The 60948-nt window shown below is 36.5% G+C and overlaps 5 protein-coding genes and 1 long non-coding RNA gene across 6 annotated transcripts; 1 reads left to right on the top strand and 5 right to left on the bottom strand.

Moving 5' to 3' along the window:
- Positions 1-2067: 2067 nt before the first annotated feature.
- On the top strand, positions 2068-3792 carry LOC114524172. The gene has a single exon (XM_028545302.1). The coding sequence runs from the start codon at positions 2068-2070 to the stop codon at positions 3790-3792; it is 1725 nt and encodes a 574-aa protein (XP_028401103.1).
- A 3520-nt stretch (positions 3793-7312) lies between these two features.
- LOC114524171 (neuropeptide FF receptor 2-like) lies at positions 7313-8365 on the bottom strand. The gene has a single exon (XM_028545300.1). The coding sequence runs from the start codon at positions 8363-8365 to the stop codon at positions 7313-7315; it is 1053 nt and encodes a 350-aa protein (XP_028401101.1).
- A 5893-nt stretch (positions 8366-14258) lies between these two features.
- LOC114524170 lies at positions 14259-17487 on the bottom strand. The gene is made up of 4 exons (XM_028545299.1): positions 17294-17487; positions 16284-16454; positions 15874-15944; positions 14259-14438 (listed from the first exon to the last, which is right to left on the bottom strand). Exons 1-4 carry the CDS (start codon positions 17409-17411, stop codon positions 14259-14261), a joined length of 540 nt encoding a protein of 179 aa, XP_028401100.1. The 5' UTR covers positions 17412-17487.
- Positions 17488-21564: 4077 nt separating this feature from the next.
- LOC114524169 lies at positions 21565-28893 on the bottom strand. Its single transcript, XM_028545298.1, has 13 exons — positions 28869-28893; positions 28459-28587; positions 27767-27898; positions 27341-27463; positions 26584-26706; positions 26296-26418; positions 25774-25947; positions 24928-25101; positions 23584-24602; positions 23278-23481; positions 22854-22995; positions 21841-22230; positions 21565-21650 (listed from the first exon to the last, which is right to left on the bottom strand). The coding sequence occupies exons 1-13, from the start codon at positions 28891-28893 to the stop codon at positions 21565-21567; spliced, it is 2844 nt and encodes a 947-aa protein (XP_028401099.1).
- A 1526-nt stretch (positions 28894-30419) lies between these two features.
- LOC114524139 lies at positions 30420-31012 on the bottom strand. The gene is made up of 3 exons (XR_003687079.1): positions 30958-31012; positions 30726-30821; positions 30420-30512 (listed from the first exon to the last, which is right to left on the bottom strand). It is a non-coding gene; the product is annotated as an uncharacterized LOC114524139 (long non-coding RNA).
- A 13195-nt stretch (positions 31013-44207) lies between these two features.
- Positions 44208-55947, bottom strand: LOC114524167. Its single transcript, XM_028545297.1, has 11 exons — positions 55798-55947; positions 54159-55483; positions 53475-53616; positions 50993-51913; positions 48700-48949; positions 48122-48504; positions 47676-47846; positions 47315-47485; positions 46221-46412; positions 45354-45424; positions 44208-44531 (listed from the first exon to the last, which is right to left on the bottom strand). The coding sequence occupies exons 1-11, from the start codon at positions 55862-55864 to the stop codon at positions 44319-44321; spliced, it is 3906 nt and encodes a 1301-aa protein (XP_028401098.1). The 5' UTR covers positions 55865-55947; the 3' UTR covers positions 44208-44318.
- Between the last annotated feature and the right edge of the window lie 5001 nt (positions 55948-60948).

Here is a 60948-nt window from a genome sequence, read left to right as displayed (position 1 = left end):
CGGGACGGGGACGGGGACGGGGACGGGGACGGGGACGGGGACGGGACGGGGACGGGGACGGGGACGGGGACGGGACGGGGACGGGGACGGGGACGGGGACGGGGACGGGGACGGGGACGGGACGGGGACGGGGACGGGGACGGGGACGGGGACGGGGACGGGGACGGGGACGGGGACGCCAAGACTATAGCAATAGCTCTCTTGCACTAAAGTGCAGGCGAGCTAAAAACCGGCATAACCTCCTAAATTTCTCAAATAGGTAGATCATATCGAATGCTGTATAAAATTATGTAGTTAAATTGCATGCATATATTATTTTGCTTTATTATATGACTTTATAGTAAAACAAACTGAATAAAAAACCACAGCCTTTTACTAGTATGAGCATACTAGAACTAATCGAAAACGCATATTATTTGAATAATTATTTTGTTTTTCTCGATCCTTTGCGTTCAATTTATGTTGCATGTGTTCGCGGATATATACAATCTAGAATAGATAAACTAGAATCTATAACCTATATTAAGTTACCTAAGAATTCCATAGTATTATGCCATCATGACTTTCTCAGCTGTGTTCAATAAAAAAATTAGGCCAACAGTCAATATCTGTATAAAAAGTGTGTACATTTGAAAACGGCTCCAATGAATATATACTTCGCATGCAAGTATCCCATGCACACGCAAAAATTCAGGTTCTAAAAGACAGCATTTTCGCACAGTTGTGATCATTAGGGACTGTCCTAAGACTTTCGAACATGCAGTACTGCATAGTACAGATATTACCTATTACGAAGTCAACCAGACGCAGAAAACTGCATGGCAGCTCCTCATAGCATTATCCCCAGTCCTTTTTGAGTTGTATTTCTCTTGCGTTGATCCTGATTTTATTCGCAGTTCCTATCGGCTTCACACAATCATGGCACACATGGCAACTTAACAGCGTTATCGTTTTAATTTCATAAAGTTTACTGCTAGAATTCTGTGCATGCATCACGACACATTAGGCATAAGCAACCACATTTACCGTTTTACGTATATCACAACTTTTCAAACATTTTATACATTTTTGGTAAAATACAAGAAAAAATAATATTAAGCTGTCACGAAAAACCTTTGCATCGTACTTTTTTAATATATGAGGTGCATGTACGTTATATACAATTAAGTTAACATATGATTAGCGTGATAAAATTATTCAACGTTTGGTGATTGGTCGGGAGGAGTACATGCAGTTATTTCATTATGTTTAGCCTAATTAATTATCTTGCCAAACTTATAAACAAAATGGCGGGAAGATATTTGCATGCAAAATAAACTGGATCCGAGGGACAGAAAAAGACCAGAAAGGAATGAGAATGCTGCCAACTGCAATATAACGGATAAAATCTGAGAGGAAATTTGACAACAATCTATCATGCATGGATTGAAAATTATCTTCCATTAAAAACACCTCAACGAAGCGCTTCGAAAGTTAACGATTTATCATGCAAAAAATAAACAAATAATTATTCGATGCCGCTCGCACAAGTAGAAATTGATATTAATCGCTCCATTTCACCGGGCGAGACCCCTGCCAAAATATGTAAGATGTTATAAACTCTAGTATTCATGCATGAATGTATTCAACCATTTGGTTAAATTACCGTGAAACTCAACACCTGTTTGCAATTCTACATGACCAGCTAAAAAATAATCTTAACTGAAATGTTAGTAGATTCAAAAAAGAAGAATTGAAAACTGAAGAAAGCTTGTGGCAAACTGAACTCGAATCCAAACAGTTTTTCTTCGTACTGATAATGTCTCTTCATACGCCTATTGAAGCGTCTTGTGTAATTCCAATGTTACGTCGCGATAGGTCAATCACTCATCTTCAAAGTGTCATTTTGTCGCACAGGAACCCGTTATTGTTCTCACTTAACCTTTTGTCTGTGGCGGTTATCATCGTCTTTGAGAGCATAGAATGTTTTTTTCATGCAAATTCCTCTTTTTTTTCGTTATTATTGGTCAACTGTTTAACCGTTATCCCGTTTCTAATGGCCGGCCGGCTACCGAAGCGGCCAATATCATGGTCCCAGCAGCAAACCCGTTTCCAATTCACAAGCCATTGACAAAATTTGCAATTGGAACTTTGACGAGCATGTTGTTGGAGAAAATCCTATACCTTGATAAAGGTGATAACGCACAGTGTGCTTTATCAATCCACAACAAATTGACCAGGTTTCGTCTCATTAATCCTTATTTATTCATCATGCACGGCGTTAATCCTTTACCGCTACCACTGAAGATTAACACCAATAAATCCGAAGAAACTGTCATGGAAGCAGCTTCGAGAACCGGAGCCACATCAGGGCTGATTTTCTATGAAATAGACTACGTTGGCCAATATATGATGATTTTCTGGAAGATTCAGGGAGCACAAGTGGCGAAAGTGTACACGCCAAACAGGTTTCATGTGGAGATCACATCGACCGTAAAATTTGACGATCAACTATGGCTAGAGGCAACATATGCCAGAATCAAAGAAATGTCAGACAAAATGCAAGGTCCTAACGAGCATTTTGAATCGGGCATCGAGGTACCAAGTATTCCCAGTAGAACAGCAACGCCAAAGTTTAAGATTACTCTCCAAGCACAAATGACCATGGGGAAAAAGGCGGAATTCATGATCGAGCTCAAAGATGATCTGCCTCCGCATACTAGTAATGTTTACAAACGAGATGTAATCGGCGCGATTGCTTTGGGCATAATTTCTGTTGGGTTAAATCTGGCAATGAAGAAAGTTCAAAGCGTTATTCCATCCGAGCAATCATGTACAATCGCCTTAGAAAACCTTTCAAGAGAGGAAACCCTAATAAAACCAGCCTGGTACATTAGGGCCGGAGAAACGGCAAACATTGTTCCTTGGGAGATAAAAAGTGACGAAGTCGGCGAGATTTCCTTCGTGATTCCGCTTGGAGGGGCAAGGCTCACACAAAAATTTCAGCACACCGTTTATTTCTTATCGTATCATATAAATGGCACAGATTACAGTATTGTGATTGGAACGTGGTTCCCATTGAAACTGCAACCCGAAGACAATTGGGAAGACATTTTGCAGAAAAAAAATCCACGATATACTGTTTTTCTCATGAAAACCCCTACTGCGAACATGGCAATGAAGAACGTGTTAAAAGTTGTTGGCGACCTGTTTGTTCAATACAAAGATGCCAAGGAATTAAGTAAGCAGTTGATGAAGACGAACCAGAACATTCACAAGCTGATTGCGCAGTCTAATCTTCAAAATCCCAAAATACCTACAGTGCAAACAAATAAATTACAGAAGTATTTAGAATGGCATTATCCGCTAATCAAAACGTCAACAGTAGCAGGAAAGCAAACAAATGAAGAATACCACATAAGAATTGTCTCAGCGATGGGCATCGGCAAAGCAACCGGCATGGTGATTAAAGTAGAAGTAGCTAAAGGCAAGTCTCCGGCTAGTTTTGCTCTGGTTAACCCGCAAAGCTACAAGGAGCCGCCAGAAACAACAACACAAGACGTCGAAACCCAGTTTCCCAGCCCAGCGACGAATGTAGGGCCGCCAAAATTCCCATCGACAAATGCAGGACTAGCTAAATTTCCGACCGACAAATCAAATGCTGATCTTCTGACGTTCCCGCTGCATAAGAAATATGTAGGACACTCTCTATCAACGGCTCAAAAAGGCCTTCTTCTGGAGAAGGCGTTTGCGACTCCAGGTCTCAACAGTCAGAAGGTATATGCTGCATGGACTCCAATCGTTCTCGACTAAAACGAAGAACATAGAAGATGCCAAATTTCGAAGTCGAGCGGGCAACGAAGGACTCCCCTTATCTAAAATTAAAGAAAAAAGTTCGAGCTTTTCCGAGTTCGCAACTCGAAAGAAAGATTCCATAGATTCTACCCGGCATATCAGAAACGATCAGACAGTCCCGGACAACCAGCGCTATCGTACTTAATTTAGTGAAAAACGTAGTGGCTCTAGCCAAGCCGAATCAAGCGACTGGAGACAAAAAGTAACTTTTTAAAGAGGCTGATATAATTACGATAAAGCACAGACGATTGCGATCCATATAATGCTTCTTTAAGTAATCTTTTTGCCGCAGAACAACGCATGCGCACCTAATTTATTGTGGTATAAGGATCATTCCTGGAACGCTAAACTGTGAAGCAGGCATATTTTTTCCTACTTTAATAAGTTGGAATGAATCATCGTAGTTGAGTGTTGAAAATATGTTTTTTAGAAGTTTAAGCTATATTAAGCTATACCAAGCTATAAAACTCTAGTTCCCGATTCGTTACAAGTTGCCACATTTCGTTACGAATTCCGCGGGACAAGTCGTATAGTGCTAAAATATCGGACATGCATATAGTTTAAACTGCCCGTGATTGCAATGTGTTTCACGAATTTCGTGACGACTCTCAAATATAGGCAGGTGTGTCGTTCTAGTGTAACCCAGGAGCAGCGTCTTCAAACAACTTCGTATCAATTGTGGTATAACAGCGGCATAAAACCGCCCCAACGTTTTGTTAACTCTCCTGACGGGTGTCCTTCGGTCGAAACGTCAAGAAATAAGTTTCTTATGTCATGACCATCACAAATAGTTTTTACTTTTTCCCCTCTAAATGCCTTATACCCTACGAAACATTTTGTGGTTTCTTCAACATTTTAACGAAAGCGAAAATTTTGCCGTTTGCTTATACTTTGCATTTCTGGCCTCGCTGACGTTTAATTAAGCTGTGACGTTTAAGATCCGGAACAATTTTGGCGAATGCGCAAGATAGTACATCTTCAGATCTTCTGAATTTAAGTACCTGTCAAAGCTTTATAATTTTATTCCTAGTTCAGGAAAAACGCAGTGAGTCACTGCACACTGGCATTTTGTTATTTCGACTTTTACGACTCTTGAAACATTTCTTATACGTTGTCATGAGCCGTAAAATTTCACGGATTTTACGAGTCGTACGAATTTCTTCAGTTTCAGCACTTGCCTAGTGCTTAGTGTAAAATATTCCTTAATTACATGTTGTCACAAGTCGTGAAATTTCACAGATTTTACGGATCGTATGAATTTCGTGAGTTTCACCACTTGCCTATGGCAATGTGCTAAATTACTAACTATACTAAATCATTTGAAATTTGTGAAATATATCTCGTCAGGATTCGTGAAATTTCACGGATGTGACGAGTCGCTTACGAATTTCGTGATTTTTATAAATTTGCCTAGTTTTTTTAGTTTCTCTATAAGGGCTGCTGTCCACTGAAGGTCGACACTGACCGGACGCGATGTGGCAACGCGACGGTAATTTTCAATTTTCCGAAGCACGTAAATTAATTTCTTGAAGCAAAATTTGGAATCTATGGCTACCAGAGCAGTCAAAATGTATTATCGTTAAGAAATCTACAAGAATATAATGATAGCTTAAAATTTATTTGGTTCTGAAAAATGAAAAACTTTGAAAAATCGCGCCGCGTTGGCAAATCGCATCCGGTCTGTGTGGGCCTTTACGCGTTTTTTTACACGCGGAAAAATCTAAATCCCTCAAAATTTTATTTTTTAAAAACACAAGGGTTAACGAATGCATACTATATAGATATACGGAAAACTAAGTTCTTTCGATTTAATCACTTAGCGTTTTCAAATATGACTTATAGGATTTAAAAGTTTACATGCCTGTATCTGCGTATGAAAACCGTATAATTAAGTGGAAGCAGCCCTAAGTTGTTATTCCTTACAAGTTGTCAGCGGTTGTGAAATTTCACAGATTTAACTAATCGTACGAATTTGCTTGAAACCTTACCACTTGTCTAATGTCAATTGCTATATTTACTTAAGTCATTTGCAAGTCGTGAAATATTTCTTACAAGTTAACAGAAGCCGCGAAAATTTTCGTACGTATTTTGTGAGTTTCCTCCCACAGCTGCATTTATTATATATGTGACAGATATAACGAGTCAAATCTTACCAAGTTGTTTACTTTTTGAATGGGCTAGAAACCATATTATCATGCATTCAAGTCATTTATACACACAACTAAAAAAACAAGTGTGTAGAATTACACACCAAGGTGCATGTGTTTGACTTCTACGCGCTTTTAGAAAACACACTTTGGTGTGCATGGAAACACACTTTCATGTGTACGAAAAAGACACCTCCTTTTACACACCTTACCTTTTGCTCATTAAGGTGTAAAGTAACACACCTTTTCACAGAAAACACACCTTGGTGGGTTTGACAGCACACCTTCACCCATCCAAAAAACACGTCATTTAGTGTATTATACAAAACACCCTTAAATTATTAACTGCATGTACAATATGTTTGATTGACCATAAGACCAATAAATAATTGTTACTAATTGTATTTTAGTGCGTCGAGCAACGCGTCAGCCTTACGACAAATTACACAAGTCACAGGAAATTTCACGCTTTTCCATCGCATTTAAATTTAACTTTTGGCTTTAAATTCCTCTATGATCTTTGGCCTGCGTTTCAGCTTTGATCAGTATTAAAAATTCCAAACATTACATAAGACATAAATTTAAGGGAATTTTAATTAAAACTATTTGAGAGCATTTTTACACAGTATAGTACATTGTCGTACATTACGAAAAATATAGCCACTGTAATTATCTAAACTAAACAATCACAGCTGCCATGCATTCAAAAACTTGACAAAAACAGAATGGCTGTCGCTTGTGTACTAATTTGCATTTATTACACCCATTTCCACGCATGCACAAAAGGATTCTCCTGACAATTAATGACCATATTATACACTTAATGTATGCTCCCGAGAGAAATAGTAAGTTTTGTTTTCGACTTCGTCTCTGGAAACATTCAGACTCTTGGGAAAACAAAACTCACTATTTCCCGAGGTAGCGAACATTAAGTGCTTTGTTATATAGGAACAAAAACATACATGTTACACGACAATTTCATTTCAAAAAACTTTGTTATGACAATATGCGGGCAACAATTTTTCACTTGTTTCCCTGGCGGGAAAGATTGCATTTATTTAAAGTCATGTGACTACGAATGAGCCAATCACATTTAAAATACACAGCACCTATATAACAAATAATAATTATATACACGTCCGATGTTTGAGAGTTAAATTGTTAACGATTTATCGACAGTTTGTCTTTTGTTTTGTGTTTTTTGAAAGATTTTTAAAACATCAGCTTCGTCCAGTACATTTTATGCAGGATAACTGGAGAAAAATATATTACTGAGATTGGTGATGTATTAAGAAATAAATTATTTAGCCTAATTCAGTTTTATATTTATGTCAGTGCAAAATCGATCCACTTGGTGTACGAGTGCTCATGCGTATGTCTTGCTTGCTTGATGTTAAAAGATTCGACCTAGTATTCTGTCGAAGGCAGCAAAATAATTTAACAATTCTACTGGCATAACTACCCTGCTTGTTTGTTGTCCGATAATACAAGAATGGATTAATCGCAGAATTAAGAAGGGCCAACATTTGACCAGCGTGCAAGACTTGGTTCCAAATTTCGCTTCTTTGTCTTATCGATGTGAAATGGTGGATTGTACGCAGCGTGATGTGAGGGGCAAAACAGCAAACGAAAACGACCCATATCCATGTAAGAAACTTGCCAACTCTTTTTTCGTGTGTCATAACTCTTCTCCAGTGTGCATTTTTCTGTTGCATCGAAGCGCCGTAAATCGTTGAATGTTGCTTTAAGCCTTTCGTTATTTTTCTTTGAGACGCTATCATGACGGAGACCGGCAGAAAGAACAGAATTACGGCTTGTAGGAGATAATATATTTGCCGAGTCGTCTTATCAAAGTTCGTGTTACTACAGTGCAACCTGCCGTTTCTCTTTGCCACCGTGTAAGCATACGACAGAGGAGAAGTCAGCACAATCGTCGCTGCCCATGTAAGAACAATATCTCGCTTCAATGTTCTCCTTGCATTCAGTATCTTAAAAGGATCGTTCGCGATCTTCCTGCGGCTGTAGCTAATAGTCATAAGTGTGAACGTCGAAGCAGTGTAGCATGCTTCCATCATGTGCCCGTGAATTTTGCACATTCCTTCGCCCAATGCCCACTCATTCTTCAAGTACTCTGCAGCATTGAACAACGACAAGGTCGTCATGAGAAAATCGGCGATGGCGAGGTTTAAAATGTAGCAATCAACTGCCGTTCGCTCGCCGCGCTTGAGGTAGGCAAGCGAGTAAATGACAAAAGCATTGCCTATTTCAGACACTAAGAAAGCCGGAATAAAAGCCGAAACAAAGAGAGGAATCCGGGCTTGTGCTGCTGGATCATCGATATTGTTTTCGTTGCTTGTATTATTGGTTGTTGAGGTTACATTCATTACAGGTTCCAGCATTCTCAACTCTCTACGAGGTGATATATATATATTATACACGCTCTAAAAATGCAAAACAGACATGTTTACGTACTATACCACAAACCTGCCTAGTTTGTGTCCTTTTTCATTTCACATGCCGAGTTTTATTGTAGTGTTGTGACAAACACGCGTAAGTATAGATACTATCAGCTTTTTCCCTGCGTGTGTCGTTAGCTCTCGTGTTCGCCAAGTAGTAAAGTTCGGTCGCTGGTGACCCTGCAAAGGCCCACGCAGACCGGACGCGATTCGACAACGGGATGAGGATTTTCAGTTTTCAGCAGTAAATAAATTTCATTCTGGAAGATAATTTCGTAAGCTATGGAAATCAGACGAGTCAAAAAGTACTGTCGTTGACTAATTACCAAGAAACATGTCCGGATCAAACTTAGTCGCTTTGGAAAAACTTAAAAATTCGTAAAATCTTGCTGCGTTGGCGGATCGCGTCCGGTCTGTGTAACCTTAAATTAAGGGTAAGCTACGTATGTAATGTCGACTTCAAAATATTAAATTCATCCTATACCGTTTACCCTGAGTTACATGATTATACAGGTTGTCTTAGAAAGAAAGGAAATCGCTACTTTAATATGACGTAATGCATTAAATATTGCGTCCGAGAATTTAATTTTTAGAAAGCAAGAAAGACGCGTTTTTTAGCTTTCTAACATTGCCAGTTGAAAAACCCTCATTCTTTCACGACCATTTCGATCACTAATCTTCATTTAAAATAATATTCGAGCATTTCTTGTTGTTATGAACTTGGGACGCTAAATAATTGCTCTTTCATACTGCAAACACTGAATCATTAAATGCAATATATCTTGCGTAAGTGTCTTTAATTTCCATTTCGTTTTTATTGTGACACCCTGCATGGGTGATGTATACAGTATGTTGAATTAATGTACGAAAGTGTACAGTTTACCGTTGTTTACTCCTCAAAACTTCATCGCGACTATGATGTATAATCATAACTATATATACATCCGAATGTTGTTTTCTCATGCAGGTGCCAGCTTTTATATAGTTAGGACTTAGGTTAACTTGCCTTGGAAGGAAAAAGCTTGCGTCCTTTTATCCGTACATATATATATCCAGTAAGCGCTTAGTAACTGGTTGCACCCACGTATGTAGTGTACAAGACGAACTAGTCCAACTTTGCTATGGTTTTACATCACTTTGTTTATTTATAATATATTCTCAACTGATATTAATTGTGTGTGGAAGATAAAGATTTTTTTACGCAGGAAGCAGTTAGACCATTCATGTCAAGGATAATCCACATGACACTCAGGAAGCAAAATAAATAGTTATGATATTAAACTCGTATATCTTTACCTATTGTTTCTATTTTTGTTTTTTTCATTAAGTATATATATAAGGTTGAATAAGGTGGTTTACTTTTATCTTACTATCTTCGCTTCGATGTTGAAATTCGTACAAGCGCACCCAAATGTATGCATACCTTGTTGACTTCCCGTTCTTCGTGGGCGTATCAATCATGCCAAATTGCATGCAATAAGAAACATCTTTTTTCGGCGCTATGCTGTTCCATAATTACAATTTTTTGTCATTTAGTAGACAGTCTTCATTGTACACAAACAACATAATGAAAGAAAAGCGAAAATGCTGAGGGGGGGGGGGAATACACTTTCGGTATTTTAATATGCTGCTAAAATGGCAATAAAATATTGTGGACATTGGATAATTACCTGATGTTTTGTGATTTTATTAGCATAATAGCATGGAATATGAGACTGGTTCCCGTTATGTTATAATTGTCATGACAAGTCATTTTAGTATGCTGATGATAATTCAGATTCGATTTAAATTTGCCTTTTTTTACTGTCATTCAAATCGGTCATTGTTGACTACACTGCACTCGTACAATTATTCAAATATACATCAGGAACCTCGACGTGTTCACGCGATTGCAGAAAAACGGAACAGGGCGCATTTGATTAGCCATACCAATTACTGCATGTTTGTTGTTCGAAAGGAATTTTACTCATATGCCCAGAGTTTAACACGATTTGTCAACGTTTGATTTTAGATAACTTTGGATGATTTATAATAATTATTTCATGCACTTAATTATAGTTAATATGCACTTGCAAACATGATTCTTCTACACAAAGACAAAATGCAATATATTACCTTGCTATATGAACATATTACCAAGGCAAGCCACGACTTACGTATTTTCCCATGCAGAGCCAATTGGTAATCAGTACTGTAAAGACGTTCCTGCGACTACATTGACGTCAGGACGTTATACAACACAAAAACAAATTTAGGAAGTTTTTCGAGATCGTGCGTGCAGTTATAATTGCTATAATTGACGTCATTGTAATAGTTCAGCTTTCATTGATACTTATAAACCAGTATAAACTTCAAATGTGAGAGTTAGTAGCTCTACAACCAAGTCTCCTGACGAAGGCCCTAAGGTCGAAACGTCGAGAAGTGTTTTTGTCTATTTTAGTCAGTTGTTATACCACATTTGATGCTAAGTTGTTTGAAGACGCTGCCACGCTGCTCCCTGGTTATATTGGAATATAAATTTCGTTTACACGGTATCGGTTTCGTGCGTCACGACATCTTCGTTTGCCGTTATGAAGCAACGGTTGGAACCAATGTTGATTAACTGAATAGAATACTGCATTTAACAATCTTCACTGTTTCTTTTACTACAGAATCTGACGTGTTTCTATAGGAATCCAGTATGGTGTAAACGGGGCCATATATATAGCTATAAATATAAGTACAAAAGCTAATATTTCAGGTAATTATACCATCTCGTTTTTCAGATGAGTATAGGTAATTCAGTATCAAATAGAAACTCCTACTAACTGATTTCCTAACATGCAGTAACGTTGATGTATATTATCTAATGGATGTAATATCTTAGCAGACATGCTCAATTTTGTTGGCCAGAGGCAGACTATAGTTTCAACTTAACACTATAGTTAGTGATAGAATTGACCAATCATGCACAGTCGTGTGTTTCTGAGTTATCTACGAAATAACTATTTATCCAACACACTTTAGTTATTCGTAGGCATCATTGAGATCGTCAAGGCGATTGTAAGTTTGTTCTAAATTTCGCAGAGGGGGTATTATGAATGCACTTGACTTGAGTATAATATGTTCCATGATAGAAGAGGCGAAAGACTCTCACATTATACAGTTTAGGTTGTAGCAACGGACAACCGGCAGTCGGAAATATCAGAGTACAAAGTTTTTTATCTCCTGACTATATGCGTGAAGACTGATGCTTCGATTTAAAAAAGTTCGAAATCGATGCAGTAAGCAAATATTGTTGTATATCAAATCTTCATTTTAAATTATTTTGACGTTTGCACTGACGTAATTGCATGTTTTCAGTAGATCAATGGATATCGTTTCTCATGTTTAGATTAACTATGGCCTACTGGAGCGAGGCAATCAAAACTATACCTGGAAAGAATAACACTCCCCAATCTTAGCTCGTTCGCCACTATAACGAGTTCGTTGGATTTTCATAACAGTAATGGCGAAGGTATATGTCTCTGATAGATAGAACTGGCAACATACCTCGTCCCCAGGGCGCAACCTTCTTTGTGATACACGCGGATGGTTGTGCATTGGCCTCATTTATTGGCGGGCATTTTTGAGTGTTTCTACATTTTATAGTTATTGCTGTTAATTATCGTTTCACCTTAAACGTGACATGTTAAATTAGAATTCACTTCATTAAAAATACAAAACAATTGCACCGTAACCATTAGCTTTCCCCCATATATCTATATAGCTTACGATAACGCTGTGCTTTATACTGTCTTAATACCTGCAACAACAAAAAATTATTTTATTCTTTGCTGACAGATGTTTTGTTGGCTTTCCAGGTAGTAATCGAAGGTTCGTGTCCTATAAGGAAATATAAATACAAATTACTTCACAAATTACAATCGCAATACAATTTTTTCTCATTGCTTTTAATATCATTTAGAAAAACGATTAGAAAAATAGCTTCTAATAACACCCTATAGCTTAGCTCAACAATAGCCCGTTACACTACATTCGATTTATTGGCACGGCACAGCTAAAATTGGTACCCGTGCCCATTTCATCTGTGCTCGGCCTTGGTTTTGGTAGTCTGAACATTGATAAAATTGAGTATTTTAGCCGTGCCGTGCAGATAAATTGAGTGTATACGTAGTGTAAACGGTGTTAATTTCAGGCGATCTAGTGGTGCCCGTCCTATCTGTAAGCTTGGAGGTTCTACTCCCCAAAAGAAATGTTCTTCTCTTTGAAATTATTATCCTTCCAAAAAAAGATTTACCACAAGATTTGGTGGTCCAATGGTGAAGGCGTTCATCTGCCAAGTCGACGGTTGATGGTTCAGGTCCTGGATAAACCGAAGAAAAAACTAAGGCGAAAATTTGTGAGTGTGAGAGGAGTAGACTGAGGGAGCTGTTTCCCCCCCGCCTTTTCGGCCATTAAAAGTAAGATTTCTTCAAAAAATTAGAGGCGTTAGGTGATAATTAGGGATATCATAAGATAGAGCAAGGCAGGGATAAATAGGAGCAAATAAGAGCATGTGAGTACAAATAATTATAGTAATATTTTTAGAGTAAAAATAGAGAATGATATTTTTGAAGAGTAAAATTTTTGCTTTTCCACCTGATCCCCGCCCGCGGGGCGGCAACTCTCCCCGCCCCATTACTAAGTCTCTTTCTACTCGTGTACCCCACATCACCCCTACATGCATATCCGTACCTATCATTTAACTCCCCTAAATTTTCCTAAATATACCCACCATATATTTTTCTTAACCGTGATAAGAAACGGTGTCTTCTAGTTTTTGATCACCCGAACATACAATTAATAGCCAGTAATTTTACCACAACGCTAACTGGTGATTTTTTTAAACGGCTTTGCTATTCGTTTTACTTTATCCATTTCTCGAAGATGATCATAACTGATGAAAATGTTACGAGATCTGTTAAAGACAAAGCTAATTTATTCACCCCAATGTATTCTCGTTTGTCAAACACCCGAACATCTCTTATCTCTTTCAAAACTCAAGTTATTACCACTATTCGGAAAAGTGGCATACTAAACCGCCTAAAATATACAAAAAAACACTTCTCGACGTTTCGACCTAAAAGCCTTATGTATGAAAGTAAACGAGGGGGAGCACATGCATGTTTAAACATGTAACAATAAACAATGTATGCCATATTTTTTCATATTTAACTAACAGAAACATCCACTGACCATGACATAGAATTTGAATGACTTTGGATTGTAACATTACCTGTCAAGATATTGTGACATTACCTGTCTCTCATAAATCTCCTGTTGGAATTTGTGGTCTCGCCTGGCGACTACCATTTAAAATAATCTCTATGCAGTATATTATTTTCATTCATCCAACTGACAACGCTACTTTATTCAATTGAAAAGAGTAAAAAACACTGCCAATTTGGGGAACTTTAAATGCCCACCTACAGATTGCATTGAAAAGGCAACAACTTACATAAAATTGCAAATAAAGTAAATATCAAAAATCAAAACGTTCTTCACAAAAAATTATTACTGCTGCCTTTTTATTCATGATGCATCTAATCGTCTAATGATTATTCTTTATCAGAGTGGATAGGCTAAAACAGGTTTAAATTATTGATTATATACGTTAAAATTTTCAAATTATTGTTTATAATATTCTCAAATCAAAGGAATATTTAGTGATGGTTACATGTTATAGTGATTAGGTATCGAAGATTTTACTAAGTCTATATTGTTGCTAATTTACCTCATATATTTCATAAAAAAAGGATTAGCTTTCAAACGGCCAAAAGTCGTCCTACTTTGCATCACACTAAACTCCGGATTCAGAGGAATCAGTGTTTGCCTTGTCAACAGGGCTCGAGTGGAAATCTTCATCCACATCCTTCAATATTACGTTCTCATCTGTTTTGGACGATTCGTCATATATTACATTTGCAAAAGAACAAACGGTGGCGGGATAGTCTTGAACGACACATGTTTCTGCTGTCAACTGATAAAGAAAAAGATATTGTCTGTTGTATAATTATGTGATATGGCATCTGTTATATATACGAACAATAAGAAACTGGTAATTAACGCTATTGTTGATGCAACCCTATATATACTTAGCTACTGTACATACAACTACACAGAGGTAGCCCAAAGTGCGGTAGTTTCATAGTGCGGTCTTTGAGAAAGGGAACGTCAAATACAACGTGAAAATAGCAAATTAATGACGTTTGCGACGTCCAAAGATGAGCGCATTATAGATTGCCTATTGTATTATTAATTATTTTGACAAGTGTTGTACAATGTTTCATACATATATTGCGGTCGGTGACATGTCACATAATTATTATGGTCGGTTACAATAATATCAAATTATGACATTCTGAAACTGGACACAAACACTTCAGTTAGGGTTACCACGGCATGCATAGTGCTGTAAACACAGACTTTTTGTGATAGATCAATGAGTGGAAAGCTTGTGATATGATATCAATCAAAAAAGGAAATTATAATGCGAAACGGACACCAAAAAACAAGAAACATCAATATTAATGTTGGTTCTTAGAATCCATGTTCTTTTCTAACTCGCGTTAAGATAGCTTATTGCATTCTTAGTTGGAAAAGATCACCTTAAACAACTTTCTAGACGCACGAGTAGCAATTTACAACAATTTTTTTGCATGTGATAGAAATAGCAAATAAATCTTTTTTTGCGATTTAAAATGGTGGAGTTATTAGAAACATCTGCTTTCGACAATGAAATTTAAATTATATAATATTTTGGAGCAAAAAAAATCGGTTAATTAATATAGCTATAGTAAATTAATCACTATAATTATTAAACTTGCATTACCGCCTATTTCCATTGAGTAGACATGCATTTTATACATTTTTGGCGTAGATTTTTCCTGTCACAGCACATGTAGAAATTTGTAGAAAATTTTTCAATCACATTTTGTCTAATTCGTGTGATTACAGCTTGTGCTATTTAGTCGCCCCATAGCTAGCGCTATAAGTGCAAAAACAAAACCACACCAACTTCAGCTGTTAGTTTAACACTGCAAATAGGCGTCTATTTAGCACCAAAGATCGTGCTAATTTGACAGCTTATTTCGCAGTGTCAATTTAGCACCCGAAATGGTATTATTCTGTACCTTTTTATTTGACACCTTTTTTCGTGCTAATTTTGAGTAAAGGTCAATGTCGCCAATGTCAGTTCGTTTGGTAGCCACATATTTCAGATGTTGTGACCATGCATGGAATAGCCAATAAAACTTAACCATTTCAGACCATGTGACTTGAAATAGTTAATTTGCATACAAGCTGAAAAGGTCTATTGTCTTTACAGTCTGTTAACATGAATATACGAAAATTGCCCCCCCCCCAATTATCGATGCTGGCTACGCCACTGATGAAAATAATAAAAACAAACGAACCTTTTCTCTCTTTTTCGTGCTTTTGTTCGGTATAAACACACGTTTCCACCGACGACGTACCAAAACGATACCTAGATTCGAGAAAAAGCGGAAGTTTTGAAGCTTGCACATGGTAAAAATTCGTCTGTGTTAATAATCTTGTGTATACGTTGAGCCTCGAAATGGCTATTTCACAGTTGTCAGATGTGTATTGAAGATTGAAGAATGCGTTTCATGCAGAGGAAAAATAGAACCTTTAAAACTTATTCAATAGTATTCTCTTTGATATAGCGATACAGAAATGCACAATTGGGCACCAGTGATTATATTTTCGGTTTGAAACTTCATAAACACCAATTTCTGTGGTGTGGTTATTTGACATTAATTATAGTGATCATATGTACAAGAACGGATGGTAAATTTGAAATAACCTGTAACAAAAAGAAGTAGGAAAAATCCGCCAAGTGACAAACCAATAATCAGTTGTGTTTTTGATTCAGTTCCATGATCGTCACCAGCGAGATTATCAAAAACTGCTTTTGTTGTGGATTCTTCTTTTGTGGTGGCGTCTTTTGCTTTGGCCGTTGGTAATTCAATTTCTCCTACCAAAGAGAACATGCAGTACAATAGGAATTCGACAATGGAACTGGTATTATATGCATTTGCATTTTTCACAAACTTTCCAGTTTGGTCTTTCATGTTTCTATACTTCGCTATTACCTAAACCCATTTATTATATGTGTATAGAGATTTATGCACAGCAGAATGATGAAATAAAAATCGTATTTCACTGTGTAAATTAATTTCATGCATTTTGATTGGACGTACGATATTTTTCACGTGTGAAAAAATGCCATACACGGCTTTTGATTGGACGTACGATATTCTTCACACGTGAAAAATTGTCGTATGTCATTTTGGCGGCAATTTGTTTACATTTTCTTTCAAGATGGCGTCGAAATATAGGAGTGAAATTCAAAACATAATTCTCATATTCAAGATATTTTTACATTTAGCACATTCTCAAATCTTTCGGAAAGAATATCTATTAACTTCTATTGAACAAAATTACAAAGAAACTGAACGGTATTAAGCATGTTTTGATGGATAAAGTTTCGATTTTGTTGCTCGCTGTGTTTTTGTATATTAAAAGCGTGTCGTTGTCAAATTGATCTCTATACATATTTAATAAACAAATTACTTCATGGTTGGCTCGTTTGTACAATTTTTATTATGCACTCGTTGCGAAGGATCGCAAACTCACTCGTTCGCTACGCTCACTCGTTCGTATTGCGATCCTTCACAACTTGTGCATAAAAATCGTACGTACTCGCCAACCATGAAGTAATCTCTATATATCCCCCTATACCGTATAAACTTTTATTCCTATAAAAAAGGATCTAAAAGTTGTACGTATTTCGCGCAGACGTTATCTGCTTACCTATCAAACATTGTCTTGGGTCTAAAGCTCCTTCCCTTTTCGTTACATGATTTTCAGGACATGGTATACATCGTAGTTTTCCTTCGTGTGGCTGGTACTCGTCCTTGGGACATGGCATGCAGTAACCAATTCCTTTTTCGACTACACCATAGTGACCCGCCTTGCAAATTACTAAGGGTCAACAAAAAGTGATAAAAAATAATCAAGATTAGTCGAAGGTATAGGATCTTTTGTAAAACAGATTCGGCGGTTAATAGCGACGTATCATCTACATGCTAACATGCAATACCGCGTCCATTATACTATATTATTAGGTATGATAATAAAACCATATCCATAAAACTATGAAGAAATAAGATTTTCATGTCATTCCACAAATATCAATCACTGGAAATAATTTGCTTAATGGACTTAACTGGATTTGTTAAAAGGTTTGTTGGGCTGTCATATTTATTCTAAGAATTCGTTGGCAAATCTCTTGCTACGATATTGATACATAAATACAGTCAGACTAATTGATTTTATATATTCAGAAAATTAGCTAGTTTAAAAATTCGCGTAGTTATATTTTTACAAATAAATTTTCCCAGCAACAAAAGATCTTACCTTTGCACTGGGAATGATCATATGATCCTGCGTTCCAGGTATAGTAAATCCTCTGGGACAACGATCACAAGATATTTTGCCTGATTCCGATTGATAGGAGCCCAATGGACAAGGTATGCATGACGCTATTTCTTCAGTTTTGAGTACAGCATGATATCCGGGTGGACAATCCACTTTTTAAAATATATGTCGTGAAAAATATGGTATAATCGTATGTTGAGAAAGCGGTAAATACACCTATATTATTATTAATATTGTTTGCGAATAAACTAACAGGAGGTGGTACCTCTCATAGGTTTTTGAGATTCCCTACTCAGATTATTTTTGGTTATATCCTGCTATTACTGCATGAAAAGGAATTGTTGAAAGCTAAATGGTTAATTCTCTTCCTGTGCAAAAATTAAATGCCTAGACTTATTACGTCATGATACTTCAGTGCTCCATGGTAAAATTATTATCTCATATTTGCATCTTACCGCATTTAAAATCTCTTTGAACCAGGACCTGAGAAATCGGACATATCAATGAAAATTTGTAAACAGCAATGCTGTTTTTCTCTGCATAATACATGTTGTTAGCTATCCAGAAATACAGTGAACCATTGTTAGTCGCTGTGACTAACCCTCTCATTCTTTCGTTTAGTGACTGAGAAGCATTGACAACTCTTTCGGCGTTGGCTTTAAAATCGTTGTAAACGGTAGTGTTGGTGGTCATATTTTTACCAACGTATTGAAATTTCCACGAGCATATCCCGACAACCTCGGCATCATTTTTAGACCTTCCCAACTGACAGTCGATCGGTCGTAAGTTTTTTACGTGAATTCCATCGCCAAAGAATTCGAAAGAAGACATTTTGCTAAGGATTAAATTTTTAATCCCTTCATAACCCGATGATTCGACACTTGAGTTGCCTCGATTCGCTTGTTTGATCAAAGAAAACGACAGGACTGCTGATGGCACGGGAAGAGTAAAAGACAGGGCTTTAACAAAACTTACGCGCGACGAAGTTACACCGTACGCATTAGAAACTCGACAGAAATACCAGCCTTCGTTTTCGCGTTTCATTGGTGAAAATCCCAGATACGAAAAGGTTTCGTTATACAGTATTTCAAATGATAAAGAATTAGCAGGTTTAAACCACCATTCGTGGGAGATAAAATTGTCAGTCTCTTTAACTTTACATAGAAGTTCGTCATCCTCGCCTATTACAACTGCCAGATACCTTTCAGACTGGTCGGTAATGATCGGAGGAGGATGGATAGTAACAATGGCAGGTATTGATCTTTCTATCGCTATGTGGTTGGACACGATGCAAGTATAATTTCCACTGTTTGATGTGGTTGTATTTTTTAACACTAGCACGTTGGATCTTTGATGCGGGATAACCTCCCCGTTGAATGTCCAAGAATATATTAGCGCCGTTCCAGTAGCATTGCAGTTCAACACCAATTTTTTTCCAACTCTTAATTCAGTAACAGGGTCTGGATGTCTTGTAATGTTAGGGGATTGAGCGCAAACGTCCTCCAGCTCAGTCATTTCTTTCAATATATCCAAAATCCTTGACGACACATTCAAGGCTGCGTGAATAGAAATATCGAAGGAATCTGATAAATCGTCAAGTGCAGTCCTAAGACTTGGGATCTGACGTCGAATGCGACCTGCCGTTTCCGTCTCAACCACAGAGAACATTTGGGCCAAGCTATCGAGAATGTGTTGCATACAATCCTTCATTCCACTACATTCGTAATGTAGGCGTGAAGAATTGAACATGCTTTCCATGGCAACAAACCAGTTTTGCACAAGAAGCTTATTTGTGGAATTGAAATCCTCATAGTTTTGTCTCTTTTCTTCTGATTCAAGCTCCAATGCCTCCGACATCTCAGGATCATCCAAAGTAAAGTTGAAAGACGTTATTTGATTCCAAGAAAACTTGGATGATGCTAGCAGATTAGTCAAATTTAAACTTGTCTTCTCGCTTTGGGATAATTCTTTTTCAACAGACCAAATTTCCGAAGACAATTTGTAAAGTGATATGGCCACGTTATGTAACATTGCGTGGTAATTTTTGAAATTTGCGCAATAAGCATGGTATTTCTTAAGAGAATGAAGAAACGGATCTTGTTCAAACGTGCTGGTGTCTACTATTGAACGTCTTCTTCTGGATTTACTGTAAATATTCCCAATTACATCACGCACGATTTCTTCAGATATGCTTTTAAGAGATACGTTGAATTGAGAAAAATCGAGTACGGTTGATATCCGTCGCAGTGTTCCATTCGCTTGAAATGAGATAGCGACCGGCAATAATTTACTGTTGTCTTTGCCAAAAACTTTTGTTTCAAAGCGTATTTCTATCAACTTTATTCCATCAAATGAACCCAACTTTTCGTTGAATAGCGATTTTATTCTTAGAGGTGCGGAGAGCATACCGACAAGGTTATCTTTGGCCTCGATTGTTCTATCGTATGCTTTCTGAAGGTTTTTGGCAGCTTTTTCTGTCGTATTTAACCAACGTTGCTCTCTTGCTAGGACACTATATATTCTCTGCCTTTTTATATTCCAGAAAGAAATGTTTGACTTTGTATACTCCAAATCTTTTAAGATATTTGCCCCCTCCGATTGCGTTTTTGATATTTTCTGTAAAGCATTGACTCTTGCCTTTTTACAAAGGACATTCTCCGCAACACAGGTAACATTAACGACAAAGGATGCACAGGACACGTTTCTGCAACAGCTTTTTTCAATCGTTTTCGACATTCTCTCTATCAAGCACGGTTGCTTGCATATGTACGGGGTATGTGTGTATTTGTACTCGTATCTTCCTCTAACGCATGGTACTTTCTCGTCTTTGCAGTTCCATTTTCCATCTTTTTGTTTTCGGTGGCATTTTATAGAATTTTGATAAGCCCCCCCGGCATAATTTCTTCCAATTTTAACTGCGGTTTCCTTTGAAAAAATTTTATCAAAAGAAGGTAGAGAACTGTCTCCGGCTATGCCTCCACTATAAGCTTTCCGTACTGAAGCACAAATTGCATCTCCGACTCTTCCAGTATCTACCAGTGTTGTGAGACCAACTGCTATAGCGCTAGAAAATGGTGGTGGTACTCCGAATCCGGTAGCCAGAGATTTTATGCCCGTCGAAATGCCCGCTTTAATGAACCCTGAAAGTCTCTTCCCAAATACCGTTTTGAAAAACCCATTGGTGCTGTGAATTCTTTTGCAGTTTTCTTTACCGCAAGATGCAACTTCAGAAAGAGGTGGAACACGGTGCTGTTTTGTATGGGAACAAGTTGCTGGACACGTTCCCATAGAGTTTCCAATAATGTATTCGTAGCAGGTTGTACAGGACACGCCTTTGTGACAAACCTTCGGACACTTTTTCACCTTGCACATGTCATCTAAATCTGAACTTAATTGATCAAGCTCTTTCGAATAATTCCTTGCCTGAATTTTCAGGAATTTTAAACGGATTTGGGCCATTCTTAAGTTTTCCGATATTGACGCGTAGTCGCTGTTTAGTTGCTGTAACGTGTTCAGTGATTTTGTCTTTAATAGCAGTACTTTCTCTAATCTAGTATGTGCCCGTTTCACTGTTTCATCGACTGCTTCTATACGCTTTGAGGCCTGCGATATAATGTTTTTCGCAAATGAAGCAAGTTCTCCCCTTAACGCAGTCGCAAAATCGGTTCCATCTTTGTTTCTTTCAAATCGACCCTCAACATTGAAGATTTGATTTTCCCAAGGCAATAGTCTAGACGAGCAATCCATACTCGCGTCGAATAATCCGTGCAATTTACCACTTGTTTTAAACTTTAATCCTTCGTACGAAATGCTAACATTTAACAACTTCTCCACGCCTAAAATTTTAGAAATTGCACAGAACGATCCTGCAAGGCTTGGAAAATGTCGTGAAAATGTAAATCGAACATTCATGGACCCACCAGGGTAGGGTTTGAATATGCCAAATGTTTCGTTTTTCGATTCAGCGCACGATCCAATGAGGTGAACACTCTCGTCGGTTGACTTGTTAGCACTTTCGGCATTGTTATTATTACGAAGTGGTCTGCCCATAAAAAGATTCAACTGCATTGGCTGAAATTTTAAATCACCAATTCTTAAGTTGCCGCGAAAGACACAACTTAGTCCGTTGGAAACTTCTACATGATGAAAACTATTCTTTTCCTTATACAAGTTGGTGTCAAGAAAACATGAAATTGTCCTATTGGCACTCATATAGAGAAATGTTTCAAAGGATGTGTTAAGAAATGGATCTTTTTCCATAATAGTCCTGAGAAAGAATCCTTTTTTTCCTTGATGTATTTCGTTGCTGTCTACAGAAACAAATATACAAATCAGTAGCGTAGCCAGTTCGATAATTGGGGCGCCCATATTCATATATTCGTGGCACGCAAGATTAATTTCTTTTAAAATGAATTGTCTTTACAGTCTGTAAAAATGGAACACGACAAATGTATACACGTATATTTGTGTAACTATTGGAAATATTTTAGTAATTATCATAGCAGTGCACTGCTGTGTTTTCATAATTATGTTCAGGGTGTTGGCAACGTAGAGTTGAATCGCCATTTTTTTAACCTCGAGATCATCCGCTTTATATGAACACAATTAATACTGTTTGTTGGTTTTAAATTTCTATCGTCCTAAATTAACACAAAACGAGATTTAAGTATCATTAATAACCCATGAAGAACGTTTGATACAGGATAGGTGCGAGATTCGATTAAATTATTTTTAATAGACTATACGGTGGATCTGAATATGCAATTGCAAATAGCTACACATAACTTTTCAATTATAAGCGCACCTTCGAAAGTCCCAATATAGAGAACGCGGCCACGATGGAAAAATGTATTATGTTAAATAAAATTTAAGAATCTAGAACATTGTAGAAGAGTGAATCACAAAAGTACATATAGCTACAGTATGTTAATACCTCCGAAACCAGCATAATTAACTGATTCTTGTCGTTTGAAACGGAGGTTGACCGTCTTTCCTTGCATTTGGAATAAAATCGTGAGAGAGATTTTACCATATAGGTCAACATCCCATTGCTGATATAACGGGGAATCTAAGATCTAAAAGAAAATTGAAAGGCATCGATTAATACATAACAGAAGCTTAAATCCGCGCCAGGAGCAGAGATAAATAAGAAATAAATAGAGAAGCTTAATAAATTTTCTTTTCAAGCTCCCCCCAAGCTTCACCTCATTTTTGCCATTTATTAAATCACTACTTCCGAGCATTCGCGGACAACCTCGAATGCTGCAGAAATTCCGGAACAGTTTAATTAGCAAAACGGTAAATTTAGAGGATATTATTATTAATATCATTATTCCTATAGAAAAAAAATTCCAAACCTTGTTAATATTTTCCACGTGAGTAATGATAGTTCCATCAAATTGCATTCTTAAATCAGCGGCGAAAGTTGTATTCTTGAAATGTTTTTCAAGCGACGTTACCGCTGCAAACGTACCGTCTGACGAAGATTTAACGTTGAAGAATTTGTCACCGTCCCAAAAGCCATTCTTTTTTGGTCTTTCTATTGAATTGTTCTTGGAAATCTGAAGGGAAAAAAATTCAAAACTCCACCCGAACTTATTAATCTGCGTCAAAAAAGAAATGTTTTTTATAACGTCGTTTTCCAAAGAAGAACGCAAGAGAACATTCGATGGCAATTTTCCGTCGAGTTCCACAGCCAAAGCGATCGGATTAGATTTAAAAATATCAGTATTGTTCTCCACGGTGATATTCAAATTGTTTGTGGAAAGCATGGAATAAAAAGATTCGTCGACTACCGGTAGACCTTTCCCAATGCTTGCCGTGCGCATATTTTTTCCATTTAGGAAGTATGTCTTCTTTTCCGAGGAGTACATCGTTTTAACCGAATTTGCCTCACTCAACGTAATTTTTATCCACGATGGCAAGCTATTCTTTATAGCATCAATGAATGATTTAGCCAGAACACGTGATCTTAAAAGTGACCCTATACTATAAAGAACGACGTCATTGTCGACACAGGTGGTCGCATCAGAAATTATGCTTGTGTTTGGTAGATTTAGACCAACTAGGGATAAAGGTAATTTGCTAGAGTTACTGACATAAATACTGACTATGCCTTCGGTCACTGACAACGGTCCAAAAGAAACGAAAGAAGATGTTGAAGAAACCACAATGGGAAGTTTTGATCCATGAACAACTCCGATTTGCTTTTTGTGGCAACCAGCTGGAAAAGGAAATATGTTGTTCCCCATTTGAAAAGTATCAGTTGAATTTTTAGGTGAGCTCACAAAAAGAGTATCTTCTTCAGGCAAAGAATATTCTCCCGCGCTTGGACCAGATAGCGAATACTTAATGAAATAAAGCCCTTCTTTTTTAGCTTTCACCGTTACAGACTGATTCAATGAACTATTGCTATGAAAAACAAGCACAGATGGAGTGAAATCAAGATTACGATTAATTAGATGTAGTATGACTTGGTTGGTCGGTTGTAACGCGATGATCGTTATTGGTGGGGAGACAACATTGGGGAGTATGGTGGGGTACTCAAAAATTGTAAAGAAAGCGATTTCACAGTTAGTGCCCTTGTATCCAGTGCTGGAACAGTCACATTTATAGGAGTCCTCATTGACTATGGAACATTTTCCTTCGTGAAAACAGGGGTTGGGTCGACAAACTTCAATTTCTAAAAAACAATATTGTTACATTAATAAATTAATGTGATTTTAATGCGACTTGATGAAAAAATCCAGTAAGGACTAGTAACAGAAAGAATGTTAACCTTATTTGCACTGGTATTTTTAGTTCTAACATATGGAGAGGGGAGGGGCTGATACCAATCTGTTGTAGAAAACACATTTTTCATCGACGTGGTCGCAGTCTAATTTTAACAAAATTCTAAACAATATTCGTAATATAAATGCCCCATAATTATTGTACTCGCGGTAGGATAATACCTATAGCTAGGTATACTCATATGTTAGTGTCACGATTAGCATTTAAAAATTAACCTTTGCAGGAAACGTTAGTTGGTTGCCAAAGTCCATTAGCATCACAGGTAATTACGTCAGTGTCAATGCGATACCCATCATTGCAGCCAAGCGAGCATTTTGAGCCATAATGAGTGGAACACGGGGAGTACACGAAGCCATTGGACGGTCTTTTGGGATTTACACAATGAGTTACTAAAATTACAAAATTACAAATTTTATAATTATGATGTAACTTGGATTTTATTAATGAAGAACTGATAAATATGCTCCACCGTTTAATAGTCACTCGTCATAACATATGGACCAATCAGTGACGGGTAAAACGTAAAGATATGCATACAAACAGATTTGCAATTACCCATTCAATTGGGTAATTTGAATAACATGCATAATTATTCATTATCAATGAAAGTCTTTCAATCTTAAAACATATTTTAATTTTATATGTGTATTTAAGAAGTTGTGCACGAAATATCCAAAACCATGATAAATATATGCCATTGCCCGGGCGCTGCAGTTATTGTACAGATATTTTGCATCTGTAGGAGGAGATGGGTTCGAAATTCTACTAAAGTCAGTTGTCAATTTCTTGCCGCGGAAACTAGGAAGAATTTTGTTTTCGACTAATCAGCAAATTTGTTTACATTTTCAATAATCCAATCAGAAACATAAATAATATGGATTATTTCCGGTAAAAAGGTTTTATTTCATGTTTAATGAAACTACACTCGTAGTGGGGATATTCCATCATATTCAAAATGCTGAAAAACTTCCAATTTTTAATAACAAAATTAGTTCTTGGAAAGAAATTTGAACCAAATCTGTCGAATGTCTTTAATTAGCAATACAACACTAAAAACGTACTTTTACATTCGGTATCATTTCCAGTCCATTGTTTATTTGAGCCGCATGTTCTGTCCACGGACCCAATTAAATTGTAGCCATGCAGACAGCCAAAGTTACATCTATCATCCGTCCAGTAACCAGTACAGTTCTTTATTCCATTTAAAGGCTTGTGTAACGGAAAACATGGTCGACCTGTCCATAATAAAGTAATTGGATGAAAAGAGAGGAACCATATAGTGGACTACGTTTCCTCTTAAAGAATTCACTGCATGTCATTTAATTTACAGTAATAGAATTTAATGTAAAGTACTGTAGTAGCCTAAATGTGCTTTTTAGCAGTAAATCTGTTTTTTTCCTTAAAATATAAGAAAATTGTTGCGTCTAGTTTTTACTCGCTATATTCCGAATTGCGCAATAAATCAAAATATGACAGTTGTTCTGAAACTTGAACTCAAACTTGAAATTTCGAAATAGGAAACATCCTACAGTTCCTACTATAATTCAAGGTGAATTTTTCTATTGAAGAATTCAAAGTTATACCTATACAACTTTTTCGATCGAGACGTAGATCAAACCCTGCCCTGCAGGAACACTTGTAGCTTCCTGGAGTGTTTGAACATATGTGGTGACAGTAATCCACTTGCTTTGAACACTCGTCGATATCTACCATTAGATGTAATTTCAAATTAGAACAGTCAACTTTCCTTTCCTGGTAGCGTTGACATCATGTATTCAACTAATGATTTTGGTATAGTGATATGTTAATCATTGAATAAATTATTTAAATATTTTATATTTAAATAAATATTATATGAAGAAGTGTTTTACCAATACAAGACGTTTGATCCGTGCCAAGGAAGTAGCCTTTTCTACAGGAACAATTAAAGCCGCCAATTGTATTCGTACAATCTTGAGCACACCCAGATATATTCTCCAAACATTCATTTATCTCTGTAGAGAAGGATAGATATCCATCAATTTGGATACTCATCGTTGCAAATTTTAGTCTCCTGCATGGCTAGGCTGTTTGGGGTGGCTTTTTAAAAACAACTATCCGCAGGAATAAAAAATAGCATCTTTAACGTAGCTTTGCCAGAGAACATATGCATTATAAGTAATTAGATTTGGAAAAGATATTTTGGAAATCATATGCACATCGTAGCTACTTTAAGGAACTTTTCCAGAGAGACAAAGAACTTTTTGGAAAAAAATGTACAAATATGCTATTAACAGAGAAAAGACTTCCCCCCTGGTGGTTGTTATTTTGAAACAAATTTCCTTTAATTGTGAAAACTCTGGGTTTCTGCGCTAACTATAGTTCAGATACCTTGTGTTTTAATGCGAGTATATATACTAAAATCTGTTTACAATCGCAAAACTCGCAATCAATTATTAATGCAGCAAAACAATTTTGGAGGAAGTGGAAGAGTAATAGTCTAATACGACTAATAGCTTGCGAGCTGAAAACGTGGTAAATTTTGTCAAATCATGCACGTGCCATTTTTGGAGGTCATCGTGGTCATGATAAAACTGGAAATAAAACTTATTTCTTCTTCAATAATGCGAGCTATAATATATATAGTACCGCTACATGTCTTCACATCAGTATTCAGTCTATATCCCCGTGAACAGGAACACGTGTAACCTCCAGGCCAGTTTATACAGTGTTGTTCACATCCGTGTACATTGCCCTCGCATTCATCATGATCTATATAACAAAGTTTGAAAAAGTGACATCGAAAGTTTAAGGAAATAGATTATAGAGGTTCTAGGCTAAAATTTTTGGGAGATCAATTTCGACATATTAGCATATACAGGCAGGAACACAGCAACACGTTGCTGGTATGTTTGTTCACGTTGCATATATGATTTACTGTGAGGGTCATCGATAACAACACCATACCATGTATTGCCAAATTTTGCAATTAAATCGAGAATATCTAAAGTTTGGGCCGGTACAGCTCTAGAGAATTACAAGGGAATAAGGTGGGTAATCTTCGTAATTTATTACCCGAGCAATTCTTTCCATTTGATGTAAGGTTAAATCCGCGGTTACAGCTGCACCTATATCCACCAACAAAATTGTTACATTTCATCTGGCAGCCGTGAATATAACCACTGCTTGGATTGCATTCGTCGATATCTGTAAAAATTTATTAGTTTCGCTCAGGTGTATGACTAATGATTTTATTAACGTTGTTTCAATAATGCGCTATGAATGTTTCTTTACTTGGCGATCAGGGTTGCCAGATTACTGAAAAAAGAAGCCAAACATTGTTTAAACATTAAACTGTTTTATATTATTAAACTGCGTTCTCGTATTCGCTGTTAAAGCTCCCTATAATCTACGAAAACTAGACCATCTGAAATTCAAGTTTTATAGGGTCTATTTATACATATTTGAAAGCCCAAGGAATTTCACCCAGGTTTTATGAAAAAAATATTTGATTAAATTTATTCGCGTAATTAATTTATAGTTGAAATATTCGCAGTTAAATTAATGTAGCTATAATAAATGTAAATTATTATTTTTTTGGAAAAAATGTGAAACTTTAAAATTAAAGTAAATTGCATATATTGCTTCGAAAACGTTTTTTCGTCGAAGTACGATAAGCTTCCACACTTAAATTACTCATGTTAAAAATTTTGTTTCGCCCCTTGAGATCTCGTCATTATGAATTTTTTCCATGCATTTTTTCTCACCTTTACATGAATTATTTGTCGGTAAAATGCCAAATCCGTTCACACAGGGACAACTGTAATTTCCAGGAACGTTGACGCATCTGGAGTTCGCTCCACAGGAATAGTTGCCTGCAATACACTCATCAATATCTGAAATATAGCAATTAATTTTCTATATTTTTTATATGTCAGATCCAAAACTTTTTCCAATTGTCGTTAATGTATAATTATATGAATAATAATATACGAAGGTAGGCAACTTCTTTAGAGCTGCATGACGAAGTAATCGTGCAAACAAATTGCAAAAATTATCCATATACACGCACGGATAAAAATTCGAGGAATGCTTTAACTTTTCCTTATTATTGTTTAGTATTTTTATATTTTGCGCTTGTTGACATGCAAGGCTTCCTGTACTTAATGGACTCTACTGGAAATTACCTTGCTAGCATGCATTTTTTAGCGATACCCTGAAAACTTCATATATTAATCTGGCTTGCTCGGTCTTTACCGAGAAATATCGCACCGAGATCTTTTGAAGGCATGCATTTTCACTTAAAACAAACAAGAAATACACGAATTCTCATTAGTGTTCTAGTACGCATTTGATAAACACAAAAATAAGATATTGCACGTTTAGTTTATCTAGCTAAATCTGTCTGCAGACATCTTATTAATTTCAATAGCAATTAAATTTGCCATCCAGCGTTGATTTGTGCTGTTTTCTTTCAGAATTCCTCTGTTTATCGTTGCCTAATGGATCGCCGGTCACGTCGGTCCATTACAAGAAAGTGCAGGTCGATTACGTGAAAGTATAATAGACTGCTGAAAATTCTTCTCAATTAAACACTGGCTCCATTTTGCCGGAAGTGACGTTTACCATATAAATAATAATCAATAATTGCGCGCATTCGTCAAAAAGTTTTTGAAAAAATATAAAAATTTGTTCATGCCATATTGCAAGTCTAGTTGCTCTGAGTGGAAAAAACTTGTAGGAATCCTCAATCACTATAGTTACCCAGACCAGACTCACCCCGGCAATGGTGGAAAATAGACGGTTTTTGTTAACACAATAACAAACTAAGTTTTAATATACTAGGCTATAAATATATAAAACTTCTACGATCTATCTGAAATAACCTGTCGCTAATTTACTTAGACTGAACGGAATACAAAACTTTTAGTTCATTATAGAGAACAATGCAATAGAACAATGAAACAATAGAATAAGCCAATCGACCCATTTTGTTTGCTCGGGGTAAAACGCTAATTAATAAAACATTTTGGTTTTTTGTCGCGCTCTTTGTATATTTTTTAGAATATTTTTTAAAAAAAATCAGAATCGCTTAATTAAGGATATATTCAAGACTGCATGCCTTGAAATTTTTAGAACAGAAAAATCTTGATTTTTTCTGTAGTGGACCACCCTAACAGGTGTTTGGCCGATGGTGATGAAAGGTCATCCGGTTTATATTAAGTCTGAAATATCAAAGGTTACTTTGTATTCATCTTTGGTTCACGTGCACAGCAGATGACGCAAAATTCCTACAACCAATCAGAATATTACCTGCGTAATTTGACATGAATTTAACCAATTAAAAACCAGAAATATGAACACAATAGATAAAACATGCTTGCTGAAAGTCACTGTGTTCTAAAGTTCCAACGAGGCACACTACAGATTTACAAAGCTGCGAAACTTTACCCACCCATCCACACCGTTTATCACGCAGTTGTGTCTGATTTCAGCTCATAGTATGTCTCTTAAGAGCAATTGAATTATTAAATCACCGTAAAATTGTGCAGATAATTGTTTTCGTTTGTTAAAATGTTTTTTCCATAAAAAATAATGTTACCAAATAATATTATATACACTTTGTATTTATACTAAAACAACTATTCGCCTCAGGTCGCGGTAAAAATCGCTTAATAAAAGCTTTTCCCACCTTGGCAGCTTCGCAGATCTTCTTTCAAAAAATAGCCCGAAGCACAATTGCAGGTGTAGTTACCCTGCGTGTTTCTACATCCTGGCTTGTATCCACATTGATTCTGACTTGTCGCACATTCATTGATATCTAAAGTATTCCAGTTAAATTTGTTTCATGAAAAACACCGGATGAAGCAAAAATTTTTCACGGATGACCTGAAGATATAGCGGCTTATGTAGCTACCGCAAATTCAAGTCATCGCACTATCCCAGTGTGCAGTGTCAAATTAATCTAAATTCCAAACTTATAATAGATAACTACACTGTAATAAAGGAATAAAAAATTATAGAAAATGCTTACCGCTATTACACAGAGATCCTGTCCAACCACCTGCACAACGACAAGAGTTAGGGGCGATGCATTTGCCACCATTCTTACAACCACCTGTGCATATGGCTAGTATAATAAGCAGACCATGAATCGTTAGGATAGCATACAATTTTGTAATTACCTTGTTTTAAAACTTTAATTCACAATTCTACACAGTTGTCATCGTGCGGCACTGGAATAGTGACACTTTAATTAGACTTACGTGTTAAACACTCTTTGCCTTTAGGTAGCCATCCAGGTTTGCATGAATAAATTGGACTTTTTCTTTGAACCGTTGTATACACATTTTTCCATGTTTGGTAATAGACAGTACTTTTACAGCCATATAAAGAAATAAATTATTTTCAAACGGCATTTGATAAATATCACTCTATAATTACCAACAATATTAATTTTATTATTTTCTTGTATTCCCATTTTCTGACTGGATTGTTTTTCTTACAGAGCGAGTGTTATTGAATTCGGCGCATGTCAGAATATTAGAATTATTTAGATCTTGCATGGTCAGCTATTTAGATTGGTGCACAAGTGTTGATAATTATTTTACATCTATGGCAATTTTTCACTTGCAAGTTGCACGCAGATTTTTCGACCTGTTTCATGCTCTCTGAGTTCAGTCTTTAAGCCATTTCTCTCAAGTGATGTCTAATTCAGGATGTGCTATATAAAATGAGTTACATTCCTGTGATTTCCGCATGTATGGTCATAATATACCTTATCCATAACTATAAAGTACTTTAAGCCGTGACACCTGCAGGGAATTCTGATCTTAGTCCGTCACGGCGAAAAAATCAAGCTTCAAACTAAAATATCCTGCTGTGACTACTTAAACCAGAATTCCTTGCAGGTGTCACGGCTTGTTACGTCATTATACATAAAGCATGGATATGATAGACCTAGGCTTCTAACACATGCATACCTAGGGCGAGTGACCTATAGAATAGAGAAACTTCAAGATGACGGAAAAACCTGGCAAAAACATTAGAAATTCCGTCATAGGTAATTCACGTTTTTCAAAGATTTCGGTTTATATCTGCAAATCCCTTCCGTATGCATTTTTTTTTGAAAAGAGTTTTTGTCGTTTCAATAAAAAATTTTCTGAAAAATAAACTTTAAAAAATTGAAAACTTTTATATGCTTTCATCACATAAACGCAATCACGTATGCATAATTCAAGTGGGATATGGACTACAATTTAAGACTTAAAAGCTATGAAAAACACCACACAAGAAATTCTACCCTCTTATTTAATATCTTTCAAATTTCATTAATGATGCGCCACAGTGTATTTAGGTATATAAAAATTAAAACAAAACAAAATTAAATACAATAAATACATTACAATAATATATAGACTAAACTGCCAGATAAGAAGAAGTTTATCTAATAGTTCACATTAACTTTAAATGGCAATGCTAAAATTGTTAAGTTGTTCTCTTTGAAAAAGTTTGATTCAGACTTTATTTAAGTCAGTTAACTACAACTTAAATTCTAAAAGCATTATTTTATATTTAAAAAATTCATATACTGATCATTTTATCGATGTATATCGTCAATGAATGTAGAGTAAATAATTCGCCATTTCCGTGTAAAAGTTATATTTTTTAGAAACAATTAATTACCAAATAATAGTAGATTAGGATTAGGAAAAGTGAAACCAAGAGTTAGTTGGTAACAAAACATACATCTTTGAACTGGCCAACTACGTTTCACGACTACGTTTCACGGAACGTTTGAAGAAGGATATTTTTGTATAAATATACAGCCCAACCATTCTATTTTGATTTCAAAAGTTTTTTTAAGTTTCGTAATAGGACAATTTAATTGAAAAAAATGCGAACGAGGGAGATTTTCAGTAGTAAACCGGAGAAATCTTTCAAAAACATGGACTTTATAATAGAATTCCTAATATTTTTGCTGGTTCGTCCGCTATCATGGTATGTGCATGTCAGGTGTCAGCAATCTAGGTCTATTAAATCTACGGCATATGGTCTATACGTGGATGGATTGACACTGTATTAACATGCACCTGTTATTGCTCAACTGCACTAACTTTCTGCACTTACTTACAAACTCTTTTGTACCGTAAACACGAACCCCAAACAGAATAAGAGCAGGTGCTTGTACAAGTGTCTCTTCTATTTACAACTTTGATGCTCCTTCCCTCCGTGAAATAGTAGTATCGGTATTTAGTTTGCACATTTTTCCTTTACGAAAGACAAAATTAAAATCCATGTCGACGAGGTTGAAAGTACTGAGTAGAGCTACTTATTATTAGAATGATAAAATTACTGGACGCTCATTAGTCGAGAGGGATACAATTATTTAATTATTTGTATATCTTCTCTATTTAAAGGCAGTATGTAACTAGGAAGCATTTTGTTTTCTTCATCTTTTTGAAAGATGTTAAATCGTCAATTAGGGTATAACACCACTTTAAGTGAGTAAGGAATTTGTTAGATAACCCTCCCTAGGTTGGTCTGATACATTTGAAAAAAAGCGTGAAGAATCAGGCGGGTGTGCCTTAGCGCTAAATGCGAAAAAAACAAATTATATTAATTAAGAAACGAGATCCTTTCTAAAAGACGAAAATGAAAAAACACGTGGAATACACGTAAAAAAATTGATGAAAAACTGGTAATGATGCATCGCGTGAACTAGATGAGATTTCTATTATCTTCAGGCTACTAATTCCGACTGGTGATCAGCTGATAGTCGATGCAATTTGTGTCCATGCTGCATTGCGTTAAATTCATACCATGCATAGTCAAAACTGGTAGTAATCGGTTTTCGATTGAGAAGGGCACAACCCCTAGGATCAATTACAACACCTGCAATATAGCGGCTTTCTCACAATCTAAAGAAAACAGTTTTACAAACTTTGCGAGCCCCTTTCCAAATGAAATGAAAACTATCACCAGCTTTACACGAAAGGTAACGTGGGAATTATTTGAAAAGAAGACGGAACGGATAAAATTCAACACTAAAAGCGGTAAAAGAGGAACCATTTACGATTGAAGTTTTTTAAGCAGAGAAGTGTCTATTATGTTTGGTCTTTTCTCTACTTGCCGTAACAATGGATTAATTTGTAAGCTTATATTATGTTATGAACTTGGCATGTCGTTTCACAAACGAAGATATAAATCATCATGAGAGGCTACTAAACAAGATAATTAAAATTTAGCAAATTTGATTTTTTGTTTTAAAAAAGAAAATTTCATTTTTGATTAAGCAAATGTCCCTTCAAAGCTTAGACTGCACCAATATTCGGACATTAACCATCTATCAAGAAGCTATAAATATACGTGTAAATAATTATAAATACACGTGTAAATAATTTCTAGCCGCATGCAATAACAGTAAGCTGTGAAATTCTTACCCATCGGGATGCAACTGACATTGACCAATAGAAATGAGGCAAAATACACAGTGCAAACAAAACTGTAGTAGCTTTAATTGTTTCATTCCTAGAGATGATTCTTCGACAGCAGCTGGATGAAAATACTGGCGATAATTTCTGTGATTGTAAGTAATAAACATACACTATTTGCCAGCGCTGTTTCTTCATTGGTCGAAACATCCTTATGTTGTTCATCACATGCTGCGTTATATTTTGCAAACAGGAACTTTTGCCAACTTCCTTTTCAGAACTTCTACCTTGACAGCTGACAACGATCAAACAACTGCAAGTGTGTGGAATGTTATCAGTTAAAACAGTGATTTAGAGCACGATCAATTTGATCGAAGGGAACGGATGTGGATATTGAATTCTTGCAACGTTACGAACGGTAACAGGAAGATGAACTATTCAAGCAAACAAAAGACTTAAAGGCTTTATTTAATTCATTAAGCAAATTAAGCATAATTTATTAAGCAAAATAACTGCGCTTTAAAACATCTTTGTGATCTATATGATGTACTTTAAATGAATGGACCTGATCACGATATTTCAGTCTGCATTACTGCTTCGATTCCACGAACTCTTGAAAGGAATAACAAACATATTTCTGTTTTATACTTTTATGCATGTTTTTACTTTATAACCACCTTAACTGAGAGAGGTTTCAAATCTTACTCGTTCAAGCTATGTGGAAAAATGCAAAACATCCTTCTTCAACACACGCAAAAAAAATTTTTCATTTTGACAAACAAGTGTGAAAAGCAGCCATAACACAAGAACGAGCTGCCGGTTGTGGCCTGGTAGCCTCGTTTTAGTGTTACGAGTTATTTCCGCATTTATTGGTCAAAATTAAAAATTCTTTTTTATGCGTGTGTTGAAGAAGGATGTTTTGCATCTTTGCCATGGCTCGTAAGAGTAAAAGTTGAAATCCATCTCATTTAAGGTGGTTCTAAATTTATAACGATAATGTTATGACGTAATTATCGAAAGGGGCTAATATTAACCACAAAACTAAAACTATGGGGTGTCCCAAAAAAGCTCCATTTGACCACCTTGAAATGAAGCTAGATATAATTATCCTTATTATCACGGTATACCTAAGCTTGGCGTAAAACGATATAAAACGAGGTTTTGCATTTAAAGGCTGTGTTCGAAGGGAGTATTGCTATTATAAGTATGGGTATTGAAAAGATGTTCTTATTGAAATAAAAAACTATATCGATGCAGTAAAAATCGAATTCCTGCAATATATCGAATAGATAAAACACTAACAATCATCAGGAAGAAGAACCATGCAAATTATTACTATATTATTAGCTTTTTAAAACATCTATTCATATGTAAATACGGGTCAAGGTCGGTGAAATTTCTGACCTTGTAATCTGTATAAGTTTTATAATGATCACTTAAGTATGCGAGACATCCATATCACGATAGGGCAAAAAAGCCAATTCCCAACTATAAGAGGAAAAAAAAGAGATAAAAAGATCGCTATTGTCATAATTATTTGATATCAATCTATCCCTAATTTGCGATTAAACCTCATTGTGTCACAATGGAGAACGCTCTATGTAATATACAAATGCAACCAAACACAAAATATTTACCAAAATTTAAGTACCATGTAATCTTTTTCTACGCATTTCCGTCATAACCCAACCTACGTGGGAAAACGAATAGTTCAGTTGTCCGGCCACAATATATAGTATTTATATAGGCTATACGTTCTTATGAAACTGGATGAATTTGAGGACGTTTTGGATTTCGTTCTGTTCCTCGTGTGAGCTTTTAATTTTTTTTCTATTTTTGCTGGTGTGAACACTGAACCGGACGAGATAACTAAGTTGTTTTGTTTTTGCAATTCAGGACTCGATCATTGTAGAAATGAGCTTTGTTTGTCAATCGAATTAATATAGAACTCTAGTTGATACGCGTGCTTCTATGGTGTCGTTGCATATTTTGCATACAACAGTGTGTCGAAAGCATTTTAGCTACAACTTTTTCTGTTTTTTCTCGGCGAAGAAAACATTTAGTGATGAATTTACTTCCTTCCAAATCGGTTAACATCTCTCAAGGAAATTGGAACAGATTTCAGTGGAGGGTATGTTGTGTCTCATATCTCGTGGCTTTTTGGCAGTTTATTATATTTTGCCGACTTCCATTTGAGGAATGCTTGGAATGTTGTTAGTTGAAACATTGGTTTAGAGCACGACCAATTTGATTGAGAGAAACAAATGTGGATATTAATTAAATTCCTGCAACGTCACTAGAAAAAGTAACAGGAAAATGAACCATCAAGCAAACGAAAGTTTAAAAGCTTCATATATGTAATTAACTGATTAAATTAAGCAAAACAACACATGCAGGTGCATGTGATGTACTCTCTGAATAAATGGAGCAGATCACGATATTTCAGTCTTCATTACTGCTTCCACGAACTCTTGAAGGGAAATGAAGGAAGTCTTTCTGTTTTATAATTATGTGCATCTATAATTATAACGACAAAATTGCAACTAGTGTGTCCCAAAAAAGCTCCACCTGACCATGCACCATGAAAGTTGAAATAAAGCTATTTTGGGGATATATAATTAGCCTCATTATCAAGGAAACCAAAGCTTCGGGTAAAATTATAAAACGAGGTATTGCCATTTAAAGCTTTCTTCGAGGGGTGTGCTATCGTCGGACACTCAATAATGTAAGAACCAAAATATGGAATAATTTTTGCATTAAATCAAGAGGTTTGCGAATTAGTGTCACAATCAGGGGCGTGGAAATGTGACAGTTGTCTTCCTCTTAACAAACGGTGAATGAAGCTGCTACGTGTGATATACATGTTATATAGGTATAGAAATATAATGTGAAAAATCTGATATAGAATGATATCACCCCTGCTGCGCCTTTACGCTACAACATGCAGTATCTACTGCCAACTTCCTTGTCAAGGTTAAAAGCTGGTAAGCTCACCATAGTGCACAGGTATTGCTATCATTAGTAAGGATATTGATTTCATTGAAATAAAAAACTATATATATATATATATCAATGCAGTAAAAATTGAATTCCTGCAACATTCCCAGATAAAACATTAATAATCATGCATCAGGAAGAAACCACAATTAATAATATATTATAACAAGCTTTTAAAACATCTACATGCTATGTAAATACAGGGTAGGGCAAAGGCCTGTGAAATTTCAGACATTGCAATCGGAGACTCTGTTTACACTATACCGGATTCACACGAAAATGCATTTAGTGATGAATTTACTTTTTTGTAAAATCGGCGAACCTTTCCCAAGAGAATTAGAACAGATCTGGAGGGTGTATCATGTCTCACTGGTAATGGTATATATATATATATATATATATAATATATATATAATATATATAATATATATATATAAATATATATAATATTATATAATATATATACATATAATAAATATATATATATATAAATATATATATATATATATATATAAAAATATAAATATAAATAGAAGAGTTCTATTAGCGTATCCAGAGTGCTCAATACCGTTAAGTAGAGCGAAATAAAACAAGTAAAAGACACGGTTTTCTGTGGTTTATAGCATACAGTTCTGTTTCGTACAGGACTAGCCTGCACTCCTCAGTGCTATACCAGAGTTATTAACGAAGAATATTTCTATCATACTGATTCTTCATACTGATTTATATATATATATATATATATATAAATCAGTATGAAGATAACAAGTATCGAGTTCGAAATCATGTAGGTATAGAGTGCTCAATACCGTATGGTAGAGCGGTTAATAACAAGAATGACAAACTGGTTTATTCCATTAAAACTTTATTACTACAAATTTGTTTCGTATGGCAAGCAAAGCTTACCACACTCGTCAGGTAACAACTGATCGCGTTTATGAGCGCTATGAAATATTATATGCTTAATTCAGGCCTGTTGTGATAGTTCGTTGTGCGGTCGGTAACGTATCGGATTGCTGTCATTTGTTATACAATAAGTGTTTTTTTCTGTGTCTACAGTTTGATACTAGTTCGTTCTTTCTGTTAAGTGTACAAAGCTCCGGATAACAAATAATTATAAACTTCTCATACAAGCATAAATTACATCGCTTAGTTATACTAGAATACGGTTTACATCGTTTTAAAATTTTCCATTGGATTGAGTGTTGTACATCAGAGTCTTTTAGCGACCATACATATTTACTAAGTTCGGTAGCTTTACGAAGCTTCGGGTTGACAAAAGAGCTTTTGTGGTTTGCAAGACGCTTTTTGAATTTGTTTTCAGTAAGGCCAACGTATGTTTCTTTGTTTTGATTGTCTTCGCGGGTAACAGTGGCTTGGTAAATCACGCTATGAACACGTTAATCCGTTTCAACACTTTAAAAAGGCATTGGTCAAAAGGACTTGATTTTAAGTGACTGCGACCGCTTAAAAAAATTGAATTTATGCAACATACGTTTGCAATCCTGGTATGTTATTAGAGTAAGAACAGCACATCCTATTTAAGAAGGAACAGGACTTCAACCTAGACAGCTGACAACGATCAATCACACAATTGCAAGTGCGTGGAATGTTATCAGTTTAACAGTGATATAGAGCACAATCTATTTGAGTGAGAAAGACGAATGTCGAAAGTGAATTATTGCAACGTTATTATAGAAAAAAAAAACATTTAAAAAAGAACAGAAAGATGAACCATTCAAGCCGACGAATTCGAATGATTTAAAACCGTTTCAATTAAAACAACAACGTGATATGTATTAGGAAGTTCAATGCAGTTAATCCGTCTCAACACTTTAAAAAGGGATTGGTCGAAAGGACTTCAAATCAAGCGACTGCAATACCGCGCTAGGAATTGAATTTATGCAACCTATTTGTAATGTCTACATATTCAAGAAAAAACTGAGCTTCATATTTATTTAAAAAAGAACAAGACGCCTACTAGGCGTTATATGATCGCGTCGTTCACAGCGGCGTAGCCAGCCCAGCTATGCAAATTTTGTGTCGTAAATGTTCTTAATAATAAAAATGAACAATATACCGAACTATAGTCGCATGTTGAAAGCAGGGGAAACACAAAACAGCCCATTTCGAAACTGCTTGAAATCCTTTAGTGCAGGCTTACTCTGCTCGGCGTGTGCAGTTAGTTGTATGTGTAATGAGTGTAAAGATAAAGATAACACTTGCTAGCATTTTGATCGCTTTATTGATTCTACTTTACTGCTTCGAAGTTCGAAGGTGAAACGAAATATGCCCAAAGTGAATACAACACGTGATATAACTAGCAACTTACCTGTGCGCAGGTTCCCGATTAGGGTGATATGGCCCGCAGCTAGCGACGCTGGGGGTCGACCCGAGAGGAAAAAAAAAAAAAACCAAGCCGAAACTATAGATCGCTGTCGCTACGCGACGCGATCAACAAGACTTTATATTATTTTAAGAAAGAACATGACTTCGTGTTTAGGAAAGAACAGGAAGAGTAGCCACTTAAGCCAGAACAGGATTCAAACGCCTACGCGCAATCTTCTTAACGTCTTATTTCTATACATTATTGGTGAAATTGGCGCAGAAATTGGTGATTATGGAGTTTCAACCTGAAAATCTAATCACGGGTTCACAATTGTGCATTTCCGTATCGCTATCGAAGAGAATTCCAATGAATAAAGTGAATAAACGCTCAATTTTTCTTCTGAAAATGCGCTCTACAATCTTTTGACAGATCATCATACACATCGGAGGCCTATGAAGTGGCCATTTTAAGGCTTTAAGGTGTATACATACACACACGATTATTAATTAAGATTTGTTTTTATAGTGTGTTTAAGCTTAAAATCTTCTGTGCAAGTTATATTTTGTTGAGAATTTACATTCCTTTTAGCGAAGTCTTACCAATTTCCGCGGTGTCCTTCGCTACAAGTAATAATTTATATTCATTATACTTTAAGAATTAAGGCATAACAAGTTTTCCGTTTTCAAATCACATCTACACGAACATCCAAAGCCAACAAAAGTGTTTGGTTACTCATAGGCTTTTTGGGGTGAGGAATGAATATTGGTTTTTAAAATATACCTTCCTTGCAGTTTGGTAACGAGTTAAATGACGCGAGCCATCATCAAAGACGCACGTCGGCATATAAAGCAAGGTCGCTTGAACAGCATAACTCAAATCATCACCATATTTATTGTTATTTGGTAATTCATTTCTAAAAGTGAGTTATAAACTTTAATTCGCTAGAGTATAAGGTACATTTCAGTTTGGGAAGAAAGGGACCATGTGAAATTTCAACAGTTTTGAACTAACTTGTCTTCCCTATTGTTATGATCACCCGTAATGATCAGTCATAATATTTAAGCATATTGCATATTCGAAGTATAAATATTAAAGCCCAACATAGTGCTTTCAGTAAAGCCATAAGAGACAATCAAACCATTTGAGAATAATAAAAATATATTTGGTAGTAACGTTTCGTCTTAACTTAAGAAATCTTCAGACTAAATGATAAATTACATGATAATTTGAATTTGAATACGAAGTAAGGACTAAAATAAATTGAGAGGGATAGAGTTGCCTTGAACACTAAGAGAAGGCTTAAGTTTGGTGATGAGGAGACTCTCATGTATCATTAGCTCATATGAGTCATATTGCATATGGGCACATTTCGGTTTAACATAATCATTAACCTCGCGCGCCTCTCGTTTTAGCCTCTCGTTTTAGGTTTTGTTTTGTTTTTTAATTTTTTTTTCGTTTTTTTTTTTTTTTTTATTATTTTTTTTTTTATTATTTTCCGTGTTTTGGCGCGGAATAAACTAGTATTTGAAATATGTATGTGACCGTATTTATCTACGTCACAGTTCTATCTCCTAAGAGTTGTGGTGCACAGCTCGAAATCTAATTTTCCGATGCGCGATTAAATTTCGCTCGCATGATACGGAAATTCCTCCAAGAGGAACATATAAACCGTTCTTTTCATGCTGCTCGATTAATTGGGGTAGGAATATATTTAATACGTACAGATTCTGGTCCTATTTTAATAATATCGCTGCTTTAACAGGATGTTAACAAGACGTGGTCGTGTATGGGCGCCTTGACACGTCACAGTTTGCTCAGGATTGGAGATTTAATATAAGCACGAATTCCAAAGTGTAAGACAAAGTGAACATATCATGCGGTTTCTTTACATTTTTGAACAATTGAACTTCTATATTTTTAAAGTATGATGTGCTTCTGAATGTCGCGATCGAACACCATTTAGGTTCGCAAGGCATGTAAATGAATATGAACTGTATTGTTTATGTTCAGAAGCTTTATATTGAAGACTGGCACGTGCGCAGCACGCCGGAGTTAACACCAGAACAGCCGTCTTGTTTTTGGTTTAAATTGGACAAAGCAAATTACATGGTATAGTCTGGCGATCTCTGAGCACTACAAGAAAGTCTTCTATGACAATTTTTTATGTCACAAATTTTAATAGATCTTTTGGGTAATTACGTCACAACATTATCGTTTTCAATTTAGAACCACCTTATTAAATGAGTTAAACATCTAAATTTAAAAGAGTGTGACGTTAAAATATTGTGATGTAATTACCGAAAAGGTCTATTGTACATGTTCGTCTGAACACCCAACTTTGACAAATTCTTCTATGATAAGTACACTTGTTCAAGACTATCATTATAATTGATTTTAAACAAGTATACATGTCATAGAAAAAATTGTCCAAGTACAAATTGCATGATTTTGATCATGGCTCGACGTAGTTTTACAGCGCAAGTTTCATGTTGTTGTTGCGTGTCGTAAGTTCAACCTGGAATTTTAAAGTTAATACAGTCGGCTTTCGTATCTACTACAGTTGTGGGCAATTGCTGGCAATGGCCTTCTTCGAGGGCCTTCCCGTTTGTGCCCTTAACACAAAGCTAACAATTTGAACCATCTGCTATGATAATCTCACCGTCAAATCTCCTGCTTCGTAAAGCCCTGCTTCCACGGGCGAAATCTTTCAGCAAAATATTTCACCTGTTTCTTTTGAATTGTGAGCAATCATGCAGAATAAATATATTCAAGTGGTTACAATTCAAAAGAAACAGGCAAAATATTTCGCATTTCGCCAAGAAAAAGCGCTCGTGGAGTCGCGCCCAAACGTTTGCATCCAACACCAGGTGATTTAGTAGTTGGTTACTAATTCGTTCATAACTAACATTCGAAACGGTCGTTTGAAGCCTTCAATTCATTTGAAGTTACCTGTTGCACGCAGTATATGTTGCACGATTTAGGATGAAACTTGCATGTCCATAGCTCCCATGCCCACACGTTCACACAACACCACTGACGATTGCTCCGTTAATAACATGACAAAACTCAAAAAGTGTTTCACAAAATTTGGCGGATTTCACAAATTTCACAATGAATGACAAGAATAACGAGCAAAACTGTAATGACCAGCATTTGAATAACGTCCAGGTAACTCGGCCAATTACAGCGTAGTATCTCATGATAAGTGGTTTATATTCCATGGATGCACTACATGTACCAATGACTGCATGTGGATTCGTTACTATACAGGGTGTCCCAAAATATCCAAAACTTTTGAAATGACCTTTTGATGAAATTTCAATGATGACTTGCTCCCGGCTGGGGCTGGTTGTATGAATGCCAGTATATTTAATATTTTAGTCGCTAATCGCTCTAAAATATCCCGTTGTTAAGTATAACTTTAATTGAATCTCAGTATTCCTAAATTGAGGATTCTCTTTAACAATTGTTGGATCCAAAGCCGAAATTTTATTGTTGACTCCTTTTCCCATCAACTGTTCCTGGCTTGAATTTGAAGTGTGTATAATTCCACTCGAAATTACGACCCTTTGAACCTCTACAATTTACCTGCATCGAGTGAAGTGTCAAAAATCATAATTGATTAACCTCACCTATACCACCATATACTCATTAACCAGGGCCCCCCAATTAAGAGCGATATGAACTCCCGCATTCACGCCCCAAAATAATGGAAATAACGCGTCAAGCAAAACAGAAGGTAAATTTCACGTTCACGCTGAGGCTTAAAGAGAGCATGCCTGAATGAATTCGACAAAAAAAATGACAACGTCAAACATAAAAAGAAAGTCTTAAACAGTCCAACAAACGCTTTTGAGATCTTTTCTGTGGGATCTAGCGATTTTTTGCGCAGCCTGGATCACGTGATTTCGCAAAAGAATTGATGAAATCCCGCCAAGATTTAAACATTCCCGGCTCTCGCTAATAACCGAAAATAATTTGATCCCGCGATAACGACCGAAATGACAGCCATGCATTCACACTTCACGTAAAAATCATAGGGGGCCCTAACCACTCTTGCTCTTGCCCTAATCGCGCAGCGGCAATAGCATTGCACTGGCATCGAAAAAGCGTAGGTTCGATTCTTGCCGAATGACCGATAGTTGACTCATGTTCGTGGCTTGAATCTGAAGTGTGTATAATTCCACTCGAAATTAAGACCCTTTGAACGACTTAAAATTCGTATATGTTCGCTTCCATTCAATTACAAAAAATCGTAGGCCCCTAGCCGTGACGCCAGCATGGAATACGGCATAGTAGTCACGGCGAAAAATTCAAACTTCAAAATTTTCCGCCGTGACTACAAGGCCAGAATTCCCTGCAGGTGCCACGGCTTGTCACGTCATTATGCATAAGGTCTATCATTAGGTTTGCAGTTTTTTTTATACATCCTGTTCATGTAGTATGAGAATATTAGAATCCCCCCCGTATCGATTTACTGCAAAGTTCTTGATTCATTCGCCGATGAAATAGCCAACGTTTAGAGGCTTGGGTAAAGAAACACAAATAGAATATTTTGATCACATTGAGATCTAACCTGCAAATTATAATAAAATATGGATACATGTTGATGCATGCAGTGTATAATACTCAAAAAAGAATGTTTATTATATGGGCCATATAGTACAGTTTATAGTCTATGCATGGCTTTAGTATATAGTTTATGCACGTTAGTATAATTATTCAGTCTATATACATGCACGCGTTAGTATAGTTTATGTACTTGTATTCGTAGTTCCAAGATTATATGTAGCTAGGTAAGTTTAGATCTCACTATAAAGTCTGAAATCTGAAACTCCACAGGACTTCTTGCTTTACTTTAATTTTGCTAATTTGTTTGACCAGATATTTTTTGAAAAAGGGCATTATCAAATCCCAATACTTTCTCACTTGGGTTCCCATTCGAGTCATCACGGCTGCAGTGAAAATAGTCATCCACATCCTTCAGTGACATTGGATTCTCATAATGATGATCGGATGAATCGTCATATACAGCATTTGAAAAAGACGAAACGGTGCCAGGATTGTCTTCCGCTTTAAACTAATTAATAAAAAAATATTCTGATGCAGCGCAAAACTGATTGTACGCGATTATTGATATCCTTGCATTGATGCGAGCTACATATTAGAGGTACATATTAGAGGAGGAGTGTGACACCTCATTTTCTGGTGAAATTATTTACGCTATACTCCGTCCTAAATTATTTATCAGTATAGAGGTTGTTCAAGTGTAGATCCACTCCAATTTTCTCAAGAGTACGTATATACACAATGGCGTCGCTAGGGGGGGAACTGGGGGGACTCGCCCCCCCCCCCAGTTACTCTCAAGTCACTTTTGAGATTTTTCCAAATCTGAAGAGAAAAGTGAAGGGGGGGTACAATGATTCTAATTTCCAACAGCCGTGTAAATAAAGAAATTTTCGAATTAACATTACTTTTGATCACATAAAGAATAACATTAGAATAACATATCAGCATAGAAAAAGACATTGCTGATAAGATTGAGTTGGATACTCTTGTTGACACATTTAGATTACGGCTAACAACAGAAAGTTGCCCTTGTGAAAATTGTTTGTCTCTAGCAAAAATCGCCGATCTCTGGCTTTCAGATTGTCATAAAACCTGCCTGAAAATGTTGGAAATAGCGTTTTAGAGACCCTAGAAATAAAAACCCGGCCGCTAGAGGTCTTGCGCCTTTAGTGTTTACATCGTCCCCCCAGTCTGAACAACCTGGCGACGCCACTGTATATACATACATCGAATAAATAGCTTCCACTTGTGTACTAAACAGCAATTCATCACACGTTATAACCGCCAACTTCTATTAATGTCTATTAGGCGACTAAATGAAAAATAAACGCACCTGTTCGATTATTTTTCGGTTTCCCTTTGTTGTAAGCAAACGTCTCCTCCGTATAACGAAAATGGCAATGCCTATTGTAAATAATCGTAAATAAACATTTTAGGCTGGGATTGTGTTGTTCCAGTGATATATGATATTAAAAATTACCCAATGAATGGATTCATAGAGTGTTGATAGCAAACTGATATATTTTCCCCATGCAGGCATCGCCGGTGAGCGAGGGCAAAAATGCGGGATGCTCTGTAATATGAGATATTGACCATTAGGAGGCTGCATGGGTTTTTCAGTTCATTAATATTTTGAAAGAACATTCTTAGTTATTTTGATATAACAACTGAAAGTTTGTAGTTTAATTGGTCGGAAAAGATTTTTTGTGTCGGAGCGCGACCGGTTTATTCGTACTTCATGTAAAATAACAATTAATGATTATAATAACTTTATTTAACAAATCGGAGCTTGTGAAAAATTATTTGAAATTATTAAGCATTCGTAAATAAACATGAATAATTAAATTTCAATATATAGAAAAACGTTTTTGATCCAGCATGCACAATGAGTTTAGATTCGCAGCTCAACCTTTATTTTATACAAGCTTAAAATGTGGAATGAGGAAAAACACAAGAGTAATTCAAATTTATAAAACCTATATTTTTCTCAATTTTACACGTATATATGATTACCGTTTGAGTGATAATTAGATACCTTTTCATGAACCAGATGTTGGCAACTCAAGTGCCCGTCGAATTTTTAAAATATATGTTTGGCTGCCAGGACATTGTTGTATAATATGAAGATTATTTTAGACAATTTGCGATCTTTACGTTAAATATGCATGTTAAGGAGTTGAATATATTTATATAACATTACCTATAGCAACGAGAACGAGGATAATAAGGCCAACTGACAAACCAATAGTCAATGACTGGAATTTTTCGTCGTCATCGCTGACGGTCTTATCAAAAGCTTTTGGTGTAGCATCCCTCGTTATGGCATCCTTTATTGTAGAACCTTCTGTTTTCTTTCTCGTTGTTGCGCCTGTTGTTGGTAATTCAATTTCTTCTATGGATGTAGAAGAAGCAGAAATGTATAAAATGTGAAAGTTAGCATTATTGACTAAATCCTTGTCTTGGTAAAAATAGCTTATTGTCAGTCTGTCAGAAATAGCTTATGTTAGTTCTGACAATAAATAAAGTTTCGTATACGAAGTATTTTAAAATGCAGAAAATATAGCCAAAATTTTTGCACGTATACTTAAATGTTGCTCAAAGAAATTGTTACCCCATTTAGGCAGAAAATAGTAACAATTTACGCGCGTCTGGATACTGCGTGCTGTTTTAGAAATGATTGATGGTCACATCAGGGACGTAGCCAGGGGGGGAGCCGTGGGAGCCGCGGTTCACCCCCCCCCCTTTGGTGATATTTTCATTTTGTGCCCATACAGTAAGTTCCAGTGTTACAAACTAAATAAATTTATTAAGAAATAAAAATTAAGGGTCCTTTCAGCATAAGTTTTTATTGCCTAATCAGCTTGACCAATTGTTCTTTAGAAAATTGAATTAAAGTGATCGAAAAAAGTGCTTGTAATGATAAAATCAAAAATGTTACCCAGTTTATAGGAAAAATATCAAAATGAAACAAAAAATCAGAATGTTCATATTAAATGACGTTTCATCTTGCGTTTGCAGCCGCCGATGACCGTTTAGAGCGAGGGTACACATAACGTACGTTTCACGTTTTGTTTTCTTGTTACCGAATTTTTAACAATGATAAATATTGAGTAATTGCCACTGGTATTTACCCATATATAATTCGCTTATGGCTGCACTTTGCGACATACAACCGGGATAAAACCCAACTTCCTTCAGTCCAGCCTTGAAGCCTCCCCCCTTTCACAGTTCTGGCTACGTCCCTGGGTCACATGCATGCAATAGTAGTTTTGTTCAGAGTTGATATACGCATACCCATTAAACATTGTCTTAGGTCTGATGCTCCTTCACTTTTCGTGACGTGATTTTCAGGACATCTTATACATCGAAGTTCTCCTTCGCGTGGCTGGTACTCGTTCTTGGGACATGGAAAGCATAACCCAATTCCTTTATTCACAAGACCATAGTGACCGGCGTCACAAATTACTGGGATAAATATAAACATGAAATTTTGTTCAGAGTAAGTCAGTTACTAAATAAGACATTCCAAAATAATACATGTATACAGTGGAATCAATGAACGTTTATGTACTTTTAGCAAATTAGTTTGAAGATCGCATCTTGTCATTTAGAATTCCTACGCTTGCTAAATTTACCCAATCACATAATCAAATACCTTTGCATTGAGAATGCTCATATGATCCTTCGTTCCAGGTACTAAATCCTTTCGGACATTCATTACAAGACATCTTTCCAGATTCTGCTTGATAGAAGCCCAACGGACAAGGTATGCATGATGTTATCTCTTCGTCATTACGATTAGCATGATATCCCGGCGGGCAATCGACTAGAAATGATGGTAATAGCTTTTATTCATCACACGAAGAAGATTTTCACAAAGCCATGTCTTTATAGAACGGTTAATCTAAATAACGGTTACTGGCTTGTCTCGTTTTTATGAAACTGCAACAAACTGAGAGTGTTCATTTCCGCTCTCTTGTATTTTGTGCATACGTCACGTATACATGTGTTGCTGAGCGAATGATTGTAAAAGTGATGAATGGTAAAAGTGGTTATTTGTTCGAATATTACGGCATAAAAATACGCTTATGTACATCTTACCACATTTAAAATCATTTTGAACCAGAACTTGAGACCTCGGGCACACCAATGAAAATTTACGAACAGCCATGCTATTTTTCTCAGCGAAGTACACATTGTCAGCCGTTGAGAAAGACAGAGAACCATTGTTTGTTGCACTAATTAACTTCTTCATTTCTTCGTGTAATTCCTGAGAAGCATTAATAACCTTTTCAGCATTGAGTTTGAAATCGTCCTCAATTGTAACGTTCGAAGTCATATTTTTACCAATGTACTGAAATGTCCAAGAGCATATCCCGAAAACACCTTCCGTATTATTCTTGGAGTCTCTCAACTTACAGCTAAATGGTTGCAAATTTTGTAGGCTAAAACCTTCAGCAGAGAATCCGAGGGAAAACATCTTACTAATAATTAAATGTTTAATCTGTTCATAACCTGTGGAATTTGAAGATTTTGCACTTGAATTTCCTCGATGGGTTTCTTGAATCAATAAAAATGACAGAACTGCGGATGGTACAGGAAGTGTAAACGACAGTGCTTTGACAAAACTTACGCGCGACGATGATACACCGTACGAGTTGGAAACTCGACAGAAATACCAGCCTTCGTGCTCGCGTTTCATTGGTGAAAATCCGAGATAAGAGTGGGATTTGTTATACAACTTTTGAAATGTAGAAGAATTAGCAGGTTTGAACCACCATTCATGATGGACAATCTCGATATTTTCATCAACTTTACATTGTAAATCATCATCCTCGCCCATTACAACTGCTAAATATCCTTCTGGTTGGTCGGTAATTATTGGAGGTGGATGGATTGTAACAACCGCAGGTGTTGATCTTTCTTTCGCTATATGGTTGGATACGAAGCAAGTATAATTGCCACTGTTCGATATAGTTGTATTTTCAATAATCAGCACCTTGGACGATTGATCTGGAATAACATCCCCGTTAAACGCCCAAGAATATATTAGGGCCGTTCCAGTAGCGTTGCAATGCAACACCAAATCTTTTCCAAGCTTTAAATCAATAACAGGGTTCGGATGTCTTGTGATATTAGGAGATTGAGCGCAAACGTCTTCGAGTTCATTCATTTCATTCAGGATGTTTAAGATCCTTGACGACACATCTAATGCCACGTCAATAGAGATATCGAAAGAGTTTACTAAATCATCAAGCGAAGACTTAAGATCCTGGAGTCGCAGCTGAATGCGACCTGCCCTCTCGGTTTCAACAACAGAGAACATTTGAACTAAACTATCAAGAATGTGTATCATACAGTCCTTCATCCCACTACACTCATAATGTAAGCGTGAAGAATTAAACATGTTTTCCATAGCAGCAAACCAGTTTTGTACGAGTAGTTTCTTCGTAGTATTAAAATCCTCATAATTTTGTCGCTTTTCTTCTAATTCAAGCTCAAGTGCTTCGGACATCTCAGGATCATCCAAGGTAAGGTTAGAGGACGCTGTTTGATTCAAAGCAAACTTGGATATTGTTTGCAGTTTGGTCGAATTAAAACTTGTCTTCTCGATTTGGGAAAATTCCTTTTCAACAGACACGATTTCTGAAGACAAATTGTAAAGTGATATGGCAACGTTATATAATATTGTGTGGTAACTTCTGAAGTTCGCGCAGTATGTGTGGAATTTTTTAAGAGAATGAAGCAAGGGGTCTGGTTTATATGTAGGAATGTCCACCGAACGTTTTCTTCTTGAGTGGCTGTAAATATTTCCAATAGCATCAAACAAAATTTCTTCAGATATGCTTCTTAGAGATATGTTGAGTTGAGAAAAATCAAACACAGTTGATATTCTTCGCTGGGTTTCGTTCGCGTGATATGTAATCTCAATCGGCAACAGCTTACTGTTATCTTTAGGAAAGACTTTCGTCTCAAAGCGCACTTCCTTTAACTTTATTCCATCAAGTGAACCCAATTTTTCGTTGAAAAGTGACTTTATTTTAAGAGGTGTGGACAACAGCCTATAAAGATTCTCTTTGGACTTGATTGTTCTGTTATACGCTCTTTTAAGGTGTTTAGCAGTAGTTTCTGTCCTATTAAACCATCGTTGCTCTTTTACCAGAAGTCTGTGTTGTCTCTGCTTTTTCATATTCCAAAAAGAAAGATTTGACTTCGCATACTCCATATTTTGCAGTATCTTTATTCCCTCCGATCGCGTGTTGGATAATTTCTCTAAAGCATCCAATCTTGCATTCTTACAAAGGACATTCTCCGCAACACAAGTAATGTTCACAACGAAGGAAGCACAGGATGCGTTTTTGCAACAACTCTTTTCGATCCTGCTAGAAATCTTCTCAACAACGCATGATTTTCTGCATGAATACGGAGTATGTGTGTATTCGTACTCGTATCTTCCTTTTAGGCATTGTACTTGGTGGACCTTGCATTTCCAACGTCCATCCTTTTGTTTTCTTTGGCAGGTTACAAAACTTTTAACACCAGCTCCAGTAGACAAACTCTTTTCACCTATGGCTCTAGCGGCAGCTCCACGTATTGAGGCGCAGACTGCTTCATCCAATCTTCCTGTATCCAGAAATGTTGTGATACCATCTCCGATAGCACTGGCAAGGGGCGGTGGCGCTCCAAACGCGGAAGCTACAAAAGCTATGCCAAGCGAAACGGCTCCTTTTATGATTCCGCCAAATGTCTTTCCAAATAATCTTTTGAAAAATCCATTTGTGCTATGGATTCTTGTGCACTTTTCTCTACTGCAATATGCTACCTCGGAGAAAGGTGGAACGAGTCGCTGCTTCGTTCGGGAACAAGTTGCTGGGCACGTTCCCATAGAATCTCCAATGATATATTCGTAGCATGTGGTACAGGATATGCCATCGTGACAAATACTTGGGCACTGTTTTATTTCGCACATACCATCTAAATCTGATTTTAGTTGATGAAGTTCATCCGAATAATTCCTTGCATGAATTTCGAAGGATTTTAAACGGATTTGGGCGGCTCTTAATTTTTCCGATACCGACGCGTACTCGCTGCTTAGTTGCTGTAACCTTTTCAGTGCTATTGCCTTTAATGACAATACTTTAACTAATCTAGCATGTGCTTGTTTCACGGTTTCATTGACTGCTTCTATACGTTTTGAGGCCTGGGATATAACGTTTTTCGCAAATGAAGCAAGTTCTTTCCTTAACGCACTTGCGAAATCGGTTCCATCTTCCTTTCTTTCAAACCGACCCTCAACATCGAAGATCTGATTTTCCCAAGGTACAAGTGTGGAGGAGCAATCCATACTCGCATCGAATAATCCATGCAATTTACCACTAGTTTTAAACTTTAATCCTTCGTGCGAAATGCTCACATTCAACAACTTCTCCACGCCTAAAATGTTAGAAGTAGCACAGAACGATCCTGCAAAGTTTGAGGAATGTTGCGAAAACGCAAATCGAACATCCATGCAAATATCTCGGTGGCGTTTAAATATGCCAAATGTTGCAATTTTTGATTCGGCGTACGTTCCAATGAGTTCAACACTATTGTCTGCTTTGATATCATTACCAAGTGATCTGCCCATACGAAGATTTACCCGCATTGACTGAAATTGTAAGTCACCGGCTTTTAAGATGCCGTTAAAGACACAACTAAGACCGTCAGAGATCTCTGTATGATGAAAATGACGATTCTCCTTATATAGGAGTGTGTCAAGAAAACATGAGATTGTTCTATTAGAACTCATATACAAATATCGCTCCAAAGATGTATTAAAAAAGGGATCTTTTTCCATAATCGTGTTGAGAAAAAATCCTCTTTTTCCACGATGCGTTTCATTTTCGATCTCGTCTAAAGAAATATAAGAAAATTAGTACAATGTTCGCTCTAAAATCTGCATGTATTCCAAAAGCGTACTGATATTCATTTTGGGTGCCAAATCTTAAAAAAGCAAAAGATTTAAGGTATAAGAATTGAAAGTCAAATTCTTATAAAAAAGTGCCGTTATGGAATCGTTACAAGGTGATTACAATTTACGATCCCTTACTAAATAAGTTTACTGAAAAAGTTAACCTGCGTTAAAAAGTTACGGAAAACGAGAACGAACGAATATGCAAGTATGCTAATGTTTTCATTGAAATTATGAAAAGCTTATTGGTTTGCATATGTATACGAATAGATGAAAGCGACGAACGAATTAAAGACAACACTCAAGAGTCGCCTGCCAGTACTGGACATGTCTTCAACCGTATTGTAATGCTGTCGTTGCGCTGATAGGAAAATACATCTTGGCTCATTCAGTCAGGGATGCATGGCAGAAGATAGTCTTAACTTATCTGAAGGCCGTAAAGAAGATATGCACAGAGACAAGTGATTGAACTGGGTGTTAGACATGCGATGGGAATACGCAATACACATGCACGTAAAAATCTCATTTCTTGTCAACAAGTTGTGATCGCAACAAGGTTGTAGCAAGTTTGTCAACAACGCATAACAATTACGCATGCAGTTTTTTGTCAAGTTGTAGCAAGCTTGTTACTAATAAGTCGTTGGGAAGTTCATGATTTGCAGATTGATATCAAGTTGTTGGAACAATTTGCAACAGAACTAAGATGGCTGTAGAAATTATCAAGCCTGTAACAAGTCTGGTGCAAGTCATGAAGTATTTCATACCGTTTAGAACACTGGTAGTGTTTCACAATAACTGCAAACGTCTAAAGTAATGTAATTTCATCACATTTACGCCAAGTGCGTCGCTCCCGTGAAATTCCCTGTATATACAATTTAGTTGTTTGACTTATTCCACAGTTTTGGAAACTACCATTACAGTTCATCAATCGTCGTCACCCTGTTATATGCATGGTAATATTTATCACCATATACACGATATCACAGCACAAAATTAGATGACCAAAATATGCATATTATGGCTTAAGGTTTACAAACGAATATGATAATTAAACTTGTTTTAGCCAATATAGAAACCATCTATATGATCGATTGTGAACCGTACTCTCGTTCAGTTAATGAGGCTAGTCGTTCGTTCTCGTTCTACAGTGCACAACTAGTGCGAGTATCGTATTGTATCCTAACACCAAAAAGAGTGTTTCTTCGACAGGAAATTTTATTTTCTGATTTCATTAAAGCAGAAAATGGCAAAAGAACGCAGTAGTGAGAAATCACGAAGTACTGTAACTTTTATATTTTGGTAAATGGTTTAAAGTAATGAAACAAATTCTCAAAGTTTCCCTTGCAATATCTTAGCATAAATTATGTGGAAGATATTGCAACATACAGTATAAAAAGATATATTGCTGTGCCTGCTTGCCCCCAACAGGGCAGTGGAAGTAGATTCCTCTACTGCCTCCGTGGCCCCAGGGAGAAGGACATGATGATGCAGCTGGATATTTACCTCCGAAAATAGCATAGTTAACTGATTTCTCTCCTTTGAAACGAAGGTTGACAGCTTTTCCTTCTATTTTGAACATGATCAAGAAGACGATGCTTCCGTATAGGTCAACATCCCAACGCTGATATAAGGGGTAGTCTAAAATCTGAATCAACATCATTTAATTTAGCATACAGTAAGATCAAATCCACGTGTCATTCGTTTAGTTGCATCAATGCATGTATGATAAAGTGAAAAACGTTCACGCAGAAAGCATATAATTACGAGGTGCCTTCAGTTTACCACGATATTTCAATCATGCGAAAATTTGATTGCCCTTTGCCTATAGATTGCTCAGTGCACTTAACTTTTTTGAACAGTAATTATATATAGCATAGTCTCAAGCAAAAAATTAAGATTCAATGGTGGATGTATCATGTATGCTACAAGTCGTGGTAGCAAAGGGCACAGGGGCTGTCTCCCATTCGTCTCGTAAGCAAAAAGCAGTGGGGGCAGCTACCCCCGTGGTTCTGGCGCCCCTGGAGATAACTTCGATATTTCTATTTCAAAAAGAAATGTTAATTTTGTGATGTTTTCTTTTTATATTATGAAAATGACGTATGGGCGGCGTTTTCACGGATGATCGCCACAAGAATATGGAACACGGCTTTTCAAATAATAGTTATGTACAAAGGAGAATATTCAAACCTCATCGATATTTTTGACATGAGCAATGATAGTTCCATCGAATTCCAATCTTATGTCATCGGCGAAAGTTGTATTTTTGAAATGTTTCTTGAGCGATATTACCGCTGCAAAGGAGCCGTCTGACGAAGATTTCACGTTGAAGAATTCAACACCGTCCCAAAAACCGTTCTTTTCCGGCCTTTTTATCGCATTTTTTCTGGAAAGTTGAACAGAATAAAATTTAAAATTCCATCCATATCTTTTCATTTGTCTTAAAGTTGTTATGTCTTTGATGACGTTTCTTTCAGAAGTAGAACTTAAGAGGACATCCGACTGTTCTGGTCGACTAAGTTCAACGGCTAACCCGACTGACTTAGAGTTGAAAATATCACTATCATTTTGCACAGTTATGTTCAGATTGTTTGTCGAAAGCATGGAATAAAAGGATTCGTCGACTACCGGTAGACCTTTCCCAATGCTTGCCTTGCGCATATTGATTCCATTTAAGAAGTGCGTCTTCTTTTCCGAGGAGTAAATCGTTTTAACTGAATTTGACTCGCTCAACGTAACTTTCATCCACGATGGCAAGCTATTTTCTGCAGCATTGATGAAAGATTTAGCCAGAACACGTGATCTCAAAAGTGGTCCAATACTATAGGGGAAAACATTGCTGTCTATGCAGTTGATTGGATGGGAAATTATGCCTACGTTTGGTAAATTCACACCGACGACTGATAAGGGAAATTTGCTAGAGTTATTGGTCTCAATACCGACGACACCTTCCGTCACAGACACTGATCCAAAAGGAACGAAAGGAGTTGTTGAAGATATCATAATGGAAACGTTTGATCCAGGAACAACCTTGACTTGTTTTTTGTAACATCCAATTGGAAATTTTTCTATCGTGTTTCTTACTTTCAAATCATCGGTTACACTTTTGTGCGAGTACACAAACAGAACATCTTCTTTAGGCAGAGCATATTCTCCCGCACTTGGACCAGACAACGAATACGCGATAAAGTAAACGCCTATTTGTCTAGCTTTCACCCTAATTGTTTGATTCAATGAACTATTCCGATCAAAGACAAGCACCGAAGGGCTGAACTCTAGATTCCGATTCATTGGATGCAGTAGGACTTTGTTTGCCGGTTGTGACGCAATTATCGTTGTAGGTGGTGAAAGAACATATGGGTATATCGTAGGGTAGTCGAAAATGGTAAAGAAACCGACTTCACAGTTGCTTCCTTTGTATCCCGTGTGGGAACAGTCACACGTATATGAGGTTTCGTCGACTATGGAACAATTGCCGCCATGAAGGCAAGGATTTGGTTGACAAATTTCAATTGCTGAAAAATAGTATTTTTGCACATTAATAAATGAATAACTTGTAATATGTTTTTATACTTAACAATTTCGCCGCAAGCAGAAGGATCCTCTGCATCCTCTGTTGCAAAAATGAAATTTCAGATTTTTAACAGAAAGCACTCAGCCTTCGAGAGTGAAATACTCTCTATAAAGGTAGCTAATCCTCATTATATTATCTTAAAATTGCTATGGTAACTGGTTTAATTTGACAAGTTATTACACTTTCGATTGCCTGCCGCCCGTTAAATGTTATGGCGATCGAGAATTTAAGTCAGAGGAAACTAATCTACAATACCTTTGCACGAAACGTTCCTAGGTTGCCAAAGAGCGCTTTCATCACAATTAATCTTGTCGGAGTCCATATAATATCCATCATTACACCCAAGTGAACATTGTGAACCAAAATGAGTGGCGCATGGGGAGTACACGAAACCATTCGCAGGCTCTTTTGGGTATGCGCAATGAATTACTGCAATTGAGAAATTGAGAATTCCAATTTAAATATACTGTCAAAAATTTTGAAATTAAACGAGACTTACCTGTAAGTTGAAGTCAGAAGATTATTCCTCCAAATCACGATAGGGTTAACATGAGATGCGCGCGCATTGTCGTGAATCAGTCCTTTAAAGTATACGATTTGGGGGTCGCATCAAAACATTTTCTAGTAACGATAGACTTGGTACTACGGGCAGTAAAACTGGTGTCTATCCCCGCCTGGGTGAGAACTGTCTTAACTTAACGACCGAGTGTGGATGTCGTGACTTTACATACGATAACACCAAACTAGTTGAGATCCTACGGAAAAGACGCAGTCAATTGCAGATAAAACTACAGTGTTTCATGTACACACAACTCCTTCACTGAATAACTGTATAACGTAACAGTATGCCAAGCCCATTGCCTGGCCTGTCTTGTTTGACATCAACAGAAAATTGAAACACTTCTCACTCTGTTTCATATACTCGTCGGAAACATCAATAAAGGTCTGGCATCGCTGTTCGGTTGTCAACAGAATTAACGTAACCAACTTATGTGTTCGTTCCTTCCGAGTAAGTTGCTCCAACGTCAACACAAGCGAAGAAAATCAAGCACTTTATCAACAGGCCAATCGATACGGTATTTTGGTACAGGTTTCTGCTTATTAAATATCCCCTTGACATATCTACACTCCAACGGATAGTTACCAACAGAACCCCCATAGAATATTTATAATTTACGACAGTGGTATATTGTCTGACATAATCCTAACATGGGTATTACTCTGATCAGGCAAAAGAGATATTAAAGATAACTTAAGGGATGACGTGACATCTCTAAAACATTAATATGCAAAGATGCTTCATCCCTAGACCATATACCCTTGGTACAAATTCCATTCTCGAACGTAGCCCCCCAACCTACTTGTGAGGCGTCAGCAAAAATCACTATATCCGGAGACCATGGCGAATCCGCCACTGCAGATCGTGAAGACTATCTTCCGACAAAGACATTTTTGCTTCAAAATTTCCATTATTTTCGTTACAGGCCTGTATTTTATCCCGTTCTCTAGACCGATAATGAAGCCGACCATATTTAACACCAGGAAAACTAGAAATTAACGTTACAACTAGAGACGATACTTCGTGAATGGTAGAGATGGCGGCTTTTTTACAAAACCGCAAACACAAATCCAAAATTTTCTGGACTTTCCTTTCAGTTAATTTGACAATCATAAGAATAGAATTTCTGGAATTTCTGAAATTCCAGAAAAATATATTTCTGGAATTCAATAACCTGTGTTGGAACAATAACAGACTTATCTGGATGAATCATAAATCCTAGAGAAATTAATAACTGAACTGCGTGTAAAGTGGTTTGTTCACATTCGGTGTAACTACCTTCCGAACAAAGCGGATCATCAATAAAATCCAGACACGAAACCAAACTCCTGGTCTACAAAGGTTTTAAACGCTTTGCTATCACCAGTCGTCTCCATTTGCCTCTATGAAACGTTTGCCTTAGCGAAACTCCTCCTTTGCTCAGTTGGGGTTGGCTCAATATCATCGCCAACTCCAGTGTTCACTGACACACCCATCATTGCTCAAAGTCATTATAAACTTGAGCTATTGCCCCATCAACATGAGTAAACAATTCGCTCTTCAAACCAAACATCATCTCAGACATTGAACTCGATTTGTCATCACCTAGCTCGAGAATATCGTTATCCGTATAGACGTTTTGACACGTATGAGTATATTTGCAGAAGTAAATCACTAGGCGTGACGAGAAAACTAACGCAGAAACAAAGCAAACCAAGACACGTCTTGGCAAGTCACACAGCTCGAGTTCAGCAATTCATATCTTAGTGCCCTGGCACGTCACAAAACACAATTTGCGGAAGTTCTAATGGAGAAACTCGTCCAAAAAAATCAGCTGCAAGCTATTGGTAACACACAATACTTACCAATAACCTTGGGGCAAGATACACATGTTACACACATGTTACAAGTAAACTTACTTTTACATTCTGTATCGTTCCCGGTCCATAGTTTGTTTGGGCCGCATGTTCTCCTCGTGGACCCAGTTAAATCGTAGCCACGTAGACAATCAAAATTACATCGATCGTCAGTCCGGTAGCCAGTGCAATTCTTCATTCCATTAACCGGAGTGTTTATTGGAAAACATGGTTGACCTAGCAAAACATTAAATTTGATTGGATGAAAACATTAAGCAATAATTTATATGCCAAAAAATAATAATAGCTATACCTCTTTTAATAGCTATGCTTTCTTTAGGTGGCGTTTGTTTAACGCCTAGAGTTAGATTTATACTTAATATAAATGCCTAGTTTTAATACTTGGCTGAGAGGATAATTTTTTCGAAATTTTTTCTGGTTTAATACAGAAAAATGTTCAGGGCTCCCGAGCTTTTCGAAATTAGTACATATATTGGTACAATTGCTGCAAAGAACTGATATACTAAATTCGAAAATTTAATTTTAAGAATTATGAAAGATCAATTTTATGCCTATGCATAGCTATGTCAAGACCGTGAGATTTCATTTCATTTGAATAAATTCTGTTCTTTAGCTGAAAGACGTTATACTGACATTATACCTATGCAGCTTTTCCCATCTAGATGTAGAGAAAAGCCAGCTCTGCAAGAACATTGGTAGCTTCCGGGGATGTTTGAGCATATGTGATGGCAGTAGTCCACCGGTTTTGAACACTCGTCGACATCTACAATAGAATGTAATTAAGAAAGCAAGGTTAAATATTCTAGAGACGTGTAATCCATCAAAATAATATACATTATTGCCTCTGTTGACCCTTCTAATTTTTTTAATAAAATATATTAATCGTTCGTTAAAATAACATCTGAAAATTAATAAACCCATTGTTATGGGTCTCCGCGAGATATGTTTCCATGAAAAGACAATTTCCGAGAAGAGGCAATTAGTTAATATTTGCATGACGAAGCAATCAGCTAATTGGCTGGAAACAACCTATTGAAACCTCTGCTACTTAAAAAATGTAAAAAAAAACAAGAAGACCAAAGAACACGAACATCATGATTATATATGTTATATTCATCGAAAAGATCCGAAACAACCTTGCGTACAAAAATGAAAACATTTGATAACAGCGCTCTTGGACATTGACGCGGTCAAAATTTTTAAAACATTTGTTGACAGCCTGATAAAACGTCTACAGTGTGCATTAAAAAGGAAAAGTAAGTTCAGAAATATATCAGAATTTGTGTGATCAAATTTGGGCGGATTTTAAAATTGTGAATATAAATCGAATACACAGTATAGAATATATGGCTTACCAATGCAAGACATTTTATCGATTCCAAGTTTGTAGCCTTTTCTACACGAACAATTGAAGCCACCAATTGTGTTTGTACAATCTTGAGCACACCCAGATATGTTTTCTGAACATTCATTTATATCTGTAAAAAGAAAATTAGATTATATCCATTGTTCTCTCTATAATTATTATATCAAGTATCATTGCTATCGAAACACGGAGGGTTAAAAAAACTGTCTACCGAAATCACTTCTAATCATGGCCTCAGTTGAAATAAACTGTCGTAATTAATAATTTCTAACATAGAATTTCATTCCCTTCTATCGCACTACTGGATTCGACACAGTGATTAAGGTGACTTGCAGTTTTTCATGCACCCTATATATTGATTTCATAAATGTGTCAATGATGTTCATGTCTATACAGGGTGTATAAAAAAGGTAATCCAATTTCAACGCGCTATTGTACCGGAACTACTCAGTCTAAGAATGAATTTTTTACACATACGAAAAGACTTTTTAGCTATCGAATGATAGTTTTCATAACCAAATGTTTGTAAGGCCTAGATTATACGTCGCATTTTAGTCGCGTCGATTGCAATTCAAACAATAGATAATGAGATGCATGGTAATGAAGCTTAGTGAGGTAATCAGCTCATTATCTATTGTTCGAAATTCGAATTGCATTCGACGCTTAATGAAAAGGGAGGCTAAATATATTTATAGATAGGGACGGTTTAATTGCCAATTTTTAAAACTGCAAGGACACAACTACGCTATACAAAAAGATTTGGGAACATGTAAGTTGGCATACGTATAGGAAACAAAAAAGGCGCCTTCGATTTTAAAATAGTATTTACAGCTACATTAGCTTGATTGATAGCTTCTCTAAAAAGGTATTTTTCATTACAAAAAAAGCACTTTTGGTCCTTTGAGAAATATTAATTCTTGCCCACGATGTAATTTGAAAATTACCATCACATGTCTTCGAATCTCCGGTATTCAGTCTAAATCCATTTGAGCAAGCACACTGGAACTTTCCAGGCAGGTTCATACAAATTTGCTCACAGTCATGCCCAGCAGTCTTGCACTCATCATGGTCTATAACAATATAAATGTTGACTCAAATACGTATTTTTTCCCCAGGATCGATGGACCCTGCTTATATATAGTCAATGTGTTTTACGATGTTTTTACTTCGTTTCGAACTATTCAATCCTGCAGAAATTCAAGTCTAAAAATGGAAAAAATGGCCTACAATCTACATCTGATACAGTAAAATTTCCGTTGTATACTAAACATATTGGAAACTAAACATATACCCAGCGGCTAATATTAGTCACAGACGGAATCTATTCTGAAACCGGAAAAACCTTTAGCGCCACTAACATATTCTGTCGTTTACCCAAGTCATTGGCTAGAAACCAGAACACGGGAATTTGGGGGCAGCCCCTTACCGCTTACACGAAAAAGAGGAAAATATGCCTCTTCTATTAAAAATATACTGTAAAAAATTGCTTCAGACAACGCTAGGAATAGCACATTCTATTGGTGAAACCCCTTTTGAAAGACTTCCATAGTAAAGCGCCATTATAGAAGGCACGCCCTTTCCGTAAAGTCCGCTGTTTGAAGACTCATTTTTGAACGTTTTTCTTC

This window comes from Dendronephthya gigantea, unplaced genomic scaffold (genome assembly GCF_004324835.1).
Source record: "Dendronephthya gigantea isolate DGI-Jeju-01 unplaced genomic scaffold, DenGig_1.0 000030F, whole genome shotgun sequence".
Taxonomy (NCBI): domain Eukaryota; kingdom Metazoa; phylum Cnidaria; class Anthozoa; order Malacalcyonacea; family Nephtheidae; genus Dendronephthya; species Dendronephthya gigantea.
This window is presented reverse-complemented; position numbering and strand designations above follow the sequence as displayed.

Bases quoted from the DNA above. Each gene is read 5' to 3' on its own strand.
- LOC114524172 (XM_028545302.1), top strand. From the start codon at position 2,068: ATGGTCCCAGCAGCAAACCCGTTTCCAATTCACAAGCCATTGACAAAA.
- LOC114524171 (XM_028545300.1), bottom strand. From the start codon at position 8,365: ATGAATGTAACCTCAACAACCAATAATACAAGCAACGAAAACAATATC.
- LOC114524170 (XM_028545299.1), bottom strand. From the start codon at position 17,411: ATGCCATGTCCCAAGGACGAGTACCAGCCACACGAAGGAAAACTACGA. The intron at 15,945-16,283 runs GTTATTTCAAAT...TCTCGAATCTAG, and splicing joins CCTACTTCTTTTTGTTACAG to GTATCGTTTTGGTACGTCGT. The intron at 14,439-15,873 runs GTTCGTTTGTTT...TTTCTTTATCAG, and splicing joins GCACGAAAAAGAGAGAAAAG to TTGACAGCAGAAACATGTGT.
- LOC114524169 (XM_028545298.1), bottom strand. From the start codon at position 28,893: ATGCATGCTAGCAAGGTAATTTCCA. The intron at 27,464-27,766 runs GTAATAAATTAC...TTTGTTATATAG, and splicing joins AAATGGAAAGAATTGCTCGG to ATCATGATGAATGCGAGGGC. The intron at 24,603-24,927 runs GTTAATTTTTAA...ATTGTTTTTTAG, and splicing joins AACTAACGTTTCCTGCAAAG to AAATTGAAGTTTGTCGACCC.
- LOC114524167 (XM_028545297.1), bottom strand. From the start codon at position 55,864: ATGGACTCCGACAAGATTAATTGTGATGAAAGCGCTCTTTGGCAACCT. The intron at 51,914-53,474 runs GTAAATATCCAG...ATATTTCTTTAG, and splicing joins TAACTATGCTATTTTCGGAG to ACGAGATCGAAAATGAAACG. The intron at 44,532-45,353 runs GTGCGTTTATTT...TTTATTAATTAG, and splicing joins ACCGAAAAATAATCGAACAG to TTTAAAGCGGAAGACAATCC.